This window comes from Amphibalanus amphitrite, unplaced genomic scaffold (assembly GCF_019059575.1).
Source record: "Amphibalanus amphitrite isolate SeventyFive unplaced genomic scaffold, NRLGWU_Aamphi_draft 000199F_arrow, whole genome shotgun sequence".
NCBI classification, from domain to species: Eukaryota; Metazoa; Arthropoda; class Thecostraca; order Balanomorpha; family Balanidae; genus Amphibalanus; species Amphibalanus amphitrite.
In genome coordinates this window covers 382253-454341 of record NW_024881694.1, presented here as the reverse complement: position 1 = coordinate 454341, position 72089 = coordinate 382253, and the positions used below count along the sequence as shown (strand labels likewise).

Genomic DNA, 72089 nt, shown 5'->3' with positions numbered 1-72089 from the left:
ACCGTCATTGCTGAGGCCCCGAGGTTTCGCCTGTGGTCACGGATGTAAGGTTGGCGTGAGCCCCCAGACCGGGCGAAAGCAGTTTCCAGAAGAAATGACTGGCACTGGGCAGTTGGCATGGTTTCCATCCAGTCATGCAGGAAGTGGATCCGCGTCCACCGCGGCAAACCTGCATTACACGCTTGTCATTAGGTGTGTTATGTACATCGTCATGTCATGCTGGTTATGTGATTATTGGTCTGACCAGTAATGAATACCCAAAGCTTAATTCTATAAAACATGGCTGACTGAGCTTGTCCATTGCATAGTAACTATGACAACCAAATCAACACGCATGCTGATTTGGATTGAAGACATTAACCCGCGCCCCACTGGGGGGGGGGGGCTATTTATAGCCCCCCCTCCCGTTTTTCTGCAATAACTTCCAAACCGCTTGACGTATCGACGCCAAACTTTCAGTACCTTCGGCTGCATCAATTTGACACCTTGTGTCAAAATTTGAACTTCGTAGCTACCATAGGTCGGCCGGAAATGACGTCAGAGTGACGTCATGTTCGTCCGATTTCGACGCAAAACATTGAACCACGGCAATCGCTCCCAAGAGCTCAGTTTTTAAGCTAGATCCAATTTCTTTGCATGAAAGGACTCAGAATTGACCGCGCTATCAAACTGCTATCTCGGATTTTCAAAATTTTGAAAATTTCGAAAGTTTTATATAATAATATTCAAAATGTATATTTTTATATTTTTTCAAAAAGTTTTTAACTTTTCGAAAAAACCGGAATATATGTGACAGAACGCATGATTATGACTAACTCTAGCAAGTTTTAGCTAAATATCTTCAAAAATGGCCAAGTTATACGCATTATTGCAAAAAATTCACAATTATTAATTTTTCAAATCACTTTTTCAGTACGTATTTGACATCGTACACCAATATAAATGGCACCATCGTGTTCCTGAGCTCAAACTGCATCCAATAGACACCTTTTTTGTTGAAAAATTTTAACTTCAAAATTTGACCTTTTTTGACCTGAAAGTGACCTGACCTAAGCTAAATTCGACTCAAAATGACCTCGAATGACACAGACGACATCAAATTCGAAATCTATGGCCTAAATGGACCATAAAACATGTGTCACGTGACCGATGCATGATTAATATTTTCGTGACCTGTGATGACCTGACCCTAACCTGAAAATCAAAGTACAAGTTTGGTACCCTCAAGGTATCTAGAGCATCTGTTCACGAGTGTGGAAACCAAAAATGAGCCTGATCTGACTTGTAAGACGGCGGCCAGAGCCCAAAATGTGAACAAGCCAAAGTGCTAATAATTTTTACTTTGACCTGACCTGTGACGTCATCGGTGACCTCGAGGTCAATGAAATTAGGTTTCGCTCGACAGTTTTTCCGGGGCTATCAGACGCCGTTTGAATTTTGACGATCAGCCCAGTAGTTTCGGAGTTAGGAGGGGGGGGCTATGAATAGCCCCCCCCCCCCCCCCAGTAGGGCGTGTTATACACAGACCCCAGTGGGGCGCGGGTTAACCATGAAATGAACATACATTTAGGATGCCTATTGTCTCTATTCCTGTTCACATAGGTACTGCCAGTGGTCGCTGGACAAATGCAGCTCCGTGCCGGGTGAGCTGCTCCGTTGGTCTAGTGTCGCCCAATACAGAGCTGTCAGCTGATCACATGGGCCACACCCAGTAGGGAATGGATGACCGTCCGTCGTCTGTACGGAGTACTGGCGACCATAGTACACCATTCAACGGGTGACAGATGGGGAGGGAGGAGAGGGAAGAGAGGAGAGGAGAGGAACTAAAAGGCAAAGTAGCAAGAGGAGATGAGAGAAACGCAAGAAGGAGAGGAAGAGAAATATGCAGGAGGAGCAAGAGAACTGCATAATGCACATAAAACGGAGACGCAGAGGTCGACAAAATTCATGGAGTTTCTCCGACTACCTGCCAATTTTCTCCAGGCTTTTCTTCGCGATTGTGAGAAATGATGAATTTGGATACCTATCCACGCAACCCAAAACACTGGTATACGGCAGTCATAAGCTCTTGTTAAGGCCGTGTTACACTGCCGAATTTTGGCCAAGACCCTGTCGCCGAATCACGTCGTGTAGGAAATCGGCGAACAGTTCACCGACAGAGGCGAACAGTTCGCCGACAGAGCCCGATTTGCAGAAAACGGGTGGGGGCCCCCCTAATCGTGCGCGGGTCGAAGCTGATCCATGATTCGGCGAACATCGCGAACGAATGGCGAATCTGTTGCGAATAGTCGGCGATACCTTGGCAACAAGTCGGCGCACGCAGCGACATGTCGGCGGCGACTCAGCGACTGTTTGGCGATCATGTTCGTTTATTATAAGTTCGGCGAACGGCCACGAAATTTTCATTTTTCATGAAATATTCGTGGCGGTCGTGACGAACCGTAAAAGTCGCGCGGTGGACAACGACTGGTCTGCGAAATGCCAAGACATTGGAAGAAAGATCCCGAATCGGTCCGCGACATAGGATGACTTGCATATTCGTGCACATTCGTGTACCAAAATTCGGCAGTGTAACAAGGGCTTTACACTGCCAAATTTTGGTACACGAATGTGCACGAATATGCAGGTCATCCTATGTCGCGGACCGATTCGGGATCTTTCTTCCCCGGTCTTGGCATTTCGCAGACCATTCGGTGTCCACCGCGCGACTTTTACGGCTCGTCACGACCGCCACAAATTTTTCATGAAAAATGAAAATTTCGTGGCCGTTCTCCGAACTTGTGATAAACGAATATAATCACCAAACAGTCGCCGAGTCGGCACCGACATATCGCTGCGTGCGCCGACTTGTTGCCCAAGGTATCGCCGACTATTCGCCACAGATGAGTGCCAATGATGTAAAATACAATACAATATAATACAATACAATACGCGCACGCAGTCCTCTGCCGACTGAAACCCGGGTGTGTTTTGCTCCTGCGAGTCCCCCCCCCCCAACCCCTACCTTCCCCGCGGCCAGCGCCGGCCTCCTGCCCTCCTGCCCCGCGTCTCATCTCCCCTTTTTCCTAGTCCCCCTACCCACTCCCTCCCTCCCTCACCGCGCGTCGCTGTCGGGCCCTTAGCAGGGGTCGGCAACCTACGGCCCGCGGGCCGGATCCGGCCCGCGGCTGGAATCAGTAACTAACATTGTGTTCCGGTCCGTTGCTCCTGCGCGTGATTGTAACAAATTGTGACCATGCTCCGGCCCGCCGGTTGCTTCCAAATCACATATAAGGCCCCCATCCAAAAAAGGTTGCCGACCCCTGCCTTAGCGTCTTTGCCGCTAAGGTGGCTATTTCCCGTTATTGAGACTTTTCCTTGTATTTGAAGAAATTCCTTCAGATTCGCAATAAACATCGCAAGAATTAGCGACCATTATTGATAAATCTCAACTATTTTTCTCTTGTCTCAAGAGTTTGGCAGCTGAAGAAAACAAAGCGGTCGACAAAAACACCACTTTCTCCGACTGCCAATAAGAGCGATATTTGGTTATGAATTGGTAGGGAAACCGACCGAATAGGCACAGAGTTGCTTCTGACCGGATCAGACCAGCTCTGACTAGGGAGAAAGTGGAGAAATGGTAGAAAACTGTCATCACTAATTTGTTACTCGTGCTGTTGTTAGTCGGTGATATAGGTGTATGGATGTAACAATGCTGGCTTTGCTAATCTTAGAATTTCTTCCAAGTTCCATGATATTTTCTTCTTTATGTGATTTTCGCTCGCTTATTTTTCTCTGACTAGGGTCAGATGGTCAGAGATTTTATCGACCTCTGCGGAGACGCCTAATCATATTACCTTATAACAGGGCAAAGAAAAGGTAGGCAAGTACCTACTAAGCGTAGGGAGAGAAAGAGACAGAGAGAGAGAGAGAGAGAGAGAGAGGGAGAGAGAGAGAGAGAGAGAGAGAGAGAGAGAGAGAGAGAGAGAGAGAGAGAGAGAGAGAGAAAGAGAGAGAGGGAGAGAGAGAGAATGGAAAGAAATATGGGGGCGAATGTCGTAGGTCAGAGAAACAACAAAGAAGGAGATAAACGGAATGGCGACAAGGAAAGGAACACGCCGGAGAAAAAGAGAGGACCAGTGATAGATACACTCATCTAAGAGCAAATGGGAAAAGAATGAAGGAAAGCTAAATGGTGTCGCCGGATAGATTTGTCAACAGGGGGAGCGGCGCACATCCAGTCCTGGCACAGTGAGCGATGGTGTGTTACAAATGATGTGCTATCTGCTAACGACGTGTGTACAGTGCACCGCCAGCAGGCCTGACGCGCACTGATGTGTGGGGGCGGGGGGGGGGGGGCGGGGGAGGGGGGTGCGCTCAGCAATCTGCGCGGTTTCCGGCACGCACAGTGGGCCAGTGTGGAGGGGTGTTGTAGAGAGGGGTCGGGTCGGATAATGCGTCATCAGGGACTGTCTGTCACCTGTCAAACACAACAAACGGTGCTCCCGTTCGCTGACAATTAGTTTGAGGTATACAACACTCGTCGTTCTATATTGTAGAATGAACTATTAAAGCTAAGAGTGTAGCTTCAAGAAGCATGCACAAGCACGTGAGATGATGTACTTACAAAATTGTACCACATCCCCTCTGCACTTATGAACGAGTGTGTGATGCATGTTGCATGGAACAACCATTAGCCATTGGCCGCAAAACGTGAGAAAGAATGATCGTGAAATCATTAGTTCCTCTCCTGGAAGAAGTTGGTAAATCAACAACCACCATACGATTCCCGTGAAAAGTAATTTCTTAGCAAATGCACACAACGATGGCATTTTGCTGATCACAATCACGAACCGATGGCCGTGGCTGTTGCCAGGCTCCTCCTGGCTGGCGGTGTACTAGGAACGGTAAACTGCACACCACCCAGCCCCAGCAGCCGGTGCCGACACTGGTCGACCGTCCAGCAGACCCAGCCCGGCCACCGCCATTACGGGGATTTCAGATCGGGCCACGCTGGCCGATCAGTGCGGCTATTCATGTATTCATAGCCGGCTAGCCACCGTGGCAGCGGGCTGTGAACGAACGGAGGGAGGCGGCAGGGGCCGGACCGCCCCGGCAGGGGAGAGAGGGGAGGGGTGAGGGGCGGGGCAGCGTCTGATTCCGACATCGACACCGCAGCGGGACAACAAAGCGGACGGTGGCCCGTCCCAGCCGCGTCCCCAGCGCGCGGCCCGTTCCAGCCGCCTCCCCAGCGCGGCGACACGTGCCGGCCAAAGGATCAGCCGGCGCGGAACGGAGCCACCGGAGCTGGGGCCGCCTTCACCGCTGACAGCTGCGGGGTCTGCCCTCCGGCGCCGCACCCCTCCCGCACGCCCCTCCGGCCGTCTGCCCCGGGCGACATGCCCTGCGGCGGTCTCGCCCGGTCGTGTTCCCAGTAGGCGTGTTCCCAGGGGTAAAGTGCCGGGCGCAGCGCCTCACGCGGCTAGCGTCACTCGTCGCTACCATTGCTAATTTGATTGCTTAATTCATGACGCGATTTCCATCATGCGATTATCGGATTGGTTGCCGACCGGAAAGGGCTGAGAGTGCGCCGCCGCGGGCCGGGGAGAGATTGGACTCGGCGCGGCGAATGCATGATCCGGCTGAGCGGCCGGGGAGGGAGGGAGGGAGCGGGCCAAATATACCCCGATTCAATTACATTCAGACCTGAGACCGGGCTTCCTCTCGGAATAGCGTTCCTCTCGTATAGGAACGTGTGGGCCTGTTGGATCACTATGTTTGTGTTGGGTGTTAATGCATGGTGATGTCATTATAACTAAGCCACGTGGGACGTCCCGTGAGACTAGGATGTAAATTGGGGATAGGAAAGATAGGGGTTGATTGGATACAGCAATACAGGGAGACAAAATAATTCATTACACGGGCTTTCGGTTTGATTTGTGTCGGGCCATTTCACATAAAGTGTAGTTACCATAAAAAGATCACAGATAATGCAAGATTTGTTTAAACATAACTATCACAAAGCCCGCACTACGGCCTGTAATAACTCCACCGTGACTTGGGCGCACCATAAATCTGTCAGTCACCATCAGGCGTGAGCCGGCGCCAGGTCGTCACGTGAGGCCACACCGTGTGTCACGACCAATCTCCTCACGCCACCTGCAGCGGCTATCTTGGTCGGTACCCTTCCGCTCGTGTGGGTAAGACCGGAGACGACTGGGTCTCCCCCGTCAGCACCAATTGGCTCCGATAAAGACCCGGCACTGTTCCCTAGGTCGGTGGGAGGGGAGGAGCCGGAAGTCGTTAGTAGCGGGGTGGGGAAGGTGGGGTTAGTTGTGGCCTGTGGAGGAAGGGGAGGTGCTTCCCAAGGGTCGGCTGTGACCCTGCTGGTTCCTGTTGTACGCTTCCTATCTGGTGGCGCCTGTTCTTCTTTCGCAGTTGGGTCAGCGACAAGGTCATGCGGAGCGCAGCCTTCCAACATACTTTGTTGTTACGTGGCGTATGAAATACTTAGCTGTTCTGAGTGTACACTGCACAGCTTATCATTCTTTGTTATCTTTTATTCTTTTGTCAGCACACAATTTTCATTCAGCTTCAGCACCCTTCAAGAAAGAAGATGAATCGACTGACGTATTGGAATTTGGGAGAATAGTCGCTCAGCTCCTCCGTAAGTAAATCTGCACGGAATGTCGTCTATCTTCTATCACCGGCCATCCACCGTCTCCCTGTCTTTCTTTCCCTCTTGAACCCATCTGACCCCACTTCACCTCCATATTCTCCCCTATCTTCCTCCTCTTCATCTCCTCGTTATTCTTTCCACCGCTATTTCCAATAAGTATTCCCTCTCCCGTCTCTCCTCCCGCCCCGCTCCGGCGGCTCCAATAACGCATCTGATTCGGAGTTCGGCGGCAGAGGAGGGTATCACCACCCCTTCCTCCTTCCCCCTACCAGGAGCGTCAGCTGCGGCTGCCCCAGCCTCTCCGGCGGCCCGTCAATAACCCCCTATTGGATAACTATCATATCACCATTTGCCTAACACAATAAGGCCCACAGTGACCCATACGGCACGTGCCACTGCGTCTCGGCTCGGCTCTGATTGGCCCGCCAGACTGAGTGAGGATGGCGGGGGCACACAGTGTGAGGGGTGGCGCACCACTCTCCCCAGTCTGCCCTCGCCGATCAATCCTCTGATCAAGGGCCGTTTCGAGGAAAGATAAGTACCACTGCCGAGGGAGCGGCGGGCCTGGGATCCGGCGCCCGGTCTCGATGTCACGCCTGTTTTTGCTCGTCTCCGCATACGCCGGCTGTGATTAGTCCGAGCCGTGTTTGCCGTGTTGGTGTCGGGCTCGGCTAATGGCCTCCGGTTGTCCTTGGGCAAACAGGAGTTGCACAAAACGGCGCTGAGAGCCTCCCAGCCAGCCTTGTTGATTAGTGTGCACAAGGATGTTGTATATGTCAAAGAATGAACAAAATGCCAGCTCCGGGCAATAAAGTCTTGTTGAAAAGTTTCAGGAATCAAATTAGAAAGGAATTGTTGAGCTTTAAATGTCAGAGCCCTTAAAAGAAATGGTCACCATGAGGGTAAAACGTATTTTCCGTTGATAACATAACTGAATGCATGGTCACTATGCAAAATTATACGGGAAATTCACCAACCATATTTTAATATCCCTAATGACATTTCTAGACGGTTCGAAGGTTTGTCTCTTGGTTTTATTGAAAAAGGGACGGACACAGGGCAAGGAAAGTTGTCCAAAACACGGAGAATGTTTGGTGTTCTGAATTGTACCGCAATGCAGGAGTGTATGGCGGGACAGTCTATATTCTGAGACTACAATGCAAGCGTTATAAGCCACATCAGCGAGGAGTGAGAAGTTCGTGGCATCCTTTTGGTGTCGCTGAGCACTGCTTGCTGTCCGTGATCGTCAGTCCAGTAAATCGTAGTGTCCTATCTGTTGGTTAGTCTGTGCATCTAAGCTTGCAGCCACCTGATGCCGTCTTATATCCGCCATCAGCCGCGTCCATCGGTTGTGACGTCATCGGTTGTGACGACATCAGCCGCGCCTGTCAGCATCTGTCAGCATCTGACGGTCAGTTAGCCCATCAGTCAGCATCTGACGTCTGTCAGCCGCCTCTGTTAGCATCTGAACGGTCTGTCAGCCGCGTCTGTCAGCATCTGACGTCTGTCATCAGCTGCGTCTGTCAGCATCTGACGCCTGTCATCAGCCGCGTCTGTCAGCATCCGACGTCTGTCATCAGCCGCGTCTGTCAGCATCTGACGCCTGTCATCAGCCGCGTCAGTCAGCGTCTGACGTTTGTCATCAGCCGCGTCCGCCGGCCATCGACGGCCGATGGACTGCGTCTGCGCTGCGGACGCCGGCAGAATATTTCCGATAACGATAAAAACCGCCCGATATTAGCGCGCGGAACCGTGGTCATTAGAGACTGCCGTCCATCGCAGTCCGCGGCCGTTTGGCGGCGTTCCAGGCTGGCGCGTGTAAACGATCCTTAGAGCGGAGAGCGGAGCGGGGCAGAGGCCGGCAGCCAGCGCGGCCCATCGGTGAAATGGGCCGGCGCGAGCTGAGCACCACAGGTCGGCTTACACGGTGCTTAGGCAGGAGCGACCGTGAAATGTAAATTCCCGTGAGGTACCTGAGCAGAAGAGAAGGGTCGTTTGAGGTCGTTGGCCTGGTGGTTAGTATGCAGATCTGGCTTTGACAAAAAGAGGGCTCTTATTCAACCAGCAGCCTGCAACTAATAGGGTTAATGCATGAAGACCATTGCTAGCGATACAAAATAGATTGCTACTCACATATTTAGTTATTGAAAGTGGTTCAAGCATTTTCTACCTCTCACCGCTCATTTTTTCTTCTTATTGCGTCAAAAGTAATTCCACATGCGCGGAAAATCGAAAGTCGTCAGACTCGCGGAACTTATTCACGCTTTTCATATTTAGGCGGCTCGACCTTGCTCATTTAATTCAGCGGCTCTATTTAACGCACCACGCGTGGTGCGTTAAAATAGGCCACATCGGCCCGTGGCCACGGGCCGACGCGATGTCAACACACCGTTCAGATATAGGCGCTGTTTACAGCGTTTCGGATCGACGCGCTAAAGACCGACACTTGGTCCACACACACACAGCGATATGTGCTAGCCACCCCACTGCGGTTCTAACGTCCCACAGCCAGCAGAACGGTGAGAATCGCAGAATGGGGGACACAAACTCCGCAAGGAGCTGAGCACAGCAGAACAGGGATTGAGAACAGCGAGCGAAATATAGATGAACATAGCATAGGCATGGCAAAGACTGAGCGCAGGCTACGCAGAACTTAAAAGTGTCATTGCAAAAGTTAAAACTGTCATTGCAGCTCTCACCAAAACATCACAGATCTAGCGCAGCCCCGCTTCTCTTTTCCATCGCATCAGTACCGATGGATGGGGGGGGGGGGGACAAGCGCGCCGCTGCCAACGGGCGCCGCTGCACGCGCCGCACGTATCCCCATCCGCGCCACCCTGATCCCCAATCCGTCCCGCCGCCGCCAGTCGGTCAGGTAGCCTAACACCCAAACCGGGGAATATCCCGCTCTCCTCACCGTGTCCCGGACTTTGCCGAGCGCCGGCAGCCGTGCGCTTCTTATCTCCTTCTTCCGGAGCGTCTGTTGGCCACGGCTCCGCCACTTTGCGCTGTAATGACCGCTACAAAGGCGAGATAAAAGCTCTCGGGGCCGCGACGGCACGGGCCGGAGCTGCCGTCCGCGTCCGCCGCCTGCTGCATATTGGCTTTTAGTGGAGCTGCGTCCCCGACGGTAGAGAAGCCCCAACGCTACTGCAGGAGCGTAAGCAAAGAAAATGGTGATGCAATATGCATGCATTTAAGAATATTAGAGTAGCCGTGACCCATATTTTTTATAGGAACAAATGGAACAAACGCCTACTACCATTCCATGGCTAGGTACACATCATCTAAATAAGGACATCTATTTACTGCACAAATATATGAGCAGCAATTTTTTTCCGACGGCAGACTCAATTACTTTTCTTCAATAATCTGCTACGCTAAAATCAGAAAACTAATTGCAGATAATGACAGCCCAGGTGCGCCACTTTTCATTAACTATAGCGCCCCTTGCATCATGATCCATCATTCACCGTGCAGTCATAAGTCGCAGTTACTTTTGGACCTGCGATACACACTTCACATGCATCAGAGTTGCCCCCCCCCCCCAATTCAGAACTGCTCCGTTTTTTAGTATAGCCGATCATAAAAAAACAAGAGGATATGTACTGACCTCGGCGTGTCGAATTGATGCATCTTGGCTTGATGACCTATAGTGCAAAATAAATATAGTTCAAAATTGTAAAACAGCTACTTTTCTGAAAGGAGATAGCCATTGTTTTGTATCCCGTACTTAACCATTGCTGAAGCAAAAACCCTCTTTCTTCTAATAGGTACATACTAAAAGGTATTATACTCGTATGTCAACTGTCAAGAACGTGTTTACATAACTTCCGCTACAGGACAGTGAGAGTATAGACTGCAGGGACCTTCCTTCTAAGAAATTCAGAGGCGATTGCAGCTTCTGCGTGCGACGACCTCCCATCCCCCCATAATACCATTAACAAGTTACAGTAGCACGTGTTCGTGGTTCGACCGAACGGCCACCGTCATTGGCTCGCTCTGAACAGATCAAACGCCCCCCCCCCCCCCGTCGCCTTCAACTGGCCTCGACGGGTGATTCGAAACTAGCGAATTAGGAAAAAACTGATCGGAGAGCATGCTGCCATGTCGATAACGTAGATCAAAGTATTGTGAGGGTCGATTGGCTGCGATGAAAGAAAAGAAAGCAACATAAAAAGAGAAATTACCTATATTCCAGCTGCTTTGGTCAGAGAGGAATAGACCTCGCATTTCTTTGCTGCAAATAGTTACTGTTATATAGGTACGCGAAACCACTATATAATGACTTGTATTTGGGAGCAAGTTGAAGGGGTATATAAATTGTAAATTATAACTTTTGCTGATGATGCAGACGGTTCAGCATGTCAATGTCTAGACTACCAATCTTCAAGCGGCAGGGAGTAGCCAGTCAGTAATAATTCGTAGCCAGTAGCCCTCCACTGCCCCTCAAACAATTTCCAATCGTCCTCTCCACTGCTACGACTAGGTGTGGGCGGCCGGTCCGTTCTGTCTCAGATAGAATGGGTGTCCGGTGCGCTGGGGCGCGTCAGTGGCCGAGTCGCCCGCTGAGAACCTGCCCCGGTGTCGCCACGGGGCGGAATGGAATGGTCAGTAAGTGGCCAGGCCGGCGATCAAACCTATACACCGGTGACAGAGGCGTCAGTGAGCAAATGGCGTCCGGAGATGGCCGTGAAGAACTAATCGAAAGATCTTTTGGAAGACTTGTCATTGAGGGTGGCGGAAATGAGGAGTTTCGAGAGAGGCAAAAGTAACGTAGAACCTGGCATTGCTATACACGTTTCATTTCCTTTACACATTTAGCGTTATGTAAGTTTTATTTTGAATTATTAATAAACAAGTGTACTTATTCTAAAAAATAGGACAAAAGCTAAAAAGTGCAGCATCTATATGACCCCAGCTGAGAATAAACCCATTCCAGGTAGTAGGGTGTAGAATTGCTCAGAAGGAACAAAGATGACCGGCGTTAAAAAGCCTTCAGCTTTAAACGCATGCATGCGATGAGTCATCGCTGGATTGCAACCTGTCTTAGATAGGGCTGTTTGCCAGCCATACTGTGAAACTATTAAATAATTAAGACTTTGACGTATTCTTTTATTTTTTTACCGTTTGCTGGAGCTCAACAATACGATTTTTAGTAGCCGTATTTGTGAGTATTCTTTTTCTTTTACCCGAACGGCGATGTAAGGGAAGAATGCAATGCGACAGATAAAGTGTGCAAGATGTGAAGCCCTCTTGGGCACGCTCTTTATTACGAGTAGCCTTCAGCAGTAAATAAAAAGCCGAGATTAGCTCGACCTTGAGCCTATTTCGTTTCATTCACCCGTTCCGTTGATTGATTGGACTCATCAGAGCGGCTTGTTCGCCGCCCAAACACGGTCCACCGTGCAGATGCGGGGAGTTATCCCGCCGCGGTTACCGCCCAGCCAGGCGTGCGGGTCTCCCTAGTTACCCTGCCAGCCGCCAGGGGCGCTGTCGGTCGCACGGTACTGGCAGCCACTGGGAGGAGGCAGTTCGGCGCGGACGAGGTCGGTGCGAGGTGCGACCGACTGAGCTTCGGTCCCGAGACTGCCTGTTCCGCCGCGCTGCCAAACCGAGCGGCATGGTCTGCGGTCAGAGGTGACCTGATCCCGACCAGAGACTCGTGCGCCGGTGGACTGTTGGACGTTCAGAGGGTGATGCGCGCGGAGGACATTGTCCTACTGTGACTGTTCCAGCCCTCCCACGTATACAGTCTACAACCGTAAAATGAGGTGGGCGGTGGTGTTAGCCACCTTGCACCTCTGCTGGAGCGTCTGCTCAGGTAAGTTCGTCACAAGCTGGATGAACGGTTTGCATCTATGGGGAAACGAAATGAGGACGTTGAGCACTTCGCAGGAACATAACAGCAAATGAACAATACTGCACAAATCAACACAAAAATTAGCTCGAAGTTGATGTACAATTATAATTACAGAAGGAAGTGCTGTTTTACGTCTAAGCTCCAAAACTGGGTGGCGACACATGTCGCGGATCAGTGGCGGATGTGGCCGAACGACGTCCATTTTAGAACCGCTATGAGATTGTCACTGGCTAGCGATTTACGATGGCAACGGCGCCATTTCTCGCATGAGACTCGCAGAATACTGCAAGGGCTTTGGCCATTCATCGACTTAATTAACTCGAATTTATGTCCCTTTTATTATGCGGATTCTGAATGTTCGTAGAGTACTAAAATTCACGAGAATTTGAACTAGCTTCGATCTCTAGCCGCCACGCTTTATTATCATTCAGCCTCAATAAATCACGAGAATATCCCTTGGCTTTGGATATTTTGTTCAGCGTTGAAGGTGTTCTATAAAAAGCTGTTTTAAGACTAAAAAGGGATTGTCCAAGGAATTTAGGTATAATATACGGTTACACACGATAAAATAGGTTATCAAAACGAAAATGGTTCGTTTGGAATTATATTTATAACGTCAGCAAGAGGTGCTTAGTCTAAACTACGTCCCTCTCCCCTGCACCACGGCAAAAATGAAACATTATTTACTTTTTGGACAACTTGAACTGCAATGCCCGTATGCATCGTTGAAAGTGTCAGCATTATGCAGTATGCACGTTTTCTTGTTGGCCTATGTGACACGAGCGGCAAAGATGTTGAAATATTTCGAGTCTCAACAATGAATTCAAATGAACAAGTTGGGCAGATCCAGCGATCAAGCTAACAGCGCCATTATCTGGTTTTATAGCTGATCCATTTAAATGAGATGCAAATTTGCTGAAACGGTCTGTATCACTTTGGAAGTGTTGCTAGATACGCAAACTATTGCATAAAATACTGCGACGATTTACATAACAAACTGTTAAACTTCAGGTGCCGCAAACTTTTTAGTAGGGAGAATGTGGGTTATTTGAAAAGAGCGCGGCTATTTATAGTGCAATGTTGTTCCTCGCGTTTACTTACGGTTACCTACAGGTAATATAATACTTGTAATACACTCAGAAACAACGAATATGGTGAGAGATATGCATGCACAATTAACGGACAATAGGGATAGGGACCAGCACGATTAACGGACAATAGAGATAGGGACCAATTTACCCGTTTTCATGCCTTCTATCTGGCATATTTTATGTGACATTCCTTTACATGCATCCCCTCAACCACACATATTTATTCAATGAAAATATCTCAAGGCATTTGGTAAAGTTCCGCCTCAGCTAAATAGTTAATGATTTATCCCCGCAGACTTGATCCTTAGTTTAATCCATTGGCTCTCTGGTCGATGATCGCAAACGCTCTCGTCTCGTCTGCCCCGACCTACGAGTGTCCGACTCCGGCCCACCTGCCTAAACCGCGGGTCAGTCTGTTCTGTCTTCCTCACTCTATGTCTCTCCGAGTCGCTCCTGCTCCGACCAATGTCTCTCCGGGTCGGTCCTGCTCCGACCCATGTCTCTCTGGGTCGCTCCGGCTCCGACCCGTGTCTCTCCGAGTCGCTCCTGCTCCGACCCACGTCTCTCTGAGTCGCTCCTGACCCGACCCTGCCGTCAGTCCGGGCCGGCCCTGACCCGCCCCGTGTCCGGGACGCCGGCGCGCCTCTCCCGGACCGGAAGGCATCCACTTCCGGCGCCATCCGTGTCGCCGTCGTCGTCGCTTCCACCGTCATCGGCGGCGACGAACGACGGCGACGGAGCGTGGTCTGCGCGACCGCTCTGCCGAGTGCCGACCCACTTGGACCGGGCCTCGGCGGAAGTCTGGCCGCGCCGCGCCGGCGGAATCCCGTCACAAAAGACGCGTCGGTGACGAGACGCAGGCCGACGCGCCGCCACCGACGGGCGGCAGTCGGGACGGACGGTCGGAGGATCATCGGGGACGACACAGGCTCCGCCGGTGCTGGGCCGAGGTGGTTCAGGAGGGTCCGGATGGATACGATTTTAAAACTAACTTATGGGAATGATGTCGATGGAACACGGCAATGCGCAAATATTTAGCGATTTTTGTATTTTGAAATAGGACGAGGACGTTTTGTACCTTTTAATTAAAATCATGATGAATTAAATGGATATGAAATTTTAGATAACAGACTTAGTTAACAATCATAAGCCATTTCCGGTTATAAAAAAAATGCATCGGAAGAAAAGATGTCATATCTGCTGCAATAGTCGACAACAGCACTGCGCGTTCCCACGATAAATTCGCCCCCTATGGATTCCGTACTGACTTTCTCCAGTGTCACTGTTATGACAGTACCCACGGGTGAAGGACATTCTGGGACTCAATCCCAGGTCAATTGTGCCATCTGACCCGCGCTATTCACCAATTCCTCGAGGACATTTATCGGGTCCTGCGAGCGGACATTAGTGTGATCCAAATTGTGGATAATTGTACAAATTATGCGGTCCATTCTTGGCAGCGCCATCTATTTGAATTTGCTGGCAGTCGAGGTGGAGGAATGGGTTGGAATTATAGCGTGTCGGCGCAGGTGCGCGACCTTTGACGCACCGATGACCCCGGCCGAGACGGCCAATTTATGGTACTCGCTGAGACCCGCCCGGTCCAACAGGAGGAGACGTACGCCAAAAGGTCGAGCTGAATGAAGCACAAACTCCTACACTCTTCATTCTACATTATAGAACTTCGGTTTTGCTTGTTTTCTCAGTGATACCAGTGATACCATTTGTCTCCTAGTGCTCAGCACGTCTGAAAAGTGCCGTCTGCTATCGCGCGGCCCGAGAAAAATAGGGTTACTGTATAAATTTGTATGTTTTATGATTGCTCGTCGTTGATTCAGCTGTCAACTAAAACTCTTGTATACCGGCCGGCCGGCCGCTCATACTCAGAAATTTCCGTGTTATGCATTACAGTGGGCTCACAACTCATCTGGTTTTATTTGTAAGAGAAAAGACGTGCACTTCATCCGGGAAACCCTGTTGTAAGACGTCAGATAAATGCCGGCTGGTACTTATATCGGCGGCGTGCTCGGCACTTTGCTGGGAAACGTCCGAAGCAGTACCGATAATACGGGCCAGAATGCATTACCCGCCACCGGACGGCAGGTCAGATCGATCTTGCGCTTTATTAGCGCCCGTATGAGTAATGTGAAAAGTTATTTTACTAACGAGGTCTGTATTTCCACAGCTCCGCCACTTTGTGCGCTAAGCGCTCTGAGTGCAGCGCAGTGCTTGCATTCTGCGTGCTGGGATACGGAGAGACTAAACAGGGCCCATCTCCCACACGTAATAAATCATCTGCTCTGCGGCACATTGGGCACACCATGTGTCGACCACAGGCGGGGCTGCTGGCGGCGGCGGGGGCGCGGCGGCCAAACGGCTTGCCCTCCCGGCCATTCGTCAGGGCCCAACTGTGCCTCCGTCCCGGTCCCCAGGCCGCGGCCTGCCAAACCCAGCTGTTCCCCTTCCCAGTCAGATAGTCGGAAACTGCTGAGAGCTGGCGTCTGTTCGACTGCGACCGACGCTCGGCTCGGACGGCCGATGGGCGTCCAGAGTCGAGCAGCGCCGGAGAGCGGAGACCGGTCGGTCGAGAGCGGGTCGTGCAGTCAGAGCCGTCTGCGCCCTGCCCTCTGACCTTTCCTTTCTCCGAGCGGTGAGGTCACACGATCGTGGCCGCGCCCGGGGCCCCGTGACGCCACGAGACGGGCCGTGCGCCGCTCACGATCGGACAGACGCTGATCGGCGATCACAGCACGACCGAGAAATAGGGCAGCTGCTTACGACAGGGTTCCCGGGATCAGAGGTGGCGCGTGGCTCTCACCACCGCAGTATAATTTCATTTCACTGTCCGGCTTGATTGGAAACCTTCTACAAATGATGCTTCCAGAGTTTTAATTTCAACTTTCAGAGAAGATTCATCAAAAGGCTGATTTTCGCACGCAAACTTGGGAGCAACATCGCTCTTGGTCCAAATTCTCAGAATGCTGGTCGACGGTTTGTTGACCTAGCTTATCTCACCGTCGCAGGGCTACTCTTTGAGAGCCAGGCACTCAGACCTCTCTATCTAAAAAAGACCCCCCCCCTTACCCGCGTACCCTTGCCCATGTATGCGCCCCCCCCCCTTCCCCCTGGCGCGCGACGGTGCGTTTAAGTGGCTTCTCGCCGGGTTCCATTTGGCCGAGCATTGGCCATCGAAACTAATTGAACTGGCGCCGGCACCATCGGGTGGTGCCGCAGAGCCGTTATGGCGATCGTCTCGGCTGATCTGTCGCTGGTCAGGAGTTGGTGGGTCCACCGATGTTCTGCTCTTCCTCTGATCAGTGGTCTGCTCTTCTCCCGTGCGCTGTTGGCTTCCACGCGCCGATGACTGGTTCACCGTCCGTCCGACAACTGAGTTTATTGTCGGCTGGTCCGCCGTCAGTCCTCTACCGACCCACTGTTGGTTGCCGCGCCATCGATCCTCTCTTGATCCACTGCCGCGTGTTTTACCGTCGGTCCGCTTTATGTAAGCCCGCTGTTGGCTGCTCCACCGTTTATCCACCAGCTACCGCCGAGCCTTGTTGTCGCCGATCCCCAGATGAACGTTTTTGTCGGAGCGCCGGCGGCACGGAGCGACTAGCCCAGCGTGGCCGTGACACGGGACTGACCGATGGTCCGCGGAAACTAACCGCTTCCGATGACCTCTCAGTGACCGCCCGGTGGCCAGCGACCGATGGAAGCACCCATCCGCCGCGATGCACGGGTTTTGACGCTCTTCCGTTGCGTGACAGGTGGTACCAGTGACGTTTTTGCCAACCACCAAACACTGTTGTCTTTAGCCAAAAGTACCAATTCACAAAAAGCTGATCTCACTTCACACGTGTCCCTACCACCGCCTAATCCTCCGTTCCATCGATCGCCCCATGACCCGCCGTTTCCCCACACCTCTGTCCTGACTGCTCCGTTCAGGACTCGACTCCTGTGCGGCGGAGAGGTCCGCTGACCCTGCGGTTCACGACAGCAGTCGGATTTGCAGCTCGTTCCTCGCGGCTCGGGGGGACCATCAAAGCGTCCAAGACCGCAGCATCCAAAGTACGCAACATCCAAAACCGCAGCGTCCAAAGTACGCAACGTCCAAAATACGTCCAAAATCGGGTATATAGGGAGCATTCACAACGTCCAAAACCGAAACATCCAAAACCGCAACATCCAAAACGTATCATCTAAAAACGCAACATCCAAGGATGCATCATCCAAAGTACGCAACATCCAAAGTACGCAACATCCAAAACTGTTTGGTTAGGTTAGGTTAGGCTACGTTAGGCTAGGTTAGGTTTCCTTATCCCCGGTAGGCATAAACCAGTAGGTTAGGTTAGGTTAGGTTAGGCTAGGTTAGGTTAGGTTGGGTTTCCTTATCCCCGGTAGGCAAAAATCAGTAGGTTAGGTTAGGTTAGGTTAGGGATAGGCAAAAATCAGTAGGTTAGGTTAGGTTAGGTTAGGTTAGGTTAGGTTAGGTTGGGTTTCCTTATCCCCGGTAGGCAAAAATCAGTAGGTTAGGTTAGGTTAGGTTAGGTAAGGGATAGGCAAAAATCAGTAGGTTAGGTTAGGTTCGGTTAGGTAAGGTTAGGTTAGGTTAGGTTAGGTTAGGTTAGGTTGGTTTTGGATGTTGCGTGCCTTGGATGTCGTGGTCTTGGACGTTGTGGTTTTGGAGGTTACGTACTTTGGATGTTGCGTCTTTGGATGTTACGTTTTTTGGATGATACGTTTTTGGACGTTGCGGTTTTGGATGTTTCGGTTTTGGACTTTGTGAATGCCCCCTATAAACCCGATTTTGGACGTATTTTGGACGTTGCGTACTTTGGACGCTGCGGTTTTGGATGTTGCGTACTTTGGATGCTGCGGTTTTGGACGCTTTGATACGGACCCGTTGTCGGCAGTCGGCCCGGGCCGGGCACATTAGCATGCCCGGCCCGGGCCGACTGCCGACAACTCATTACGGGCGCTGGCCGGGACTAGCGCGGCCCGCCGAGCGCCGGATCGACCCGGCAGGCTTCGCCGGTCCGGCCGAGCCGCGATCCGGCGCTCGGCGGGCCGCGCTAGTCCCGGCCAGCGCCCGTAATGAGTTGTCGGCAGTCGGCCCGGGCCGGGCATGCTAATGTGCCTGATACAGAGAGTGTTCGGCTCCGAGGGCGAAGGGCACGGGAGAGGGCGAGAGGGACAGAGGATGAGATGAGCAGCGCTGGCTGCAGAGGTGGCTGGACTGACCGTGTCGACGGAGCCGCAAAGTTGGCGACTACAGCCCAGGGCTGGCCGAGTTAGGGGAGAAGTTAGCTGTTCGGTCACCAGAAGATGACGGCGGTGACTGTCCTGCTCATGCGTGGATGCTTGCTGGAAAGCTGGCTAAATATGACTTCTGCGTGGGTTTATACCCGGAGAGGTGAGGCTGAGTAAATTACTGAAGGTAATCCGTGCACAGCTGCACAGTCCTTCACCTAGCCCGTTTGGTAGTCGCTGCCGCGCTCCCCACGCAGCCATTAACCGCAATTTGCTCAACCACTTAGTATAATTAGGCTTGCATTTCATGCGGTTAGTGATTTGACAGTTTGATGCCTGAGGGCAGAATCATCCATTACACCATGTAATAGTTCATTTGATTTGTTAATCATGAAAGCTCTAGTACCTACCCATTAAGACATATACGGCTAATTTAAATGCGCATTAGGGCTAATGAGCGTAAAGCGGACTGACACGTTTCTAGATGAAGTCAGAATTTTCTCATTCCTGTCTATTGAAAGATTTCGTGGTCTTCCAAGCGGGAAATGTCCTTTCCCATGTCCTTCCAGACCAACAACAACCAAAAGACACACGGGTGACCCATCAAATCCCACCATTCCTGAAAAGCCCGTCCCGTTACCTTTCCAGCTCTAATTCTCTCTCGTCGCGCCAAACTTCCGCTCTACATAACGAACAACACAAGTGACCGGTTCCCAGCGGCGGCGCGGCGTCTTCAAGTCGCGCACCTCCTGCGGTGATTTCTCTGAGAGCGGACCGCCCAAAGGCGCACAACACGGCCGGAGCGGCCCCCCAGGGCGGAGCGCCGCTCACACTCACGCCGCTCCTAATTGTTTGTGACACCCCTGGGGCATCGGACGGCTGTTGACGGGATCGTCTCTGTCCGGCTGGCCGCCAGTGGGACGCTGGTGGGAGGCGGTGGGTGATGACGGGCGGCGGGCGGTGACATCTTCACCAGCAATCTTACCGGCAGTCACACAGCAGCTGCTGAGCGTCACTGACCACTCTGCCAGGACAGCAGGGGCACTGTCCTAATGTCCTGTCCCTGCCCGCGGTCTGCCTCTCTGTCTTGCCGCCATCACCGGTAGGGTCAGAAGCCTCACACGCGATCCTCGGATCGCGCCAGCTCGTTTGATTGGTGGGCGATAGGCTTTAATGAACTTATAAGCACCGGAGCGGCCGACATCGCCGCTAATTGAGAGGTTCGCGGAGGTGGTCGGGCCCTCGCTGTGCCTCCCGCCCCACTGGTATCGGCGGGGGGGGGGGGAGGCGTTGGACCGGCGACCCGGTGAAATTGGATGGCTGGCGCAGCGAAACATTGGCACGGGACGCGGGCCAACTGCCGCTGTGGAGGAGGGAAACCGGTGCTCACAGCGGATTCGCACAAACAGGACGACCGCCTGATTGCCGGGTCGCCAGCGGGCTAAACATGCGTATCAGAGCGATTGGAAAGGGCCAGAGAGGGGTTAATGTGCACATACCACGTGGCTGGCGCCAGTCGTGTTTGAAAATAAAATGGGATGTCGCGAAGGCAACAGTTGGGAAGCACAAACTGTAATTTACAATTTCACGTTAACTGAGGAAGCCGGATAATGGCAGTTTACAGTTCAAACACAGAGTGCACTAAGAATTATAGACATGGCTCGACGCGTGCAAATCCATGCAATAACCCGAACACAACAGGTCCGAAATGCCCGTGGTAGCTCGCTGGCAGTCGGACTGCCAGGTAAATGATTACACGTGTTCTGTAAATGATGTCGGTAGCTCTCCCACACTCTTGTAATCCAGAAACTGGGTGGTTTTACAGAAACGTTCCGTGCTCTCCCCACATAAGGGCAGCATTCACTGCTTCTGTACGTGCTGCACGTACCTATTAATTAAAAGGCGTCGTTGTAGTAATAAAACGCGCTATTCGTACACATATATAGGGTCGATGGACGAATAATTCAGCTGTATTTACACAAACGTCGGTGCATTAACCCTCGCACCGACGGGGGGGCGGATATCCGCCCCCCCTGAGGTTTTTCGCGAATAGCGGGAAAACCGCGGCGCGTAGCGCCGCGAAATTTGGTATGACTATAACCTCATCAATTTTACACATGGTGTGCAAGTTTGAACCTCCTACCTTTTAAGGTCAGGTCACCAGGTCACTTTGAATGACCCAACCTCAAGTCACTTTTTTGCAACTTTGTCACCGTGCCAGAGCTACAGTAGATGTCGGAGGCCTTTGAAAGTCGCAGGATATTATTAGGTCATTAGTAGCTACAATTTGTATATTTCGGAATTTTGATATCGGTGACCTAAGGTCAGGTCAATTTCGCGACCTCCCCATTATAAGTCAATGGGGGAAAATCAACTCCCTGTTTTTACCACTAAAACGGGTCGGAATGGCCCCATATACCATACATGACTTCATATACGATCAACCTTCACTACCTTGAGGTCTGTTTTGCTGTTGGGCAGCTGTGAGGTCATGTGACGTCATCAAAGGTCACCAAAGGTTTTTGGCCAATAACTCCGTACAGGAACAAGATACAGACGCGTGGATAGTCTCATTGTGTTCAGCTCGTCAAGACGCATCGAATGATATACATGATGACCTCGAGGTCACGTGACCTGAGGTCAACCTTTGACCTTGACCTTTCGAGGTCAACATATATATCATTCGATGCGGATTGACAAGAGGATCACGATGATGCCCTTAGTTTGTTCCTATCTTGACTAATTCGAAAGTTATTCGAGAAAAACTCTCACCATATCTAGCGCCGCCATTTTGACTTTTTCGACCCCTGTGACGTCATCTTTGACCTGACCTGAAAATGACCTTAGTAAAAATTGTAGATCTTGGCCGTGCGTATCCGATGCCGTTTACCGCTTGTCGCTATCTTGCTTCGTTCTCGAGATCTCAGGGGGGGGGGCGGTCATCCGCCCCCCCCCCCGTCGATGCGAAGTTGGCGCAGACCCCCGTCGGTGCGCGGGTTAATGCATGGACAAAACTCGTGGGTCGGGGTCTTTCTGTTGTTGGTAGGTAAGCGGGGAGAAAAATATCGGCCGAAATGCTTATGTTTGTATGCCCAAGTATTCTGTGAGCGAAGGCGAAGGACTGCAGTGGACTGGGCTAAAAATTATGATACTCAGAGTTGAGATTCTGAATATTAGAAGAAACCCGGACTCAGTTGGAGGAAGTTTCCTCCCTGTTCCGCTGCTCGGTGTCAGAAATGGTGAGCGTTGGGCAGCTCGTCTATTCCGAAACTCCTGCTTTATTGGGTGACCAGGTGTTCAAGATGGCCCATTGACCTTTCGGAGGCTTTACGCCGACCCTCGGTGGTCTTCAGCCGGTAAAAACTTCAGCTCCCATGTCCGCGGCAGCTCTGCCTGAGCTCTGGTCCTCTCAGCAGCAGCAGTGGGTGTGGCAGTTACCTGAACGAATATTCCATGTTTCGTGATGCGGGATCGTCCCAATGGATATCCGTTCGCTTTCCTTACGCCATGTCACGCAGTTTCGGCCTGTCGCTACCCCTGCGTGCGGTTTCCCCAGTCCATAATCAGTTTCGTGCGGCGCGCGGTCTCTCCCCGTCTCTAGCCATCCCAGTGCGGCCTTTCCTCTCTCGTCATACACCTGTACCTCTCTAAATCCTCGCCGTCCCGTCCCATCCACCTTTGTCTGTGACTGGCCGACGGTGTCCCCGTATCGGACACACAGTATTTGTCCGCAGTGACGGCACAATGGCCCATCACAGCCAGCTACTGTGGACGCGCGCCGACTCCCGGTGACTCGAGGAGACAACTCCGGAGGCGGAGACAATCTCGGAGACAAGTGTCGGTGTCGCGCGGCGCGCACTGATGGTATCGTCACCGGAGCCGTAAACAATACCGTCACAAATCACCGCGCGCGCCCGCGGGCTGCAGTGGACGGCGCCGCCTTCGGACCTGCGCCGCCTGCCGCCTATGCGCCGCCTTCCGCCTGCCGCCTGCCGCGCGTCGGACGGCCGCAGAGTGTCCGCCCGGGTCCGGCGCCTGTCAGAACGTCCCGTCCGCCAGACTAATGAGCGCGGTGATGAATTGAGAGAGCCACAAAAGGCCGTCAGATGGCTCCGTGCAATATGCCGACGAGAGCCGGCGAATTAAACGGCTCTGGTGGAGAGAATGAGCGGTAAGATGATGAGCAGAATCGATGTGCGTTGGCTGCAACGTGCGTGAGTTTTGAATGTCGTTTTGCGCACCATGATGGCTCTTTGTCGGAGTTGTTCACGCCACGAATAACGAATGGAATTGAAAGAGTAATGACTAGGCGCCGACGAGGAAATTCTATGGTCATTTCTAACCACTTTCAGTCTGGTCATTTTTGGCGCCACCTGCCGAGTGAAAACATAAAGATGCTTATCTTAGATTTGACCACATAAGGAGTCATTACTGATGCCGGAACTTTCGCGTTAAATAGCATCACTTATCGGGTGGTGATAGTCATCGCATTCAACAGCGATAACAACGCGGATGTTACAAATGCGATGTCGCACCATGTGTGAAGCATTGGTGAAACGTCTTTTGTATCGGCCGTCACCCTTTGAAGCTCGAACCATGAGCTCATGTTAGCAACCTGTTGGACATCGGTACTTCACACTGCTCAGCGTTCAACGTCGCCGCCTCACTTGTTCCGTTGCAATGGTGCCATAAGACGCCCGGTTAAGCTGTCAAGATAAGGAGATTATTTGCTCATAAATCACCTGTTAGTGAGCTGATTTGCAAAATGCTTTGGTGTTTATTAGTAGATAGAAAGTAAATAGGAGTGTCAAATGCAATCCTTGGAGACAGGTCAATAGAACCGGTTTACATACGGATGTCGGACACGTTTTAACCTCAGCCCAACATAACATAATTGTTCGAACGGTTGCATCCACGATTAAGAAAATAATGAAAATAAAAAAACGACTAGAACATTATGTGCAACAATATACCAAAACATGTCCCATTGGTGACATTCTATTTGTTTTTCGAACCATAGCCATTAATTCATAATTCCTAGTCATGCACTGCATTTCATACAAATCATTTACAACTCTTATTTCAACCAGTTCTAGCAGATAATTCCTTAACTATGAACCCGATTTCCAGACTCAAAACTTCTTCAACTTTTTAGATGGGCTTTTCGAGTGCACACATCACCAACACTCGGACAATGCGGTGAGACGTTCTGAATTGACGTGTGTTACACCACACCAAATGAGCGTGGCACTGTGAGAATAAGCGACAGACTAGTTGTCACCGCGTCACACGCTCGGACAAAGACCTCGTCCCACGCCACAACTGCCGCCGCCGCGCCATCAGCGCCGCCGCCGCCGCTGCTCGGCGCTGGTCGCCGCGATTCGGCCACCTTGCCGTGGGCGCCGGCTCACATTAGGCCCCATTACAGTGGTCTGGGTGGGTCCGGCCGCCCCGAGGTGGCCACAGTCGGCGACAATTAGAGCCGAGACCTTCCGGCGTCCGCTGGCAGAACGGCAGGTGACATTCCCAGGCGCACCGACTCGCGTGTCACTGCTGGGCCCCCGCCCGCTCCCCATGTGTGGTCGACGGCTACTGATGGGAGGGGCGGCGGACGGGAGGGACCGCGACGGATGTGGGGAGTCGCGACTGCGTATGTCGGGATGTCACAGGCCTGAGATGGTCGTAAAACACGGTGTTTGTGGGTTTTAGGGACTGTGCGAATTGGCGGGGGTTATTATAGAGCAGCTGTGGTCTCTAATAACCGACAATCACGAACGACAAAATCGGCGGGGACGGACGACAAATTATAACCGGTGGAGTAACGAATTGTGGCGCCGTCACCGCCGTTTGTGACTCAAAACGTGGTCGCCACGAGAGCCAATTTCATGACTCAGAAATCGCCCGACGCTGCGTCGCGAATCCGATGGTTCAAATACCCCAGCTGCGATGAGTTTCAGTCGCTGACACGCCGCGGGCAAGTATGCTAATGCCTAATCATGACCGATGTGCTGTCTCTTACCGCAGCAGGGCAGCGGCGACCGCAGATGAGAGATGCTGCGTGGCACTCGTCTCGCCTCCCTTTCTCGGTATTTTCGGACCGTTTTTACACCAGTTTTTGTTGAAATCTGGAGCCGATCGGCGGCTGCCGACCGCGGCCGGTGGAAAAACTCAGCCCTGGGCGACACGTGTGCCGCACCCGGTGTCGTCCGGACCGGGCCCGGAGAGAGGAGAGCCGGGACGACAGCTGGGCGTCGGTAGGGACCCGACGAAAAACTGCCGCCGGAGGCGCCGGCCCAGCCATCGGTCACCCTCCGTCGCCGACAGCGGCCACTGCTGGCGACGACGGCGACGGGACGGAGACAACGCAGTGGCTGAACTATACGGGACGGAGACGGTGCAGTGGCTGGACGAGACGGGACGGGCGTCGGGCGGAGACACCGGCGCTAGGAGACGGGACGGAGACAGAGACTGAACGAGACGGGACGGAGGCAGTGGCGGACGGAGACGGGACGGAGACACTTGGCGTAGCGTTCTCAGAACAGGTTGATAAAATGTGCTTGTGATGTCTGGTATAATACTTCACAATAAATACAATATCAGGCAATTAAAATTCAAGGGCCAAAAAACTAATAAAATGTATGTCAAAAATCCTGGGCAAAGTATCTAACTTTCTATATCAAAAAGTCTCGGCACTGATTTTCGTTTCAAGTTCAGCGGAGCGCCAGTTCCGGTCTCGCAGGCCCACTGTGATGTCTCCGACGGAGGCAGGTCGCCCTCGGGAGATCTAAGACACGGTGGCCGTGCTCATAAAGTGTTCCTGGAACGGTGCTCCGCCGGCCGCCGGGGACCGGACCAGGGAGTCGCTGCCGCTGACCCGGCCGACACGGTGGCTGGCCAGACGACACCGCGGACCCCGCCGACCGCGGTCAGCGCCGGAAACTCTGCCGGCCCGCCCCGGCAGTCCGGGGGCGCTCCGCCCGCCGCCCGGCCCCGCCCCCTAGATTAGTGGCGCGGCGCACGCACCCCTTTCTGGTCCACCTGCTCGCCGCAGCCGCCGTCAGAAATGTCTCCGAGTGTCGCGCGCCGCCGGCAGAGGTAATTAGAGCGGCCTCTCTTTCATCTGACGACGGCCGTGGCTAGTCAATTACCCGAAAACTTTTCGTCGATTGCTTCAGTATTGCATTCTATCGATTTGTTACGATTTGTGATAAAAAAATGGAATATGTGCCTTAGTCCCCCAATGAGCTTTGCTAAAAAAATACTTAATTTAACTTAAAAATGGTCATGTTAATTCAACCATGATAAAACTTCTCTTCTCTTTGGCCTTCAGTTTTTTATCCGTTTCCTCGAGATTTTATAATTACATCACATCGTTTTATGCGATCGTTTGAAACCAAGCACACTGGAATCCGCCGTCGTAAAAATAAGCCACATTTCGGCGTGGCATGCTCCGACTTTGGCGTTCTCCAAACGGTTGGCATGGATGCCAGCTCCTCTCGTTAACATGCCGGGAGATAACGGGTGGTTTTACAGCCTTTGGTCGTTTACGATAGACGATTTTGCCAGAACTGAGCTAACTGGATCTGTGTATCTCGTTTGTAATGCCACGAAATGAGTCTCATGTCGCATATAGCAATTTCAATAAATATTTACCTTTCATGCATCATGCATCCATGCGTCTCCAAGGGTTAAACTATAGTTAAGTTAAGGGATGAGTCGCTATAGCAACTCATCCCTTGCCGTTCTGTCTCCGTTGACCACCACTTCGGTCTGTTTCCCTCGGACCGTCCCACGGGTGGCCACTGACCATCCCTAGTTGGTCTGTCTCCCGCCTTTGCCTTCCTCGTGGGTCCGAGTCTTGGTGGACTATCGTGTCTGTCCGTCCCTATGGGTCGGCCGGCGGCCTGTTTTCCCGACAGGGTGCCATGTTGACGCTGGCCGTGTTGACAGCGGGTACCATTAGCCCCTGCCCCGACAGGCCGCCGACAAGACGACCCGACCCGGGCCGACGATCTCCGATAGTGGGCTCCCGACGGTGACATCGATCATGACGGTACTGATTACCGAGCGAGTTGTCATCACCGTATCCCCCCAACCCTTCAACCTTCCCTACCTGATACCGACCTACCTCAGCTCAATCCCACAACCAGACCGGACGGGCGCGGAGGGACTGGGGGAGAATTCCAGGCCGGTCTGATGTCTCTCCGGAGAACCACACCTGTGAACGGGAACCGAGGCTGGCGCCGCGGGCATGAAATACATCAATGTCACCTCAATCTGCCGGCCGAACTGAAGAGATTCAGGAAGCAGACCAGACGGGGTCAGGGACTGCCGGTAGGGCGATGACGCCAACAGTACCAGATCGATCAAAAACGTCAGAATTATCAGACGGCTCGGCGCGGCTGTCAGACACAGTGCGCAGGGGTTATACCTCCTATACAAATAAAAACGGTCAGCGGTGCTCAGATGGTCATTCAGAAGCGACGGATAACGGAACGGTCGGGCTCGATACAGCTGCTCGTAAATAACACCTCGGACACCCCGTGACAAGCAGAAATATTGATAGCCACGAAACGTTCCAAAAAGGTTGGAAACGCCCAGTCGAAAATTGTACAAGTTTACGGCAGTGAACTGGTTTACTGAGTTTGTTCATTGTTGACGACGCCACGAATTTGCTCAGGCCTGGCTGTGTGCAGCCAGGTTCAGGTCAGTTGTTCAGGTCTGGGCAGTGGGCTCCCAATGACACTCCATTCTTTCCCGCTTTATTTGAAATAGCATTGGAGCTGATGCTCTATAACAAACCACATTGCTCAGTTCTCAGCACGATCAGAGCAGTCCCTAATCCTCATACACATCCAATCGCCGCCACCCATCCTTCCCTACCCCAACACTACCTGGAGCTCTCCGGCCGTCTCGAGCCCGGTGCTCCCAGCTCCGACACCGGCCGCGGTGCCGCGCTCGGCCGGCCGGGAATGATTGATCGCGGACGCCGCCGGCCGATAAGAGAACTGTCACCGCGAGCGGCTCGCCCTGGCGCCGCGGCCAGCCACCGTAAATTATGCGCCGCCCAGGAGATCTGACCAGTGGCAAACGAGTTCCGGACGCGGCCCCCGAGACCACCGATAGCGGTCGCACTCACAAGGGCCGGTAAAAAGGACGGGAGTGGTGAGGTTATGGCTGCATCGAGCTAGCGATGACACTCGAGTATGATCCAGGGCTTTAGCGAAATGCAGTGCTGTTTGGATTTACTGATAAATAACTTTTCCTTCAGAAATAAACAAACCTCTCAGTTCAGTCCGTAGAAGTTTTATTACAACAACTGGATTTTCCTACTCGGTCTCAGTGAAAAATATCAGACCGTCTGAGACACACTACCCAAACGATATCAAAACAATGCGCATTGCGTGACTACAGGACGTCATCATTAACCAGTTGATAGGAAATCGGCGTGGCTATTTGCTCTTTGGATCTGATCTTATCGTATCCACGGGTGTCCTTGTTTACGTTACGTTCACTGCTTGGAAGCGGTCACGATGAATTATCGGTCAGATAGTTGCCCAGACGCCTGAGTCACGCTTCCAAATAATGAATAAAACACCTCAGCTAGTTTAGATTTCGCGGTAGCGCTCCGCATAAAGCGTGAAGTTTTGATCCCAAACACATCAACTGCTGCTCCAGATGACGTGTCGATGCTGATAAACCCGTCATCGGCATCACTTCTCGCGGCCCGCCGCGGGGAGCGCGGGCTAATTTTGCGGCTAGAGCGGCGCGCAGAGCTCGTCTGCGCCACGCTCGTCTCGGTCGCGCCGCTCTCGTCCCGTGCTCGGTAGCCAGATGACACACACCGGTCCCCAGAGTCGCCCGCCGCCCGCCGAGCGCCAACAAAGAACCACCAAAGTATGCCAGCGATGCGCCCGCCCTGTTTTCACGACTGCGGAAGAGAGTGTTCCTCCTGGAGACCGCGCGGCCCCTCTGTGCTATTCCCGGCGAGACAGTCTGTCTCAGTAGAGCGCCGTCCGTTCAGTGAGGTGTCCCAGCGGCGACCAACCGGTGCCCAGCTTCGGACGGCAACAATGACAGCATCCACGGCAGCTGGCTACTGAAGGGCGAAAATGAAAGGAAAAAGCATGCCTGTCAAAAAGGCAATGGAGTCATGGCCGATGACTCTATTACTCCGAGTTAGCGAGGGGAGCACCACAGGGGCCCGGCGGGGCCGGCATCCCAGCCACGTAGGTCCTCGGCCCCCTGCCGCTCGCCTCTCACCCTCCCTCCACTCTACCTGTCCCGCTCATCAGGGGCGCACTGAGTCGGCACAACCTCGACCAAAACCCCGGCTCGGTGTTTGGAATCACGGACCCTCCAGGCGTGGGAGGTATTCAGCTCGCTCTGTTATAATGAGACCGACGCCGGGGCCGCTCGGTTCGTCGCCGGTGGAGCGGCAGAATCGGCGCGTCGCCAGGTGCCAAACGAGACGCGGCGGCGGCGAGCAGCGGCGCGCGACACCGACATTGCCCCGCAGCGGCATTGGGCATGCAGCGGAACGAATTGGCGAGATTAATGAGCTACACAGATTCCGAGACGGGCGTCCGCTGCTCTATCTCATCGCGAGGGCTCTGAGGAGAAGACGAGATCCTTGTTTTTCTGTTACGAGCCGTTCGGAGTTATTTTTGCAAGCTCACTCCGGCTCAGAAGCATTACCACACTGCCATTTTTAACATTCTTTCCGTTTTTTAATGTTATTTATTTGTGAGTTGATCCTAATGTGTAAGTGAAACAATACATTCTTTATGTTAAAAAGATAACAAATATGATACAAGTGGTATAGTGTACCTACCATAGGCAGCATAAAGCGCTGCTGCTCGGGCTGACCCGATCCGTCGCCACCTGGCTGCCTCGGGCGGTGTATTAGCACCTCTCCCGGTGTAGCCGTGGGGGGGGGGAGGGGCGGTGTATTATAACACCTCTCCCGGTGTAGCTGTGGGGGGGGCGGTGTATTAACACCGCTCCCGGTGTAGCTGTGGGGGTGGGGGTGGGGGTGTTTTAACACCTCTCCCGGTGTAGCTGTGAGTAGGGGGGGGGGGGGGGTGGAGCGGTCGATGGGCGCGGCAGCAGCCCGGAGCCGGTGGCGGCGGCCCGGATCCCCCGGGGCTCTGATTGTGCGCACCAGGCCGGGGTATTATTACGCCGATGGCCCGATGAATATACCCGGGAGGCGGCAGCCAGGTGGCAAAACGAGCGACGGACTCGGCGGGCTGAGCGCGGCCCCATTCAGCACCGGCTACAGATGAGGGCTCGTTATTAGAGTTGCAAAATTTCCCTACCGCACTACCGGCATGCCGGTAATTTTTCACTACCGCAGGTTTTTTCGTGGTATCTGGCATGTCTTGCCGGTAGCATGCCGGTATTTTTGATTTTGCACACAAAAAAATTATCAGCATATGATCCAAACTTTGGACACTAAGAGGCTATTGAATTGAAATAACAGCAATCTTAGCCACTGCAAAATACATTTTGTGGTAAAAGTTCCATATGCCGTATTAAAATTACCGCCAAATTACCGGTATGCCGGTAATTTGGCGGTTTTTTTTTTTGCTTGGGGCGTGGTAGCATGCCGGTATCCCAGAAAATTTTTGTGGGGCGGGGCGGTGCCGGTAGCAGCCCATTGGGAAAACTTTGCAACTCTACTCGTTATGTACTTCTGCGACCGAAAGAGGACATCGGAGATAGGCAACAGCTCACCTATGGAAAGCTGTAAGAGCAGAAATGTTTCTTTTAAAGTTATCAAGTTTGCAGAACAAACTTTAAATTACGTCCCATTTTCTATAAAATAGAAAAGCTCTTTTTCACTTCGGTTTGTCAGGAGTGAGTTGATAGAAGCCGAGATATCTAAAAAAGTCCTGATTCAGGTAGCACTAACACTGATGTCAAAATGAGACAACTTGTGATGTCTGAAAAAGTGGAGGTAATAAAAACGAAACGACTCATCCGTTCGATCTTATTTTAAGCTACCATTGTTAAGTGAATGATGTGGACGTCCTAATTAAGCACCTTTATCTTGTTAAGTGGTGACAGAACAAGTTTCTTCTTTTACCCGAACGTGTAGTCATAAGACAAAGCTTACAAAGCTAGTCAGCGACATGGCAGAAGCTGATAAAGCGTTTGTGTTCCTCCACGCAATTAGTAAAGTAACACAAACAAAACCCAGATAAGAGAGCTGCTGCATATCAATTTTACGCCACAAATTTTCCCAACACGACACCGATTTATTTAGATAAAAACCCCATTCAATCAGGTTCCCGTTTGGCGTTTTCTCACCTATCTGTCTCACCGTTCCCTCGCCTCGCCCACTGATCCCAAGCATCTTTTATATTCAATTGCTGCGGCAGAATTTGTAGTGCTGTCAGTTCCTCTGACTAGCACGCCGTTACACTGATGACTCCCGCCTGACTCCTATGTACCGCCGGTGCCGAGCACCTGTCGGCAGGTGTCCGTGAGGACAGCGGTGCCCTGTCTGTCCCCGTCTCACCGAGCAATGACACTCGGGGGATGGCCCTGCCCTGTCCGCGCTCCTGTAAAGCCGACCGTTCCGCATATCGTTACGGCGCCTACTGCCGCGTGAAGAGGTTTACGACCGCGCCGTGAGCCTCGAGCCGGGCATAATTCCCGAACGAGACACTTCCAAGTTTGCAGGGTCCTCACAGTAGCGCAACAGCATCTGGGACTGGCACTTAAACGGTCGTCGCCTGCCGCCGCTCCATTCATTGACAAATTGACGCCCAATCAGGGCTGCACGGGCGGAAGTGGTAACTGGCCACAACTTAGCCGCGGAGGTGATAAACCGTGGCTCTGTATCGAGCATGCAACAGCGGATCTTGAGGAAGGGTGCATACACGCAGCGTATGATGAGAAATGGGCAATGATCCGAGACTGTCCGGTCGCAATGACTTATATAACGCAGCGTTGAAGCTTGGAGTGGCGAATTTCAATTTAGGCGACAGAGGAGGACAGTAACGTGGTAGTTAACGCAGCATTGCTGAGTTATAGTGCGAGCTTAATGGCTTACTAAAATATAGAGTCATCCCGTTTGTTTTCCAAACCATTTCCCGGAAGATATTTACCCTACTTTACCAAGCCTACACATTGTGCAGATTGCGCTCATATTTTTGAATGAGTATGGGGAGCACTTTGCAGTGTGTGCTCATTCATGAAAATATTTCATTCATGCCATATTGTGACTTTAAATGACCCATCCACCAGAGGAATTCTTGAAGACAGCAGAAAAAGCCGACCACTGACGATCTCGTCCCTCCGTTTCAGGCGAGGACAGCATGTTCACGGTGTCGTCCGGGGGTAACGTGACGCTGCCGTGTCCCGACCAGGAGGGCGTCTCCGACCCTGTCACGGTGACCTGGTCGTGTCGCGGCTGCGGCCAGTCGCCGAGCTCCGGCGGCCAGTCGGCGCCGCTGCTGGTGGCCCGCTACAGCCAGGACGGCGGCGTCAGCGGTCCGCGCGCGCCGCGGGTCCAGCTGCGGCTGCCCTCCTTCCAGCTGGAGATCGGGCCTGTCAGCGCCGCCGACGCCGGGCGCTACGTCTGTTCGGTGAACGGCGCGCCCAGCGCTCACTCGGTCTCGCTCGCCGTCCAAGGTGAGTGCACGCTGCGCGCCGTGAGGGGGCGGACCGCGCGACCGCCGTAAAAACCCAATGTCGCCGACTGGCGGTATGTGCGGCTCTCAGCCGCGATAATGCCTAAAGCGTGTCTACACCGCCGGGAGTGGATGTTTTCTGGTCGCGCCGCCGCCGAAAGGAAGTGGAAACATTGGTCCGGTCGACGAGGACAAAGAGCCGCGCTATTTCCAGTACCGGCTTACCGAGACGACGCGTGTCTTTGAGCGGGTCGGTGCATGATAAAAACGCCGTGCGACCTGAGAACACGTGATATGTTGGACGGTTGTTCGATGTCGCTAGCCGGTGATTCAGTTAGACCGAATGATTCACTGCAATCAAGTTGAATGGACGTTAAATTTGCCATCGCAATATCCTAATGTAAAAGGCTGGAAGGACTTCTGGTGTTTACGCAAGCTTCCGACGCTTAAATATTTGATGAAGCAATGAATAACTGGCATAAAAGACAGTATTTCAGGCAAATATAAAGAAACTAAATCAAATCTACAGAAGTACGATACTCGGCTCCGTCCGTTTAGTGGTTGTGCTTGATAGCGGTAGTGCTTGTGAGCTGACAGCCCTAAAGTTCATTCTGACAATATACCTCATTTATCCCGAGCCTCCTCTGTTGCCGTTTGCATCAGCCCATGTCACTTCCATCCATTCATACTGTCCATCACAATTCTCTACCCCCTCACCAGTCCATCCGCCCTATCAACGAGATCACCATGCGCGCCTCGGCTGCCTGTATGTATGTATGTATGTATTACCTTCATGGACAATCCACGCGGGGCGTGGCGATTACAGTCCAGAGTCTGAGTCGGGCACAAACAAAAACATGCGGGGACAAGAAACACAGGCATACAAATTCAATCGCAGGACATTCGCTCTCTCTATATACAAACGGACGATTCAAGACAGCACACCGCACACGGATGTCGCACCTCCTTCCCCTGACACGGGTCATCGTCGGGCGGTCGTCATCGCCGGACAGACTGCAGCCTTGGCCGCACGGGCGAATTGGGCGGGGCGCTGTTCGATGACGCCTGATTCGGGACCATCTGGGTCCGCATCCTCCGATCTCGTGGGACCGCCTCTCAGGACCGGCGGTCTCCCTCAGCTTGTCCAGTGAGCGGTGAGAGCCCACGCCCACGCCGCGGCTACGACGGCTCGGCTACGGCCGCCAGCGGAGCACGGTCGGCCGAGCACGCCGGCCGGACCAACTCCATATCGTTTGGTCGGTGGTCGGTCGGTGGTCGCGTTGGCCATCGAGCGGACTGGCTGTCGTCCCCCGACGCTCTCGACGCGGACCGAGAGTGTAGTGGCTATTCCACGATGAGCGAGAGAGAGAGAGAGAGAGAGAGAGAGAGAGAGAGAGAGAGAGAGAGAGAGAGAGAGAGAGAGAGAGAGAGAGAGAGAGAGAGAGAGAGAGAGAGAGAGAGAGAGAGAGAGAGAGAGAGAGAGAGATGAAGAGAGAGGGGGAGGGAAGAGATAGTTGCAAGATTGATGGACAAAAGTATACGGAAAAACATCCGAGGCTACAGCCACCAACCAACACACGTGCACGATCGTCGAAAGTTGCTGACGCGGTGTTCTTTTCCCGATATGACACTGACGGATCACACTCCCCAAAACAAACAAACCCCGTGGCGCGAAGGCAGCCAATCGCCTGTGACGGATGGGGTCGCCACTGTCAAGGTCGAGCGTCACCCCTCGGGCGTCCCGCCGGGTCCCGCAGCTCTGTCCCGACTCGACACCCCGCGGCGCGGCCGACGGCACCGACGGGGGAACCTCTCGGACGTCCGACCTACTGCAGAGCGTCGGCGACGATAGTGATATCGACATGGATATATCGACACAGAAAAGGCTGTGTCAATGATGACGAATCTGTGTAAGAAACGGCACTCAACACAAAATCAATTTGGTTACGCAAGTTGTTACTGCGAGACGGACATTGGACAAGGATGAAGGAAACAAAAACGATTCAAAGGCGACGGTGAAAATAATATATGAAACCAATGTAAACATCAAACAAAGGTGATTTAGAAACAAATGTTGATGCTGGAATTAGCTTCAATTATATTTTGAAATTGTTATCGGAAATGTCATAGTTCACCGAGAGCCTCATGCCTCTAATTCAGACTCCGATACGACATCCACCACTACCCCGGCACCAAATCCAGCCTGAATCCTACGTCTCAACCCTAAAGCCGCACAAAGTCCCCTTTGTTGGACATCATGTCGGTGTGCCGACCACCGAGCGGCTGAGGTCACACAGTGTGCGGTCAGAGCGCGTGGCGAGTCGGTAGAAGAGGCTCGACCCGCCGCCGAGCTGGCGACCCTCCAGCAGAGTAGCCAGAAATACGGGCTCGACCGTGTCCGAGCGGCCTAAGACGAGCCGGCGGAGAGCGGGCGGGCGACCGAGCGGCGGACGTCAGTCGCCCCGGGGCAGAATGGGGTCAGCTGAGACCAAAGGCCGCCGCAGCTGGCCCGCCTGGCGGCGGATGAATGGTGAAGATCGCCAGCGCGAAGGGTTCTTTCACTCAGCTGGTGTTGTCCAATGTTCAAAGACACGGCAATGTCATTGGGTTCAATAGGAAGTGAGGAACTTAGATCCGTTTGAAATCAACCGACAGCTGTTTGTAATACCATGACTCGAACTAACCACATGATAGTCTAGCCGATAGAATTTATACGCCAGCAGCGAAGAGGTGCCGTAATAACAGTGAGCCATCATCACCAGTGGCGACGGAGGCAATTTCTTCTGGGCCGCGCCGGGCCTCATCCCGGTTTGATGGCCCGCCTCTGAGGCGCCGCAGCTGGTGAAATGAAGACGGATTGCGGCCACGCCGTCCTCCTCAGCGGCGGGCGGCCTCCGGCAAATGAGGCCGCCCCGACATATCGGCCACCCGTCGGTATAGCGGCGCGCACTGCGAGCGGCGGGGTCCGGCCGGCTGACATCGGAACGGCTTCCGCCGGGCTGCAGTGGTGCAGTGAGCTGAGGGCGTCGGTAAAGGTTATCTGACAGGGGATTTGTTGGTGCTTTGTTATCGGTATACAGCTCAGCGCTGGGTTTAATAGAAGTCATTACAATTATTGCAGAAGACTTCAATAATATGTTGCTGCACACATACAGTGCAAAAAAAGCTCGCTTTCGCTGATGTTAAAAACATCATTACTTATTCACGAAATTTTGCATACGTCGGACGCTCAACTTTTGCACGAGGCGTGCCCATCAAACAGAATCTCCATTCATTCTCAGAGCGGTGGTTCGATTGCCATCAGATGGGCTCAGCTGTGTCGGCTCGAATCATGGCGATAATCGGATAAAACCTCGCCGAGAGAACAGTACTTTTAACAAACTCTCCATCGGCGCTGCTTTGGAACGCGAGCCGAGTTTTATCGCTGAGCCCTGCAGGTTTCTGTGCACTTCCGACCGCTCTGAATTTAATTAGCCTCTTGAAATCGATAAGGACCTGGCTAAGTGTCCCTCGCTTTTCGCCGCACTTCCAGGGGCAGTAGTACAGTTTTCGAGTCTAACAAAGGGAGAAAATGATGCAACAAAAACAAGGATATAAGCAAAATAAATGAAAAGGCTTATAGTCGTTGCTCATGCAAAACAGGCAATGTGCACTTTATTTGAATGCTTTGCAAAGTGTTTTTGCAATATTTCACATTTCCAACGAAGGCCACGGTACTTCTTTTGAGTAGGTAGGAGTATGCCATTAATCTTTTCAAAATAATTTGACGTTGCTTTTGCTGCTTAATTAGCTGACCAACATTTCGGCTTGTCAGGGAAGATAACTCTTCACGGATATCTCTACTGAAGCCAGTGAAGCCTTGCGATTTGACTCTGGTATATGCGACATCGAGTTAGACTGGATCGTCCACGGCCACAGACATGTGGCGATTTAGCGAGCCAGTAATTTGGAATCGAACGCTCGACCCCGATCGTCTCTGGGGCCAGGACTGCGACAGACTGAAACCAGAATCCGGGCTACATGTTTGAGCCGAATGACCCTCGTGTCCCGATCTCCAATTGTCTGACCACTGTAACTCAGCTCGAGAGGGCCCGGCGCGTTCAAAGATCCTCCACTGTTTCAACTCTAACTCGATCTGCGCCAACTGACTACCTCACTTCAGAGTCGAGCGCCGTTCAAATAATGTGCGGACGATAATGGTTTGGAATGGTGCTGTTGCATTGTCGCGTTGGTTGCTTTTAACTAAGACAGTGATTATGTAGTAATTATGAGGATGAATTGATAAAATCAAGTAATCGATTTGATATTGGAAAGAGATAAAATGTATCATGAAATATAGGCAGGTAAAATGCCAGACGTTACACTCGTTCTATTTCTAGAGCTGGTAGACTGTCTAAGCCTTCCCTTTGAATGCTTACCATTTGAACGTTTACCGGATGCTATCAAGAAAACACAATAGGCCAATAAATATCACCTATACGGAAGCCCATTCGGCATTACGATCCAGACTCGATTGAATTTTCACACTCCTCGTCTGAGAGGCTTTACCAGATAGCCACTCGGTCGCCCATTCAGGAGGGCTCGCACACGGCTGCACCACCGAGTCAGTATATTTCACAGTCGGCGGCCGTGGACCGGCGACGGCGACAGAGTGGAACCGACTGCATCGCCGCCCTGAGCATATCGACCTGACCCGCGTCCCGTCAGCACGATGACCCGGAGAATATCTCCGCCAGGCCGATCGACTGCCGGCCCAGTAAAAAGGCTCGTCCGATCGCAGTCGAGTCAGCTGGACTGTCGGTCGTTTTGCGATCGTGTGGGCTCGATTCTCTCATCCGTCTCGTTGGTTTCACTCGTTGGGGATTTGTGTTTCAGCTCAGGGTTCATGTGTTCTGTGGATTGACTGAGGGTATTGCAGACAGACAAGAATCCGCTGTGATGATGATTGTTTCGGTGGTCTACTGCACTGTCCCTCCGCGGTTGTTCAACGTTCCCGCAAGCACTGAACTCATTCAGTAGATCCGTCCACGGTATGGTGGAACAAATAGCTGGCTGTGCAGCGGTTAAAGACAGAATAAGAAAACACTTTTTTCCGCTTGGAACTAGTAACAAGGAAGCATGGGCGGCTCAATTGCCGTTTCGTATTGTATCAATACGGATACGATGTTTGATATCGATGTCTATAAATGCATTGTAAAAATTTGTTGTGGACAGAACAAAACTTGCAAATTTCATTTAACCCGCGCCCCGTAGGGGGGGCCGAAACGCCCCCCCCTGTCCTTTTCGGTCGATATCTCCTAAACGGCTGGAGATATCGCCACCAAACTTTCAGGACCCCTCCGGGCATCAATTTTACACATTGTGACCAAAAATCTTTCCAGAGGCTGTGATAGGTTGGCCACAAATGACGTCAGGGTGACGTCATGTTCTGTCATTTTCGACCGAAAAAAGACCTTCGCGAGAAGACCTGTCAGGCCTACAGCTTTGAAGATACAGAAAAATGATCAAGACATAAAAGGTGTAGAATTGACAGGGCTACAAAACTGCTATCTCGGATTTTTGAAATTTTTGAGTTTTGACCCCCAAAAATCAAAAAAGCATTTTTTTGGATATATTAGCCAAAAAATCCAAAAAGTTTTTTGAGTTTCGAAAAACCCGGAATATATGTGATAGTACCTACCGTCTTCTATCTACATACCAAATTTCAGATCGATAACTCGTTTTTTGGCCAAGTTATAGCGAAAAAACTGTTCAAAAATGATGACGTCAAATTTTCAAACTCAATTTTTGGCAATTCTAGAACTCGTAGAGCAAAACAAAGACCACCATTAGACTCCCCGTGACGAGCTGCATCGAATGGATACCCATTTTATGCAAAAATATCAACTTTGAAATTTGACCTGATTTGACCTGACCTTGACCTGACCTTCACCAAAACGTGACCTAGGCTGGCTCCAAAGGCTGCCTAACCCACACAATCGCATTTGTCATGTAAAATGGACCATAAAACATGTATCACACGACACATTCATATTGTGACCCCCGGTGACCTGACCTCGCTGTGACCTGACCTGGTATCAGTGACCTCAGATAGCAAAGTATGTGTTTGACGAACAATATACCATCGATGGTTTTCAATAAATTACCAATTTACTCGATTTCACAGCACATTTCTTGAATTGCCTGTGAACGGTGAAAACCTGACCTTTGACCTGACCTGTGACGTCATCGGTTTGACCTAGGTCAATGAAATTTGGTCACAAGGTAGTTCCCGGGTAGGGCTATCAAACGCCGTTTGAATTTTGAAAATCGGCCGGTAACTTTCCGAGATCTTAGGGGGGGGGCCGAAACGCCCCCCCCCCCCTACGGGTGGTAGGGTCCGCCGGTAGCCCTACGGGGCGCGGGTTAACAAAATGCCGGGTAGGTAATAGGTATATGTCATGCCTAAATATCATGAGTCGTCACTTAGGCCATTCATCTATACGCTCCCACTCGTTTAGTTTTCTGTCCACGCTTGTCTTCACTTCCCAACAATTAACTGCCTTTTCATGACGGCGTACCTACTGTTTCTATTCTCGGCAAAAATGTCGGCTGTGACGCACATTTCGGCGTTGATTTGGTCCGTCATCAGTCGGACATTCCTGAGGTGACAGGCGGTCCCTGAGTGGCCGGGCCGGCCGCCGTCTCGGTCACTGCGCTGGCACGCCGACACACGGCCCGCGGCCCGGCGTGTGACATGTCACCGGGGGAGCGCCGGGGGGCTCCGGCGCGACCTCACACAGAGCCGCCCCCAGCCGGCCGACAGCTCCTTCCTCCGGAAAACAGAGACGAGCCAACTCAAACACTCTGCGCCGCTCCGAACACCGGCGGGGGTCCTCGCTCCGGCGGCCTTGGGATCCGTGCCGGACGCTCCCGCTGCTAACGGGACGGACAAGTCAGAGCCAGAATGGGGCCGGCAATATGTGGCCGCCGAATTTGGGATGGCCCTCCGGCCACGGCGATAGCATTGCAACTTATGGCCGAAACTTGTGGCTGATGCCTGCGTCATGAGCTGATCTCGTACCAGCGCTTCAATTTGTTTATTTCTCTCAGGAATAGTTAGTTTGTTGATGAGAACTGCGTTCAAGTTTCGCCGTAGCTGCAGTGAAGATTCTCAATATAACTGCGGTTTTAAGTGGACTGTTATGTGGTTTTACCAGCGAGTGACCGTTTACCGGCGACGGTTAGCCGATGAAAGCAATAAACCTGCCTACTGGTTTGTTGTCCGGCAGCCTTTTGCTCACCGTTCCTGGTGGCATCGTTCCGTGATTTTAGTGGCGAATACCCCGCAAGGGCCATAAACATTCTTGGGCCAATCCTTAACTACCCATTAGCTGATAAAAGACTGTTAAAAGCCCACGAAATCCTCTAAAGCGTGGTTAAATGGCCCATGCGAACAGAAGCAGCAAACACAAAGCACTTGACGCCTTGCATAGTAGACTTCCTAGAATTTCCACTGTGATAACATTGGTGGGCTTTAGCCTAATATGAGGCAAAGGCACATTTTGACCGGGATGTCAAAAATATGCTAATGCTGCTAGCACGTGTTCTTCCGGTTTTTGCCATTCAGTAATTCTTGATGAACTATTTTAACACGACGCGGAGGATCTCTAGTACAGGGCTCCGCTGAGCCTCAGGCCTAAACAATGAACCTCATGGATCCAGCTTCATTGACATTCGTCTTGTAATCCCCATATGAAACATTCAGAGGAACTGTATATGCGGCAACATTAGCTAGAACCTGCTTATATAACGCGCGCCGTACAAGACCATATTGAACTCCGTTCCCGACTGTTTTATTCGAACGAATTTGAGAAAATACAAGCTTGGTCGAGGACTGTGCGACTTTTTCTTAGGGCTCAGTAAACATAAGAATCAGTACACAACATACTTACTATTTGTTAGCCTCTCGACTCTCCTACATCTTTTCAGCATCAATTTAATCATAGTGGTCAACTGCGACGGGAAACCTGAAATGCACGTTTACTGTAAAAAATCTCGCAATTGATGTGGCTTGATTCAATGTCAAAGATAATCTTCGTAATGTCATTTATTCGTCTAGGCCATATGGAAACGTCAATGAAGAGCTAAATGGTCACGACTCCTTCTTTCCAAATCTCTCTCTCTCTCTCTCTCTCTCTCTCTCTCTCTCTCTCTCTCTCTCTCTCTCTCTCTCTCTCTCTCTCTCTCTCTCTCTCTCTCTCTCTCTCTTGCTCTCTTGCTCTCTCGCTTGCTGTCTCCCGGACAGAGTGCTCTGTCCCGGACGAAAATAGGTGGAGAGAAAGAAAGATCAAACAGGCAGCGGAGAGTCGTCTTCTCCCGATGCGTACCACGACCAGAGTCGTTTCAGGGAATGGCAAACGTCTGATACGAGCTCAAAGACAAAGCACATGCCACAAAGATGGCTTGGGGCCATTTCCCTCCCGTAAAATTGCATATCTGTTCGAATATTTTGATGGCGCACGAGAACTTTTGGCCAAGGTGGCGTTCCAAATACACGTCGGGCACAGGCTCTGCAAACTGGTAAAAATCTAGTCATTTTGCCGGGTAATGGAGGTGAAACATGTTGTTGCTTCATCAAACGGTGTTATTCAATGACCGTCAATCAGGGCCTCGGCTAAGGAATTTTGACTACTGGGGCAAATCGTCAAAGTGTGTTGGCGCCCTGCTGGGGGGGCCCCCAGCAGGGGGGGGGGGCCGCAGGTGTTTGAACACCTGCGGTTTTTCCTGCGGTTTTTCGCGGATATCTAAAAAACGGCGGCGCTCCATCACCCATCAATTTTACACGTGTTGTAAAAATCTCAGACCAAGGTCATTCAAGATCAGGTTACCAGGTCACTTCAAGTGACCTCACCTCATGAAATGTTTCCATGTATGCCGTAGCTACACCGAGTGACCGATCGCTTTGAAACTTTCAGCGATTGATAAGGGCAACAGCATGTACAAAATTTATATCTCGGAATTTTCATATCGGTGACCTAAGGTCAGCTCACTTTTGCGACCGATCTATTATAAGTCAATGGGAGAAATTCAAAACCACCTCTTTTGGACGAAAGTTATTCTAAACACTATAAAACACTGTACGTGACTTTGACACACTGAACATGAAAATAGCACCCGTGACCCTTTTTTATGCCCCTGAGGTCATCTCAGTTCACGAATGGTATCTAACAGTTTTTCGCGAATAACTTTTGAAAGAGGCATGCTAGAGCGATGAAAATGCCTTAGATGTGTTTGGTTAGACGATGCAGATCGACTGATATGCAACATGACAATTTCCGGTCAGATCATGACTTGAACCTGAGGTCGAATTTTCAAGTTGACCTTCAAGGTCAAATTGTAGTTAATTTGATGCGTCTTGACGAGAGGAACACGATGTCGGATAAAAGAAAGCGCTTGCATTGGGCCTTGGCTCGTGCAAAGCATGAGTCAAAAGTTATTGCAGAAAAACTGTTCCCCCAAAATCGTCTTTAGTAGTTTTTGCCCCTTGCAGGCAAAACCGTTGGCGTTAGGTCAAATCTAAGAGAAATAACCAGAAAGCATGCTAATATGGCTATCAAATGCGCTTTTCCGCGGTGCTGTAGCTCTAATTGGTTCCCGAGTTAAGCGTCGGCATCTTGTAAACTGTCGATATTCGACCTGAAAATCGGCGAAAGTTGGCCTTCACCATGACCTGACCTTTGACCTCACCAAAAAAGTGGCTCAAGTAATTTCGTCATTATTTTTGACGCTCTTTCGAACGAAGATGGATTATGGGGTGTAAAAAGATATGCTTGCTAATGTACAGTCCACAGCAGAAGTAATGTGCGGTTTCAGTCATGGGTATGTTCTGCTTCTGAAGCTTAGGAACGATTAGTCAGACTACAATGAAACTTTGAATGTAGCTTATATGTATCGTCAGTCGTCACCCTTGCAGCTGCAATTTTAGCTATTGACATCTTCTTTTCGATCACTCCGCATTAAACAATCGCCAGTCAAAGCCAATCGTTGAGATTGGTAAAACCCTACATTACTTTAGCGGTGGGCTGTACGCCTATGTTTTTGGATGGAAATTGAGGGTGCAGCTGCACACCGTGCACTCCCTCTTCCGCCGCCCCTGATTTCTTGCCACAAACGTCTTCAACCGCTCCCGAATGAAAGAATGTACGTTAATATTGATATATTCTCATTTTGTGGAGGTTGGGCAAAGCCTGACCACTACTGGGGCATTCCTCGACTCTACTGGGGCATTTGCCCCAGTAGTTAACATGTTAGCCGAGGCCCTGCCGTCAATCACAGACGATTCGGGCTGAATTTCCTTTTCGTCGTAGTTAGCCAGGTTTCAAACACGGCAACTTGCATGCACATAGGGCGAAGTTTGATGAAACTTTCTGGGACCCCGTTAATTTATCGATAAAACTTTTGTTACTTGGTTTTCTTATATCTTGTATTGGTTACCTTGACATTTATACGACATAAAAAATGAAATAATGAAAATGCAATGCACGATCACTGCCAAATCAGTCAAAAGAAATATCCCCATGCAAAATGGCAATAACTCGCTCTCTGTCCGGCCCACTTTTTCCGCTCTTCCCGACCTACTGCAGACGCCGTCGTTTCGCAGCCCGTCCCCATCGGTCGGGTGGCTGACCGCAGTCAATGGCCGGCCCGGCCGCCGCCCCCTCGCCAGTCGGGGGTCGTGACCCTGCGCGATGCTGGCCGGCCTAGTGGGCGGCTAATGAGTCGACCGGTCCCCGCCGGGCTGAGCGGACCTCCCCGTGGACTGGGCCGCCCACACCGCTCTCCACTGGCCACGGGGAGGCTGCGAGGGCCAGGGAGGGATGGGAAGGCACGGAGAGGGAGGACAGGGAAGCCCCCGGTGGATAATTCGCGCCGGTCGTCCTATTCCGACATGGATTAACGTGTAAAATGCCGTCCCGACGGCCGGCTAGTCAGCGGAGCGGGCGAGATGGCACGCGTGAAAACGCCCGGGATGGAAGGCGGAGGAGAATTGCGCCGGCTAAACGCCCCAATTTTACCGCGGTGTGTTATTACCCACAGAGATGGTTCACAGGTGCACACTTCGGGAAGTGGATGAGGGTGGCTTTGAGCAGCGTACTTTTTTGTGTCAAAAAAAAACTTTGGTCTTTTAGATGTCCCTTTTCTCTCGCTGGAAAGCTACAGTGTTGTACACGAGTCAATCGAAATACCACCCACTGGGATTATCTGAACAATGTCGGCTATCGGTCTCTTCACTCGGACACTCTGTTCCACGGATAAAGACGTCACACGAGGCGGACGACGGGAACCCGTGCCCGCGCCGTGATCTATTATCCTGTTGTGGATTTACTCTTTGGTCGGATCAGCGCGTGTTTGTGAGGTCGAATAGTTGGGATAGCTACGGACCACCAAGGCGGGTCATAAAAAATACACGGACCACACAAGAGTAAACAACTAGTGTAGATAGATTGCCGGTGGGTTAGAGCTCTGGTAATGTGTCGAATAGTTGCTTCTTGAATGGTGATTACACTCAGATCCATCCCCGGCAAAGCGGTTTCCAAGATAATTAGATGGTGGGGCTAAAGCTTATGACAAGCTTGGGCTATATCTTCTTGATGTTTCAATAAACCACTCCTCGCGTTTCAGACGTGCCGCGTGCGCCGCAGCGACCACTGGTGGTGAGCTTCACGTCCCGGTCCGCCGAGCTCTCCTGGGCGCCGCTGTTCACCGAGGCTCCTGCGCTCAGCTACCGTCTGCAGAAACGGTGAGTGGTATACCCTTCTCCGTGACTGATCAATCAGTGATCATTTCCGGGAGTCAGTCCGCCCCCAGCTGTGACCTTACTGCGGAGTGACCTTGACAAGTGCCCCCCCCCCGATGCTGTCAGTCTAATGTCCGGTAACGGATACCATCTCGCTCCGTTCATCGCACATATATCACACAGATGATGCTCGCTATTGAAACAAATGGTGTCGGTGCCGGCTGTTTTCTGCTCGTCGGGCTAGCGTTGGTTTTGCCTCTGTGGCAGATTGCACGCTGCTAGAGTGGCCGAATTTTATTTCTTTTCAACGAAATGGCGCTGTAAAATGGATTGCGTTTCTGAGAGCTTACTCGCATATCGTTCCGTAAATTCTTGAGACATTTGGTATTTGTGTTCAAATGCGTCAACTGTTGTCATCCTCATCACATGTCTAACAACCCGCAATGGGTGGGATGCTTAGCAGATAGCTGTAAATGCAGTAAAAGTAACAAACTGTTTTCTTAGAACAGTATTACAAACAAAATCATTTTTGAATGCTCTCTTGTGCCATCTAGTCCCGCTTGTCACTCCTCCAACAGTCCATTCAGGCACCCTCTGGCTAAAGCTTTTGAGCAACAGAACCTGGAACAGAGTATTTCTGTGTTTAGCCGTCAGATCGATGGGTCAGATCTGAACCCGGCATTCGCCTTTGGGCCTGTATGGCCCAGTAAAACAAATCAAACGACTTTCTGATATCATTTCAAGGCACTTCGAGTCAGACTTGAGTGATGTTAGTGCTCCCTATCCGATAAAACTTTCGTTGGAATAGATCTTCTCATGCTTGTCTACCCGAAACTCGAATTGTTTATTTGTTCATTGGCAACATGTGTGAGCCGTAAAAATGCGGCTAGAAGCGTGTATTTGATTGAATTCGATAAAACTTCCTGCATCAAAATTTAGGCTTACGACGCATCCCTTGTGTTTAGTAAGCAAGTGTTCACGTGAATGTCGGCTGTCGTGTGACTTTCAAATGAAGTCGAAACTGCTCGTGTTATACCTATATTTGAATTGTTCTCATCGCATCTGTTTTACATGATATTCGTAATCAGTATGAGAAAATGCGGACATTGTCGTCATTTTCTCAATCATTGGGAATTATGGAGGGAAACGTCTGGTCGGAAAGATAACCACATATGTCAGGACTGATGAATGTGGTGATTATCCTGTCTCATTACATGCGACAACTGAAGGCCACGGCATGAGAAGAGCTTCGCGGCTAACGAGCCTTTAAGTCGGCCCAGAAAATAGACGAGCCGCACTCTGTATAGTCATGTGCTGCATCCATGTATAACGCAGGACATACATGCATATTTTAGAACAACACCCCTTCGCACGTCTCCCGACGGTGCTGTGCTTCCGTCGCCCGCTGACACTGTGACGGTGGTTCGCTACAGGCGGTACGACCCTTCGGGCCCGTGGGACCTGCACAACGAGATCACCATCCCCGGCAACCGCACCACCTTCAACGTCACGGGACTGCTGCCCTTCACGGCCTACAGCTTCCGCATCTTCTCCGTCAACAGCGTGGGCCGCAGTCTGGCCAGTGAGCCCTCCTACCCGATGGTCACACACAGAGAAGGTAAGGGGCATCGATAAGCGTTATGGGAACACTGAGGGACTTCGAAGTTATTTGCTTTGTTATCTTAGACAACATTCTTAGAACCTTGAAATTAAAGAAGGCAATAATCTTGATAAATTTTGTCAACAATATGCCTTCACCATAAGTAGGGAGCACGATAAGATAAGCAAGTAGGCAGCACCATAAGTAAAGCACGACTTTTAACCTTTCCACTTTTTACGCCTTTTCAATATCGAAATGGATCTTTTCCTGCCTCTCTTAACCGTTCCAAGTCACATAATCGTCAAGCAAAGCGCGTAAATTTGCACTCTACTCTGGCACTCGAGTGAGCGGGCTGGAATGATTTTGACGGCCGGTCGGGTGCCCCCGTGGAGGGCTGTTGATACCGCTCAACGAGTGGCCGGCGCGAGACGAAGTGCACCACTTAGGCGGCGACAAAATATAGAGCGTCGCCAGCGGAGCAGAGCGGCGCGCCGGTATGGGGCCGCGCGCCGGGGTGTGGGAGTGGAGCGCGACGCACCTCACGAGGGAACGGCACGGGTGGGGGAAGCAACAGGGAATTCTTTTCTTGAGGAAATTCAGAGAAAGTTCCTTCAAATTTTTATCTAAGCGCCGCGGCTTACCAAAGTAAGAAAAGTAAGAGCACCCAGCTGTATTTACCAATGCAGTCTGCAAGCCTTCTAAATTTATCGCCAACAACTCGACAAATCAGATTGATGTTGGAAATTCTCCGCAGCGCCGAGCGGGAAGCCGACGGTAATTAAGACGTTCAGTCCGAGCTCGGACTCGATCGAGGTGGTCTGGAGGCCGCCGGACCGGTCCGAGATGAACGGAGAGTTTATCGGTCACGTGCTCGCCTACAAACCGAGGGACCAGGCCGAGACTGAGTGGATCACGATCGACCTACCGGGTAACGCCAATGAGTCCACGGTGAGTGACAGTGAATAGAAATGTGTAGGATGATTCAAAAAAGGAAAGGAGACCAAGTGAAGGCATTTCATCATTATCTGATTTCTGTATTTTTCCCCCTGAACAGCTGCAACAAAGACATATTTAGGTGAATGTCAACAGAAGTATATTTATTCATCGCATGGCTACCTTTTCTTAGATAGTTTTACCATTGATCTGATGTTCTTACACACTGTAGTCAATGTTTTTTCCCAAGTATGTGCAAAGGTATCGTGAAATCAGGCAGGCCCACGATACGAGTAGTTCCGTGTGTTGTAGGTATCAGTGAAGAAAATTGACAGTAGGTTATCAACATTTTCGGAATTTATTTAATTACAATGCGAACCGTTTCCCACAGATGTATGTCATCGAGAACCTCACACCATTCACCGAGTATCTGGTCAAGATCCAAGTAAAGAATATGATGGGCGTTGGCCCGTTCGCGGTTGTCAGAGAAACAACGCTAGAAGGAGGTGAGTAGAAATAGTGCTTCAATTGCAAAAAAAAAATCAATTAATCAAAATGATTTTGAGCCTGTGCAATTAAAGAAATCTCACCATAGTTTGCGCATATTAACGGCGCGTGCACATTTTCAGTTCCAGGGCCTCCTGGAAACCTGACTCACCAGTCTGTCGGGGACACATGGGCAATGCTCTCATGGAAGGAACCAGAAAGGCCCAATGGAGTTATAGTCGGATACTACCTGTACTTTGAGTTTCCACAAGGCAGCAAGACCATCACCGATAACAGAATAATCAGCGAGTCTCGTCCTCATATGGTTTACAACCTCACCGACTTGGGTAAGTCTATAGCAGCAGACAAACGTCTGAGAGGTAAATGATAGTACCTTCGAAAGAACTATGTAGAGGAAAGAAACGCAACCTTCTCGCTTTTCGTTCGCTAGCCGTCTCTCTTTGGAAAACGGACCATTATTAGTGGCCAAGAGGCCACGGGCATATGAAGTGTCGTACATTCTTGGCATGCCTGCATGGCTAGGCACCAAGACGAGACCCTCACTAAGCCTCCCTTCTCCGTCGTTCAGTGCCGTACACCCGCTACACGGTGTGGCTGCACGCCAAGACCAGCAAGCACGAGGGTGACCGCTCCGAGACGCTCTCGCTACGCACGGACGTGGGCGGTCCGGGCGCGCCGCTGATCACCAACGCCACGTGCCGCGCCGACACGTCGATCGTGGTGCGCTGGCGTCGGCCGCGACAGCTGCGGGGATCCATCGACTTCTATTACGTGCGCTACCGCGGCGAGTTCGACCCCGATCTCGAGCAGGTCATGATCGAGACCGCCGTCAGCGTCGAGTACGAACAGGTAAGATGGGCGACAATGGTAACAAATAAACTAACCTAAAGCAATTTGCCACCGTAATACCATGCAGTTCCTCCTCATAAAACTCCCCATTGCATGACATGTTGGTGATGAAAATCGAACATTTTGCGAGACTTCCCGCACGTTTCAGATTATCTTGCGCAACCTGACGGTGGACACGATATACGAGGTGCAAGTGGTGGGAGTCACCAAGTCGCGCTTCAATGACTCGCTGCTCTACTGGGGAGAGCCGTCCGAGACCCGGTCCGTGAGACTTCAGCACGACTGTGAGAGGATCCAGCGCATGGAGAGTCTGAAGAAGCGGCGTCACGTCGGCTGGAACCTCAGCTCAGGAATGGTGACTGGCATCGCCTGCGCCAGCTTCGCACTGCTCTTCGCGATGATGGCGTTTTTCATTTGGAGGTGAGTGAATGCAACAGATCATGCAGTAGGCTTCTTCAAAAATGTTTTTGCTGAGTTTCGAACGCGTCTCTAGGACTGTGTCTCCAGATTTGACTGATGTGTTGGATCCCTTGTCAAAAGCTTGAAGTTCAACAAGCTTTCGCTGCCGCTGACTTGATAGTGCTTTCCGGCTTAAAAGGTGTGTTTCTGCTCCGCAGGAAGTACTTCCAGGCTGCTTACAACTACCTGGACGAGCCCAACAAGACGCCGTCGACGCTCTCCACCGACTGGGAGACCGACTGTCCCGACGGGCCGGGCACCCCCATCCCCGTCCACCTGTTCCCCAAACACGTGAGCCAACTGCACGCCGACGGCGACATCGGCTTCAGCAAGGAGTACGAGGCCATCCAAACGCAGACCCTGCTGGACGGATACACCTCCGACTTCAGTCAGCAGACTGAGAACAAGGACAAGAACAGATACCTCAACATCGTGGCGTGTAAGAAACTATTCTTTCGTGGTCGTCGTGCTGTGAAGCAGCCCAAGAAGCCACTACTCCTCATGAGCAAATGCCTTCCATATGTTGTCCTAGCTAAAAAAAGATATATAATTACAGGCGATGGTTGCTAAATGTTTCTTTGAGCTCTACACTCTAGATAGGCTAGGGCGGTTCCCTACACTACATCTCACCCGGCACTTTCCCTCGTCTTCCCCAGACGACCATACGCGGGTGCCCCTTCAGCCGATGGGCTCCCAGAAGCGGTGCGACTACGTCAACGCCAACTTCATCGACGGCTACCAGAAGCCGTGCGCCTATATCGGCACCCAGGGCCCGCTGCCGGCCACCTTCGACTGTTTCTGGAGAATGGTCTGGGAGCAGAACGTGCACATTCTCGTCATGATCACCAACCTGGTGGAGCGCGGACGGGTAAGCGATTCAGCCATGTCATTCATTTGGTGTTTTCACCAACAATGTATGTACTCGTATGGTAGGCATTTGTAACTGTGAAAGAACATGCTGAGACAATATCTGTGAATTATTAGAGCTAGAGCTGTTGCCTCAGTCTTATTATAGCTTGTGCTACCTCAATCTAATCACTAATGCTTTAGGAGATGGTCGCTGTGCATAATTGTTAACACCTTAGGTGTATTCATGAAGTTTAAGACGATCCTTGAATCGTTAAATAGTTGAGCTGGTTGAGCTTTATTTGTCTGAAAAAACATAACATGTTTATGAGGAAAGCATTTCAAGCATTACTTATATTCTATCTGACCGATAGGACTTGGAAAACTCTTCGGAAGTTTATGTGGAGGTAAACATGTTGAAATAACTTGTGTCGTCTAGCATAGATGTATAGATACTAATTGATTGTTAACAGTATGTGTTCGTTGTGCAAGCTTAGTGCTTTGTAGCTCGATGTAGCTTATTGTACTCTCAGCTTCCCCGATTTTAATGCTGGTATGTTTGATAAATAGAAATAGAGTTCACGGCCTTTTGATTTACCACACTATCAAACAACACTTCGTTGTTTTACTATGTACGTTAACAATTAGGCTATCCATCTAAAAATGGTCGCAATTCCTCAAGTCACCTTTCTCCATCTTTCTACAAGCTGATACTGTTTTTTTGCTTTTTTACTTTTGTTTACAGTAGCTAGAAAAAATCCACATTTTTTTCGTCTCAGTGGACTTCAAGGGACATCCTACATTTCTATTTTCTGCTTTAGGTTTTAAGATATCAATCCTATTATAATTATCGCCATTTACGACAAATAACATTTGCATGCCCAGTATAGCATTCGTATTCCTTATGAGCCGTATTAATGCAGGGCAGTCACATCAGTGTTAAACCCTTCTAGAATATACCAGCAACGGTGTGTGGCTTATTACAATGTATTTTGGTGGGTTCAGGTTACGCAATACGTAGTCTCTGTCATTTGTCATGGCTAGATGCTTCTTTTTCATTTACGTTTTGTTGTAATATGGCCTTGTTTGGCCCTGTATTTCTAGCGCATGCAAATTATTAAATGGATTTAATGAATGCACTTCAACGTAACCCGACTTGTCCTACTTCCTACTCGAGCACTTATAATTCTGGAATACATGGTTCCGAAATGCAGCATGGTAAAGGCTGAAGCACACTTCTATAACTCAGAAAAAAGTCATTAGTAAGTGAAGCACGAGCGTCGAACAAGTCAAGGACCCTCACGGCTGAAGTGATCATCTCTTCATCTCTGTGACAGAATAATAAGCGCTTGTTATGAAGTTGCGCCGCGGCTGTTCCACTCCAATGTTATTAGAGGGGAGATTTATTAGCTCGGCTGTCACACAGAAAATATACCACATCAGCTCAGCTACCATGCAAGCATTTACCCAGCGTCAGCTGTAAAGCCGGAAGTGTAAGGGCTCACATCATCTCTCTAACCAAATATCCTTTGTCTTCAGAAAAAGTGCGACATGTACTGGCCCCAAGAAGGAACAGAGCGGTACGGCGTTATTCAGGTGTCCGCTCTCGGCCAGGACGTGATGGCAACATACACAATCAGGAAGTTCCGGATACAGCATCTCAAGGTCAGTGTGACCTTTTCTGGGTCATTCTTGAGAGTACCGCGTCCGATAGTTAAAACAGCCATGCCAGTTAGCTTAGTACGCACACAATCGGATTTGAATTGGATCTCATCTTCACTGTAACATGCATCCAACTCTATTGCTTGATTTCAAATTTATCCTCCATTCAATCTGTGTTCTTTGTCGGCCGACAGCTGAAGAAGAAGAGTCGTGCAGCCACGGAGCGCGTGGTGTACCAGTACCACTACACCAACTGGCCCGACCACGGCATCCCCGACAGCCCGCTGCCCATCCTCAGCTTCGTCAGAAAGTCGGCAGCCGCCAACCCCGACGGCGCCGGACCCATCGTCGTCCATTGCAGGTGAGCCATGCTTCAGTCCATAGTCATACCACTTGGCTGACATCAGTGGGAACAAGAAGCCATGCTCGACTATATATGTCGCTCTTTGGCTGATATGACTTTTTCGTTTCTCAGCGCCGGTGTGGGTCGGACGGGCACCTACATCGTGCTAGACTCGATGATGAAGATGATCCGGGCCAAGGGCGAGCTGAACGTCTTCGGCTTCCTCAAGTACATCCGGACGCAGCGCAACTTCCTGGTACAGACGGAGGAGCAGTACATTTTCCTGCACGACGCCCTGTTGGAGGCCATCGAGAGCGGTGAGACGGACATCCACCGGACCTTCCTGCGCCGATACCTGCACAACCTGCAGACTACCGAGCAGGACATCTACCCCTGGTACAACCTCGACAGACAGTTCAGGGTTAGTGCTTAACGCATCATAGACTGTCGTTTAATGGTCATTTGCTGGGAAGTTTTGGTTTAAGTAGCGATGTGGATGTGATAAAGCTGTTAGGCCTTCATGATAGTGGAGTCGACCAGAAGCTTTTGAGAATAGAAGATAAAAATGCGGAGCCTATGGAATTGTATTTGTTCAACTGGTGACCGACCATGCGAAACGCACAAAAGGCCTTTTACTTCCGCTCGAAAGTGTTTTCCTACGTCATGACACACGTCTCCCCTGCAGTTGGTCACCCGAGAGCAGCCGTCTGACTTCAACCTATCCTCGGGCCGGCACCCGGCCAACGCGCACAAGAGTCGCCACCCGGGCCTGCTGCCGAGCGAGTGCAGCCGCGTCTGCGTCAGCCCGCGGCCCGGCGTCGAGTGCTCCGACTTCATCAACGCCTCCTGGCTGCCGGGCTTCGGTCGGCTGCGCGAGTTCATCGTGACGCAGCACCCGCTGGCCTCCACGCTGGCCGCCTTCTGGCAGATGGTCTGGGACCACAACGCGCAGACCATCGTCCTCCTCAGCCCAGTCGATGACCAGGTGAGATGTTTTGTTCACCTATTAGCCTTGCAGGATAGCGCGCCTTTCCTCTTTGAAAGTGATGTTTTAAGGGTGAGCAGCCAAGCGCTCTACGAGCAAAAAAAGTCACATACTTCTCTTGAACCTCCACACTTCTTCTAGAAATTGACGTGATGTTACCTCATTCCAGGAGTTCGGAATCTTCTGGCCCCTGGAGCACGACGACTTGGAGTGCGAACACTTCCGAGTTCGTTTCACCGCCGAGGCTCAGGGAGGACAGTACATCCTTCGCGACTTCACGGTCCAGTCTCGAACGGTAAGTACAGTTCGTAAGGCGGATTTTCTTTATATGCAGCACGATCATATTCAACGTCGGCACATCCTCTGAACGCAGCTTCCTTGCTTGATGTCGATGCCTGGATGCTTGATATTCTTAAACGCTTTGTTCGTTTAGTTTCATAGCTTTGTGAATGCACAAGAGCCTCAACTATGTGTCTGGTTCCAGGACGACTACGAGCTGGCCGTGCGCATCATCCAGTGCTCCAACTGGCCGGCCAGCTGCTCCCCCATCGGACACGTCTTCGACCTGATCCAGGTGGTGCAGCGCTGGCACCTCGAGTACCAGAACGGACCGTGCGTGGTGGTGGACCGGTTCGGCGGCACTGAGGCGGCCACCTTCTGCTGCCTAACCACGCTGATGAAGCAGCTCGAGTACGAGTCGCACGCCGACGTGTACATGTACGCGCGCCTGTACCAGCGGCGGCGGCCGGGCGTCTGGCCCAGTCGCGAGAACTACTTGTTCCTGTACCGGGCCGTCGAGGCGCTGGTGGCCGGCGGGTGCAGCACGCCGTCGCTACCGCCGCCGCCGCCCCCTCCGCAGGCTGTCGCACCCCAACCTCCACCAGACGTCACCGACGTGCCCCGGCCGGTGCTGAAGTCCATCCTGAAGAAGGGAGGTACCGCACAGCGCGTGCGGACGTCCCGGGCCGGGGACACGCTGGTCCGAATACCCCCAGACGGGATGGAGAGTGTTACGGTGGACGTAGGAGAGGACCTGACCAGTACGTAGGCGGGACCAGCCTGTGGATAGGTGTGTGTTTATGTGACAAGTGATAAACTATATACTCGGGCAGTGTACGTCGAGGACGATCACTAGCCTTGACGTCCGCGGCAATCAACTGTGCTCAAGCGGTCGGCTACCTGCCAACCAGAACAAAACCAGTGAAGACACCTTGAGAACCCTGAAGTCGTCTCTGGGTGTCCTTAATGACTTGGTTGAGCGGGAAAATATGTGCATTTCGGTATGACGTATCAACAGTGGATCGATGTCGGTGGTGTGTGGCTTTGTGGACATTGATGTCAATCGCACGGACAGGATTTGAACAGGGACGAGATGGATCTCAAGCAGTAGTTGGTTGAAGCTACTCTAGGTATTCTGACAATGGTTTGCTTAATTCAGGAACTTGATGTTCAATTTAAGAAATCGCTAACTTGACCAAGCGAATGACTGGTAAACAGATGTTCCAGCATATGTTACAGCAGTTCGCTGATGGAAAGATAGCAAACACATCTAGTCACCGACTAAAGCAGATGCCATCCTGCTAAATTACCTATTTGACCGGTTGGCAGTTGACTTCCTGTGTATTCATTGTCGGTGATAGCGTGATGCTGTCGGATGAGAATGATGTTTCCAAACGGACATCAAGGTGATCCTGCATGTCGATGGAGGTGTGTGTTGAAGTCGCCATTGCGTGTTCATGTATAAAGTGTACAAACATTCACCTAGCATATACTTCCATCAGTTTGTGTGGGAAATATGAAACTAATTTATGTCGACATGGATGTAAATTGTAAAGTATAACTTTATTTGAATCAAATTGTTGCCCTCTCGAATATTGCCAGCCTAATGACTGAGCTGGTCTTTTGATATTTATTTACATCAACATCAACATCTCAAAGGAAATTCTACAGTAATGCATGGAATTGTGTGTAAACTCGCGTGTCTCGACATACAAGCACGCGGAAACCGTTCACAATAGATCATTGCATGAACCTGTGATATTTTATAGTGTATTCACTGTGATATGTGACGTCAATGGAAATACACATGAAACCGGATAAACTGTTTTCGAAATGAACTATTGCTCCAGATTCATTGTTCCCGTTTACTAACAGGTGACATCTGTTCCCAATGATGGTGGCTGTAGCCGCCGACGACCTTCAGGGCCCCGGAGCTTGCGCCGACCGGTAGTGAAACGCGCTAGCTCCGCATGTGCTGACCATATATTGCTCGTAGCGCAGCAAACAGAACGGAACAGAGTGTAGCGGTTTCTGGAATCGAAACAAACGAAACTTAACATATGACCGAATGAACACCAACCAAACGAATACGCAGACACAACAAAGCAAAGAAAACATAATCGGCAAACAATTTCACCAACATGAACTAATTTCCGAAGCTAATATCGCTCACTCACCAACACGGTGCGCCCTTGCCCTCCAAACGTCGAACGGCTGAACCAAGCCACCAAACACGACCAAACCCATCCGATACGCGGCACGCTCAAGCCGCCGCGACAGGCCAACCAAGAATGGCGCTGCCCTCACCGGCCGCCCCTCCGCTGACCCGGAAGGTGACGTGGCAGGTCAGCCGGCGCCGGGTCACGTGACCGTAGAGGTCACCGGTCAGTACATCGAACAAAAATCCAAATAACTTATATCCGCGGAGCACAATACAAAACTAAATTACAAATCGATACCTAAAATAAACCAAAAGACACAAGGCACCAAACCAAAAAATAAACATGTCAATAAATCGATAGCAAATGGGCAACCGAAAATCACACCGGCATCTGTCAAACGCCCAGACAACTAAAAATTAGCATCGCTAGGCGACAACGGCGCCAACAGTGGCCATAATACGATCTTAAAAATAATTAATGGTGAGCAATATGCCGAATAAGGCCAGAAAATAGCATGTGCTCCACACGCGCTGTAATTCATATGACCGCTGAACAGTCAGCTTCATTTTAACCCTCGCCGGACCTATTGGTTTTCTACATACGCGCCGGCCGAGGGGGGGGGGGGGCGGGTACGACCCCCCCTCGCCGTTTCGCCCCTGGTGGAGCTAGAGCGTCGCGGAAAAAACGAGCGTGTGCGCCGTTACGAGACGCAGAGATTGGTACCCGATTTTAAGGTCCTAGGTCAACCGGTGACCTCTGAGGTCAGGTCAAGTGCCCCAAGGTACGGTTCAGTTTTTGGTGAATTACTTCGCAAAAAACGGCCGCAGAGCGCCGATTTTGGCAGCATCGTGTTCGTCTTGCTCAGGCGCGTCGAATGATATACTTTTTGTCCGGGTCAGGTCAACTTGGGGTGTTGACCTCAGGTCAAGGTCAGGTCAGCACCCCCAGGTCACGAAGTTGGTCGAAAGAGGTCATGTCGCATATCATTCGATTCGGCAGGTCTTCCTGAGTCCATTGGTGGCTTTCCCGACTCGCTAGCTCAATTTGATCAAGAGTTATTGACGAAAAACTAATATGACCTTGATGACGTCATAAATGACGTCACGCAAGGTCAACATTGCAAAAGTGACGCATCTAACCTTGCAAGGAGTGCATCAAATCACGATTCTGTGTGCTTGAGATAGTTGGAGATCGTTCCCGGCGCCAGAATAGCAGTTTTCATTTTTCCCCATTGACTTATAATGGTGAGGTCACGAAAATGACCTGACCTCATATGACCTTTACGAAAAATCCGAGATATACAAGTTGTGGGACTCATAATGGATACTAGATCCTGCAAGTTTCATTTCCCTGTGACATCTCCTCTGGCAGTGAGGGCGTTGTGAAGTTGCGACATCTGAAGACCGTGCAGAGGTTCACTTATGACGTCATAGGTCAGTGACCTGACCTGACCCAAAAATGCGGTTGGTGTCAAAAGATCCGGCTTGGATCAAAGGTCAGGTATGCCAAGTTTCAGCTCTCTATCGCCAGCGTGTTCGGAGCTATCGCGAAAAAACCCTATGGGGGGGGGCGGCACCCGCCCCCCCCCCCCCTCGGCCGGCGAGGGTTAATATGTGCCACGAATTAATTGTGCCGAGATATTAAAAAGATATGCATGCAGAAATTGTAGCAATTTATTACATCTTGCATAAATTGTCCAACAGAGATTGATTAAAACATCTTAAGTTCGGTTAATGGAAAAATGCCTACTTCTATCCTGTCGCTGTCTAGCCATTACGCGTGCATCCCTCGGGTATCTAAGCCGCCCGCCCAGCTGGAAACGGCCGTCATACAAGACGCAATGCAGGGTCTCCGGTTAGCGAGCTTTACCCGCAGCTTCCATGGGCGCCGCCACCGGGGGGGACGGGGGGGACGCGTCCCCCCCCCACTCTCAGAATGGAAGGGGGACGTCCCCCCCAAACTCATTACGGAGCGAGCGAAGCGAGCGTAGTTTTTCGTAGGTTAACGGAAATTTCTGAGTATGCCGTGGTCACGCTTTTGCTAGGCTTATATCTCAGCAACCACTTGACCGATTTACATGCGGTAATTTTTGTAGGGTAGCTATAGATTCAATCCTTCTAACGAGCATCGGACTATTCCTGATGCATGTGTGACCCCATATGCACGCGCCACGTGAAAAACGAAGAGGTGTCAGTTTTGTAACAATTTCAATATCTCGGCAACTACTGGGCCGATTGCGCTGAAAGTTGGCATGTAGGTAGGTATACCCACCAGGCAATGCATATCCGTGTGCCACAGTTGGGGCGCTGCTGCACGTGCGCACATGCAGGGGTCGATTCCAGATCTCGAGAACGGTTGAACAGATTGTGCTGAAATCTGATACATGGTAAGGGACCGGTTAGTAGGGGCCGTGCAAAAGTCAGTTGGGACCCATTTTGCACGCGCGCACGTGCAGGGTGCCGCTTCCAGATCTCGAGAACGACTAGGCCGATTGCGCTCAAATTTGGCACATCGTTAGGGACCGGTTAGAAGGGTGCAGTGCACAAGTTAGTTGGAGGCATCCCCTCGCAATTTCGCACGTGCAAGGCCCACCCCACCCTCTCGCTCGCTCCGTTGGTCGCCCCAAAAGTCGTTTTACTAGTTGTTATCCTACTCGAAATTTGATTAGGCCCTTCGGTCCAATGAGACCATTTCAGAGTCGCAAGTATGAAAGAATTGGTGGAAGACATTGGTCGGGGCAGCCACCCCAGTGAGCCACTTGGGATGAACCCGACCAATTGAACAGGCAGCCCAGCCCACTGGCACTCACTGCACCCGGCAAAGGACTTTAGCTCCAGTGGAGCCATTCCCGCATGGCATACAGTTGCCCGTCCAGCCCGGAGCAGGGGGTTGCGGCGTGGAGGAGAAGGATTTGACTGTCCTGAGGATGGAAAAGATGGAACGGCCGGTGCCGAATCTGAGAGGGTCCAGGAGGTTTAGATACTCAGTATATGGGGTGTGGGCCTACATGCATTGGACTGACCCCTGATACCTCGGCCAACAAAATCTCCAGCTCATATCCGACCTGTCATCGCGGAACTGCCGATTTTTGATATCGTGATCAACGTGTCTCGCATAACACGACAGGCCGAACACGGGCCTAATATACCGGGTGTCCCAAAAGTAAGGTCATGATTTAAAACTTAAATATCTCGAGAAGTAAGAGTCCGAATCACTTCCAATTTTAACACGTGCAAGGTACATCCATAAAATTATTTTCTTGCATGCTTAAACCATTTTTGATCATAACTACACCGAGCAGTAGGCATAAAACTGAGAAGGTCGAAATTCAACTCTTAGAGAGGGTCCGTCATTAAAACAAAGGGTAAATACCGCCCAGTTTTCGGCCCTAAGCAGACCCTATCAGCTCGCCCTATCTCTGAACTCATGCATAGTTTCGCCTCAACCGGTAAAACGTCAGAAAAAAGGTATAATGTACGCACAGGGCATGTATACTTAGCCACCTGTGCTTCGAGGTCCTGAGGACGACAGCGGGAATCGGGTGACAATAAATCAAGAGAGGTGGCCGAGAGTCCTCCCACTGGTTCTTCCGCTCGTCGCAACGCAGCTGTGCCGACACCATCAGCCAGCAGTGGTTTCAGCAGGATGGAGACTATGCTTGCACCGTCCTGAAGATCATGCATTGTCTCCGAGAGTGGATGTGAGATCCCGTAATTTTCAGTCAGGGCAACGCCATTGAATGGCCTCCGCGGTCACCTGTCGTTACACCTTCATATTTTTATTCTCTGGATACACAACAGAAAGATTGTCTTTTAGGACAACCCAACGAGCCGGGAAGAACTAAAGGATGATCCCTTCGAGCAAACATAGGCGGCATCTCACCAGAGAATCGCTCCAGAATAGTGGAGGAAGTCAAACGTAGTCTATTCATGCACGCGGCCCAAAATGGTAGCCATGTAGAAAAGCAGCAAATGTGGGGCTACGAGCCAATGTATTGACTCATATGTATGTCAGAATAAAATTTTATAAAATGCTCTTTCATATGATGTCCTATTTATATCTATCCATCGCGTATTTTTGGCAGTGTGGCCAAAACAAATGATGATCTTACTTTTGGGACACCCTGTATTTCGTCTAACCAGCCAAGAGCATGACTTTACACCAATCCGACCTCGAAGTCAAAATCCGAACATTTTCGAAGACTTCAACTCCGACTCTGGCCAAAATTGGCCAAAACAGTCAACTCCGACTGATTCCGGCTCCGACCCCACACTTCTGTAGTCACGCTACACTAAATTTCCAGCTTCTAAGAAGTACGGTCTAAGAAATACGGTTGACAGGACCACAAAACTTTGAGGCGACTTGACTACTTGACTTGGTTTTCCTGACCTAAGGTTTTCTGGTATCAAGCTTGTTACACGGGCTGCAAAATTCGTATTTTGGAGCAACTTTTGCCTAATGTTTTTTTTTTGCCAATTTTCGCTCGTGCACAAACCGAAAAAGAGATTTGTGACTATACAACGCCCCCTCCCCCACGCGGGTATGCAATATGCATTACCTATGCAATATGCATTATCGATCATATTAGTGGCATACATCAGCAATTATACCGTGATAGAACACGAGGCTTTGCCGTGTCAAACTGAATCGGACATCAGATGTGTATATAGGTAGGTACTCGGTGAGGATGCGGTCTATAGCCATGACTTTAGGGAAATACCTAAACTTTTCCGTAAGGGAATGGATTCCTCGGTAAGAGAATGACAAGGTGTAGTCTATCGGAATGACTTCAGTCTTCAAACCTAAAATCGATACCGATATATTTGGCTAGGGTGATCGTTGGGCCATAAAAGCTCCTGATTTGTTCTCGTCTCAGCTCAAGCTACAAAACTGTTACTTCAGTTCAAACCCCTATGTTAAAAGTGGCATATTTGCTTTAAACGTTGAATGCATCCGACCGAAAAAGCCACGGTAAGAATGTATACTTTTGGGTTTTCAGTCGGTCAGTCCGTCCCCCCCCCAGTCAAAAATCCGTGGCGGCGCCCCTGGCAGCTTCACTGGTCCCGTCTCTACTGCTGCCGACATCCTGACAGATTATGTATAGGTGCGAGTCTGTGTCAGCCCGCTGTGGGGTCAGAGAAGGGCCGTGGACCCCCACTGCCCCTCACTCTTAAACCCCCACCCGACTGCGACCCGCCCATTCGGTCCGACACAAGGATTAACTAGGATCAAAGCCGAATTAAAACGGCACTGTCTCGAAAATGGGAGTGTACTCGGTGTGTGACGGGGCGGTGCCGGCTCGGAATCGGGGCGATCCGTCTTGCTGGAGGCCCATGACAGCGCCTCGGACAGGCCGGATACGGCCGGCGACACAATAATTCGCCTCGGAGGCCGCAGCCACTGCGAGACGGAACACAAATAGATTCGTGGAAAATTACATGCAGCGTGGATGCTGGACATTTGAGACATGACTTTAGATGTCAGAGATGCATTCTTCAAGATTAGCTACATTTTGATGAATAGTTACACATTTTACAAGCTTTCATAATTCGTAATGAAGCTTTGGTGTACACAGTACATGCGCTGTTGATTTTTTCTCTTCAAGAAATTTCGAATAAGCGTAGATAACATAAATCGTTAAGTAAATATCTTCAACCGGTATGTATTCATTTGATCTAAAAATTGGCATTGTCATTTGGGATGAATCCTTTCTTTTCAAACAATTGTGAGAAGCTTTCCTGAAAAAAGCCTTGCAGTTGCACCATTATAGGAAAAACAAAATATCAAAAGAAAACTCAGCTCACTCATGGCTAACGTGTATGACCTTGGTACCCATTCGTAGAAATAGCCGAGCTCCAGGAAATTTGTGCGATCACGTGCCTGCACGTGACGGCGAATGGGTCTCTGTCACCAGCCACTCCAGTCCTCAACCGGCTTTCATCGAGCATTTTATCCGCCGACCGTATTGAATTTTTGCACAGACCGCAGCCATATCACAGCTGAGAGCCAATTACACCCGGCTCGCCGGGCCCTGGAGACCGAGGCAGGTGTCGTCGATGGGAACCGTTCGTACCGATCTGGGCCTCTTTGAGCCCCGGTAACCGGCGGGAGACAGCGGCTAGAAACGGCGGAGCGATCGGTGGAAAAAAACTCAGGGAGATAAAAAAGATATAATTGCTAAAAATACTATTGGTTTTCACAGAAAGATCACTGAGTTCAGGATTTCACCATCAGTTCAATTGATCGCTATACATTTTGATCTCATCTGTAATGTTCTCTCCACACGGTCTTCGCGGACTTGGTGTCGCGAAATTCACTAGTGCTCTTGATCAGGTATTTCATATTTGACAATCTTTGGCATTACTTAGAGCTGGAAAAAGAAAAGTAAGACAAACCTGGCTTATTCTATATCACTGCTCTGTGGAAACTCATTCTATATGCATTGTACAATATATAGGCTCTTAGGCAGCCCACATATTTTAGAAACGGCTGATGGGTATATGATAAGGTATTATTCAAATCAAGTCTAAGTAAAAAAACGACTGTAACTTTGGGGCTGTATCACGCTTACTCAGTGAAGACCTTATCAATCATGGCGGACTTCAATGAAACACTGCATTATGCCGCAGCACCAAGTTTTTGAAGTTGAGATACCATTAACAAAGGATGAATGAGGAGCTTAACAATACGGCGAGGCTTATCGTAATGAGTTTAACCACGGCGACAGTTATCAGTTTGAATAGGGTTTAATGCCGCTCACCAAGTTGGCCAGCTTCGGTGGCTGGCATGCATTGTGCGAAATTATAGCTGTACGGGTCACGACACAGTCAGCTCTGATTTCAACCTCAGGTTCTTTAAGTAATTTTCTTCGGCTTTACATACAATAAAATCCACTTTTCGAGATGAAACAAAGTAAGAGATTGAGCGCATACAAATGGAAACGCTCACTAAAGACATCTTACAAATAGCCCTTTGGGTCTAAACAAGAGCAAGATGTCAGACATGATGGTTCAGCATTCACCCGCGCGGCTCTTTGATAAGGTCCGGGGTCGAGGACAGGAGTCACAATGAGTTATGAAGGTTGTCCTCCTGGTCGCACTAAGGAAAGGTCAAGGATTGCTTTTGGTAAGGTCTCGCAACTCTGTTTGAAATAAGCCCACAGGTCAGAGTCGAGGTCGTGCTCGCTCCGACAATATTGAGGGATTATTTCCAGAAATTGATGTCCACATTTTGTATTCACATTGTTTCGGAACTTTCCCCAATCGACTTGCTATGTTAATGCCGCTGTCAGCTGAAGGGTATATGTGTTACGGGCCAAGTGCGAAAGCTAGTCCGTTTGCGAACGGACTAGTCCATTCGCGAATGGACTAGGCCGTTTGCGAATGGCGGTCCGTTTGCAAACGGACTAGTCCGTTTGCGAATGGCCGGCCATTCGCGAACGGCCTAGGCCGTTTGCGAACGGACGGGTTTGTGGCGTTGCACTTAGCCGCCGGAAGCATGGATCCTCGGATTGGGGTACGATTCCGAATGAATGGGGGACCGCTGGTCGATGCTGGGGCGTCGCCGACGGGGGGGGGGGGGGTCGGAGGGGTCCGGACCCCCCCCCACACACACACATTCTTGAAAATATGCCGGTCCGACGCCCCCCCCCCCCCCTCCCCCCCACACACACACTTTTGGCCACGAAAATCGATCAAGAATAAAATAAAATATTTTAAAAACGATTTTGGTGCATTCTCAAAATAAAATTGTCTAAATCCGAGGAGTTTTCAGTATTTGGTGGGGATCACTTTGACTGACCGTCCGACCAGATCCCCTAGTCGAAAATCCGTGGCGACGCCACTGCGTCTATATGTTTAGTTTGTTCTCCGGAGCAGATCTGCGAGCTGGCGCAACTCTGGGTTAAGGTCTCCACACACCTGGTCCATTCGGGATGCGACTTTCCGCTGAACCCTGCACAACGCGGAAATTATAGCAACGTGTTGCCGTTGGCCAGGCTTCGGCCACCGATCTGGATCTGGGGAGGTCAAATATCCCCATGACCTTCGAACAGCGGAGAGTCGCGTGGTGTGCGGAGACCATTAGTACCGTGCTCCGGGCTCCCCGCTGATGACCCGACCTGACCTTGGTCGAGTTTGTGGCGCTCGATTCATTCTGCTCTGGTGTGGTGTACCGGGACGGTGCTTGTGTGTGGTGAGTGCGGTGCGGTGAGTGTTCGAAAAACTGTTGTGTTGCATTGCATTTAATAATACGCGCACACAGGGGGTGCTTTCAACCCCCCCCTGTGGTTTTTCACAGATCACGAGAAAACACCGGCGCGCAGCAAAGCCAAATTTTGTATACCTTTTCTCCCATATTCTGCGCACATTGTGTGAAAATGCTGACTCCAGATGACCTGAGGTAGGTCAGGTCATCAGGCCAGGTTAAGTGACGTCACCTCCGAAAAAGTTTGCACTTGCACCAAAGCTACAGCTGTTGAGCAATCGATATGAAACTTTCAGGATGTAGTAAGGGTGACACTGACCCGGTTTCCATGGGCACTTTGAGACATAGCGGATTACGGGAGGATTAGGGTTGTAATTCCGACCCGTACTCACGGAACCAATGTTTTTAAGTGGATTAGGGTTCGAATGCCTCCGTTTTATCGGCTGAGAATAAGAAAGTATCTGAAATTACGGAAAGCAGGCTGTAATCGCACTAATCCTTTATTTCACTGATCCGATCAGTTCCGGTTGAGTTACCAATACTTTGCACGCATCATTTCACACGGGACTTTGCACATGCCAAGTTGACTTGCCAAGTTGACGTCACTTTGTTGGATATTTCGCACTTGGCCTGACTTCGCACTTGGACTGGGAGCATAAACGCCCGTCCATTCGCAAACGGCCTAGGCCAACTGCAATAACGCACATGGACTAGTCCATTCGCAAACGGCCTAGTCCAAGTGCGTTATCGCACTTGGACTAGGCCATTCGCGAATGGACTAGCCTTCGCACTTGGCCCGCAACATATGCATTATTCGCGCCATGTTGTCCACTGCATGCTAAAGTCTGTAGCCACTCACAGCAGACAGCTCTGAATCCTAAATCACCCTCAGCGTGACGGGAATTTGACGGCGAGAAGCTGGGTACAAAAATTATTAGGCCCTTCCCACAAACCATTATGAGAGAAGTTTCATCCTAATTCCTAAGTGTATGTAATGTGCGTTGTGCAATAAGCAGTGTGCACTGTGCATTCACCAATAAGGAGGACAACATTTTTTTTCTATCCTGGTGAGCATAAAAATGTGGTTTTCGACAAAAATCACGGCATAAAGAAACCCTTGGCTAGACTATGAGATCTGAAGCCCATCCGAAATTCAACCCTACTGGCTACTTCAGCCCATGAAGTTCATTTATTTGACGCGGGAGACGCGTAGAAACCAATGTGAACAGAGTCGAGAATAAAGCATTCGAATGAAACTGAGCGAGCCCAGTTCTGATTTCCAATGTCAAAAAGAATTCTAATTTGAACGTCAATCGGCCGTCAGCAGGCAAACTTCTCTGCGGAACGGCCGCGCTGCAGTGGACGGCAATGACTTCCTCTCCTCCGCCTGGCAGTGGCAGCTCACCGACTCCGCCGCCGCACCGCGCCACGATACGAATCGCTCAACATTTCTGGGTGCCCGCGCGGAGCCGATTTCGAAAACTTGTAAATTCCGATAAATGCCAGATATTAGCCGGCGAGTTGGAGCGTCCGCCAGCTGTGTCGTCCAAACAACCCACAAATCATCCGCGCCGCCGCCGCCGCGCCCATTGTTGAACCGTTAGGCCGCGATGCCGCCGGGTGTGGGGAGAGGGGTCCCCTCCGGCCCGGGCGCGCGGAACGGCGCGAAAATGGCGCGGAAAGATAGACAAGTTCGCCACTGGGCGCTGTGCCCAGATCAACACCGCCCCGCCGTGTGAAATTATACCCCACGTGATGTGAGCTGCAGTGAGGCGCTACGGAACGATCGCAGACGAGTGGAAATAAGCGATATTTATTACACTTTGTGGCAGTGGTGCTTGCAGAAAATATATCGGATGGAAAAGGAATGGGTGGGTGAGCTGGCTAAGCATACAACTTTCAAACAGTAGCCAGCGACCACTATTTGAAGAAACGTCCCGAAGATGTTGAGGACAGGCTAGGTGTGACCATTGACCAGGCCATGCACTCTGATCAAAGTTGCAACTGGTGCAAAGCCTTTGTAAAGCGATCGGTAGCGAATATCACGTTCGAGCTCTTTCAGCTCCCTCTAGTTGTCTCTGAAAACAAGAGTTGAATAGTGGCATTGGCCTCGCTACAGGCAAAAATACTATGAAGTCGGCAAGAGGGGCGGGCTCAGCCTGGCTAGAAGAAAGGTAGGCATATGGGCTATTCCAACTTTCAATTTCACCATAAACCTAAGGAAAGATTCACGTCGGCCCTCATCAGAAGATCCAGTGTAAGAAAAATGTGATGTGATCAATATGAATAGATTACATACATACACCTACTGGTGCCAACGTCGCACGTCGCATCCGCGCCCGCTGATGACACGCTATTCACTGCCACCACCCCGGTACAGTCCGCTGCAGTCGGGTCACGTCCGTGTTGCACACGGGCTCACTCCATGCAGTAGCGGTGTAGGGCGCGGGCCGGGACAGGTGCTCATTGGGGACGACCCGCAGCCACCCGGCTCGGTGTCGCTACTGCAGACACACAGAGATAACGACCAGCTCAGAGGGTTCATCGCTTCTGGATGCAGCTGCATTCAGAGGACAGACAGTGACGCTGCAGGTGAGGCTTATTTAGTGGCAATGGCTATTGACTATTGCTATACGTCAGCGCAAATATCATTCGGCTTGCATATTTCATAAACGTTTTTCTAAGACAAGCATGCTTCATCGCGTATCGTACATTGGCCCAGTGGCGCTATCAAAATAACTTGATTGGACAATGAATATCACACATCAGCTACATTCCTTAGTGTGCGAGGCAATGAGACAAACTATCTGGCACTTTTTAGTTGCTCCTTTGAAGTCTAAATCATGATAATATATCCACTTTCAAACGATATTATACGCTACACGTTCACCAACTGATAGTCCTGCCTCCCACACCACCGTCCCACATTCGGAACACCACCACGGGCAGCTCGGTAAATCCACCCGACTCGCACCGAGCCAATCACATTTCCACCGGCGTTAGCGCTCGGGACAAGTCCAAATTAGTTTCGGATGGACTGGCCGGCTGTGCTCGTCTCATTGACACCAAGTTCGCCAATGGAACGAGCCAACTTTCAGTCGGACTTTGGAGAGACGCGTTTGAGCCGCGCCGTGCCAGTGAGAGTGTCAGGAACAGGCTCCGTCCATTTCCTTTGTAACCCAGCTCGTGGGCGCGCAACTGTCACTCCAGAGGGTAGGCAATCTCAGAGAGCAGTATGACATGTGTCAAATGGATTCGTTTGGCTCGTTTCGAAGGAGCTGAGTGTGGTTTATGGGAAAAGGTTGAAATGTGTGTTACATAAATACGATTTAAAAAAAAGAGAAAAGATAAGGTCGATAAAAGATAAGTTGTGCAACCCAAATTAAGACATGTCTTTACTTTCTGGCAGATATAGTTTGCCGGTAAAAGAAAAATGTGCGAGGAAAGAAAACATTCCACCGCCGCGCCGGCGGCATCCACGAGATACTCACCAGACGCCAGGAGCGGATGTCAGCCTCCATCCGCGTCGTGACCAAATGACGGCGATTACCGCCCAATCTCGTCGTCGCACAGTGACGAAAGAAGACGGCTGTCGAAGCAGATAGCAGAAAACGTGAACACACTGCTCCCGAACAGCAAACAAACATACAAATCACGTCGTCAGCCGCTGTTGCCGCCCCACCCCCGCCACAGCCGCCCCCTAACGCAGCGCGTGCGACACTCGGCGCCACTGAAAAATGGCGCGCCGCTGGCGGTGGCAATTTCGGCGCGGCAGATGCAGATGGGACGGAAGTGGCGCGAGACAGACTGGGACAGTTGGGGCGCGACCTGGGCCGATAGGCGGGTCGGCTGGGCCTGTAACTCGGCCCGCGGCGAGGGACTGACGTGTGGAGCGGCCGCAGGGTAAGGGAAGATCGGCCGGCGGCAGTGGACTGCTCGGATATAGCGATGGCCGGCCGGATTTACAGAGTCGTAACTTGGACGATAACGTGGACATAGGCCTAGTTATGAATGGCTAGGTGTCCGTTTTATAGCGGTTACCGTTTAACTCGTAACAGAAAATCTGGTTTCCTTTATGGCCCTTTCACACGTAGCAACTTTTCAGTCGCCGGCGACAGCAGCAGTCGCCGGCGACCGCCAGCGACCGCCAGCCAACGATCGTGTGTGACGTAGGTATGACGTAAGCAAGTCGCCGGCGATCGCCGGGCCACGGCCGGGCAATCGCCAGCAACTGGTGACGTCAGATCCGCGTCACAGGCCAGTCGCCGGCGACTCTTCTCGAGCAGCGGACGCCGCCATGACAGTTTTGTCCTTGGTGAGTGGTTTAGGTGATTTGTGATGCATTTTTGGTTGGTGTGGCTACCTTAAATTTGTTGCACAGTAGCGTAGGGATTATTATCTTGTAGTTTGCCTGTCGTGAAGCTGTTGTGACTTGAATTTAAGCTTGATTCGACAATATTGGAGGGTTTATGTCATTTGTGGCGCACTTGCCCATGATCACCCATGATTTTTATTTGTGATAAATATGTATTTTTTCATCAAAATTGAGTATTTTAATGACATTGAAATTGACACTAGTTTCATAAGGTAATGAAAACTTGCTTGTTGTGTCACAAGAACATTGTTTACATTCAGTATCAGTGCCCTTGAGGACAAAGTGCCTACCCATCAGTCAGCTATTTGCCTACCTATTCGTGCGACACAAGGAAATATTTGATAGCAACAAAATATTATATTGCTGCTCATTAATTAGCATGACCAAAATCAAACAGGTAGCTTTGCAATTTTGTTATTGTTTCTGCTGGAGTTTTCCTTGGTACCATGGATAAACAACCCAGGCCAAACTTATCCGCATTGGGTTCGCATGTGTGTGCGTGCTCACAGGGCAAATGATAATCCATGGCTTATTAGTACATAAATAATTGCATTATGCATAGTAGGTGGTAGGTATGTCATGTATTTTGGCAAGGTATTAGGTGGTATGTATTTTGGCCCTGGAGCTGTTTCCTATTCATTGCAGCAATGCTGCCGGCATGGCTTATGTGTACCATGCGCACACAAGCTCCACCAATGTAAAAATGTCATTTTCACACAAAACTCATAATTGGAGGAAGGTAGAGCAGACCAAGAATAAGCGGGCATTTGCTGCAGTGTGGAAAAAGTCACTAGAGGCTTGATACTTTTTTACATGCAGCAGCCTGGAGATGTCCACAGAGGCATGCCTGAGGATGTCCACAGAGGTGGATCCAGGCAATAGTTTTTACAATCTTCTCCCCTTGTGCCCACTGTGTGTTGTGCTGACTGCTTATCCCCCTTCTGGTGGTGCCTAGACTTGCCTCTGCATATCTCCCCAGGCTGCTGCATAATGTCTAAAAAAACCCTCAAGCCTCTAGTGACTTTAATCACTCCAGTCTCTACAGCATATGCCCACTCATGCTACAGCTGCCTTAACAATACCAAAATTAGTAACAATGGTCTCATAACCATATTCAGTAGGAAATGAATTACCTAGAAAATTATATTAAAAATACACTTGCTTTCAAAAAGAATGAGCACTGCTAAAATGCTATTATTTCAAATAATGCTAGGTTTCTGAACCACAAATTCCAATTCTGTGTCACTGAATACTGATTGCCAATTGTACAAGACAAAAAGCGTCAACAATGCTACATCAAGGATAATGATGCTAAGATTGTTCTCATTTAAGCCTGAAGTGTAAAAACCAAACCTAACCTGATTTGGGTATTTGGGTAAACCAAACCTAACCTGATTTGGGTATTTGGGTAGTTTTTATGATGCTAAGCAATAGCCTATTCCAGGCTTCCTAATTTGCAGAGCTTTTGGTTAAAAAATGATTTTTAAAAATGTATTTGAAGTATGTTCTGACATGTCCGCCCTCTGTGCCTGGCAGACAAGTCACAGCGTTACCTGATGAGTCAAGAGGTTCTGTACCTGATGTACCTGATCAAGAGTACCTGATGATTCTGCAACACCACCTGATGGCCAACTCGACGGCATTGCTGACCCGAAAAGGAGTCTAGCAGCTGAATGTTCAACTTCTGCCACTGCACTGTTGACTCTGCCTAGAGACAGCATCTGCACCACGGCCCACAGACGATCTTCCGTGGGACGGTGTGCTCCGCACCAGTCACCACACTGACGGCGTTCACCTGTGTGCTGCACAACTTTCTGTGAGGTCAGGAGATCGACACTGACGGCCCCGGACGGTGTGCTCTGATTGCGCCGAGTGTGCTCCCTCGTGTCCGGGCCTTGATGCCAATACCGCACGCGAGGCGGCGCAAGCCCTCACATACTGCGTCCAAGGTGCAGGTGGTGTTCGGTGACAGTGTGCAGCTTCTGCCGGCCCCGTGGACGGCACCGCGTGTGATCATGGCATGTGCATTTGATTTTCTGACATAGTGCAGTGAATTCATTTGTCATTTTGCTTCTGAACTGAATGCTGTCGCCGCTCGGTAGGGTCGATTCTGCCAGAGTAAAGAGGTCGCCACGATCGGCGCCGGTGCGGCAAGCCGGAGCAAGGCACTCGGCAATCAGCTGCCGGGAGGTGGCGGCGGCGGCGGCGGCTGACGACTCGTGCCTCGAAAATCCTGTCGTGTGCGTTGCTGGCTATTATGCGTTGTTGGTGTGCGCTGTTTTGCAAGGCCTTTGGAGCGGCATGTCGAGTTTTGAGTTTTGGACGAAGGAGCCTTGGTGTTTTGTTGGTCTATTTTCGATAAAAACGGTCATGAAGAGTGAGCTGTGTCCAGGCTGATTTTAAGATTTCTGTCACAGTATTGTCACCTTTGACCTAGGCTTGTGTCTTCTTGGGTATCGGCATATTGTGCCACCGTCCTTGCCCCGTGTCCGCGCGTGCTGCATTTTTATGTGGTCTCGCGTATGGCGTCATATACTGTCACCTCGCCATGTTTAGTGATATCCACTGTGTGGAAAAATGCATTTTGTTATAAGGGGGGGGGGGGTACACTTGTGTTCCCCAATCTAGCGCTTTAGATAATACAGCATCTGTTTTTGACATAATGAAAGCCTGTGTTTTATGTGGGTGGTAGGCTTCGCCGTTCCTCAGGTCCGTTTCTGGCATTTGAATTTCTGCTACATTTCTAGAATGCCTTTTTTCTGTTTTTCACATACAAAGCACGGTTCAAATGTGTGACCACAAATCACTGTGATTGTCCCATGCTTACCACCAACCATTCCTTCAATGCTAATGTCGTTACAGCGAAGTTATTCATTTATTGAGAACAGGGTTGTAGTTGAATAAACAAGACAGGTGAGCAAAATCTGCAGCACTCGTAGTCTTTAGGAAAAATGGAGGAACTGCAAGTACACATCACTTTTCAGTTTTATGCTTGAGTGCATTGAATTCCAATGAAGAAGAATCGCAGTTTGATTGTATTTTCATTGATATTATGTATTGTTTCAATAATAGATCTAATAAATATTATTCCAATATTACCTAGACGGTAGTTATCATCCTGCAAAACATGTCCAAATATTTAGTACCTTGAATAATGCAGTAAAATAAGCTGCGCCGCTGCATGTATCAGCAGCGCAATATCTGGTGCCAACTCAAGGTCAAGCGGGTCACGTGACAGTTGAGCGGCGGCTGGCTAGAACAGTCGCCGGCGACTTCAAAATGTTGGAAAAATTGAACTTTCTCGGCAACGCCGACAACTCTTCAATGATTGGCTGACACGACTGCTACGTCACACCCCGGCGACTGGTCAGCTGATATCGACAACTGCGGAGTTGCCGGCGACTGACCCCGGTCGCTGGCGATCGCCGGCGACTGACCCCGGTCGCTGGCGATCGCCGGCGACAGTTGCCGTCGCCGGCGACCGGAAAAGTTGCTACGTGTGAAAGGGCCATTAGGTACCTTTGACGAAAAGGGAGCTCACGCATGCGTTAAAACACGCTATTTAACAGTGTAAATACCTAGCTCATATTCTCCTTAAGCCGCACACACATATTGCTACACATTCATCAAGTATTTTGGGAGAGAAACAACTGCTGTTTATTTCCTCAGACCAGTAGAGACCAGACCACCACGCTGTAGACACGCGTCAGAGTAGCCTGAAAGCCAAATTATATGCGCATTTGGAAAGCTCCCAGCAACGAATTCAAGTACATTTCCGAGGGTTCGCTACAAGCCCTCTCGCAGCGACATACAATTTATCCCTTTAAAAATATTTTATGTCATTTCTATCAACGGTTCGCATCACTCTGCATTTTCTCTCTCAGGTTATTGACTGCTGGCGCAGAAAAAGACCAGTCGGGCGCCAGTGCAGCGGTGCGCGGTGGCCACTGTCGGAGGCGGAACCGGCGTCTGTCCCGTCTGTTCGCCTCTGTTTACCATGTCTGAGACTGACTCGGGACGGCAAATTGAACTCTGGAGACAGACACATCGATCCCGCCGCGGAACCTGGCCGAACTCGACGGCCCGCCTCCTGCGGCGCGCCGCCACTCGGCCGGTTCTTTCATCTCGGCCCGAACGGGAACGGAAACACGGCTGGTTTCACGTCTGAAGTCGCTCCTGAAGCCACAGCGGAGACGGCGAGTTCCAGTGATGCCGAACTGGAGTCGAAGGGGTATGGGACTATGGGTGCTGTCCGATTTAGCGCTATGAAATGTTAGGAGCCTGCAACTTCGCAAGGGTTGGGAAGCTTAGACCACATAAGGATCACTGCGTGATTATCATGCAAGAGTATATAACGGTGAAATGCATTATTTAAAGGGACTATCCCACCTTTAACATGGGGTTTGAGTTGAGATAGCCAAGTTTGCGGCGAGGTTCAGAAACCACTATCTATCTAGGTTGCAACCCCCGCGGCCTCTTGGTGTTGAAGAAATTCGTTCCCTTCATTTGAAAATGGGCCTTGTACAAGGCCCTATCTTCAACATGGAGCGACCGTTAGTGTGACGTCACCTCGTTTAGTCATTCTGATTTAAATGGGTTT

The 72089-nt window shown here is 50.7% G+C and overlaps 1 protein-coding gene across 1 annotated transcript; it reads left to right on the top strand.

Moving 5' to 3' along the window:
* The first annotated feature begins 12185 nt into the window (after nt 1–12185).
* LOC122384817 (tyrosine-protein phosphatase 99A-like) lies at nt 12186–54569 on the top strand. The gene is made up of 17 exons (XM_043372568.1): nt 12186–12482; nt 32180–32506; nt 44170–44287; nt 45718–45902; nt 46639–46832; nt 47209–47323; nt 47447–47650; nt 47893–48173; nt 48322–48593; nt 48791–49071; nt 49289–49500; nt 51018–51143; nt 51335–51501; nt 51616–51904; nt 52169–52468; nt 52638–52763; nt 52953–54569. Exons 1-17 carry the CDS (start codon nt 12428–12430, stop codon nt 53514–53516), a joined length of 3816 nt encoding a protein of 1271 aa, XP_043228503.1. The 5' UTR covers nt 12186–12427; the 3' UTR covers nt 53517–54569.
* The last annotated feature ends 17520 nt before the right edge of the window (nt 54570–72089 follow it).

Bases quoted from the DNA above. Each gene is read 5' to 3' on its own strand.
- LOC122384817 (XM_043372568.1), top strand. From the start codon at position 12,428: ATGAGGTGGGCGGTGGTGTTAGCCACCTTGCACCTCTGCTGGAGCGTC. The intron at 32,507-44,169 runs GTGAGTGCACGC...CTCGCGTTTCAG, and splicing joins GGTCTCGCTCGCCGTCCAAG to ACGTGCCGCGTGCGCCGCAG. The intron at 44,288-45,717 runs GTGAGTGGTATA...GGTTCGCTACAG, and splicing joins AGCTACCGTCTGCAGAAACG to GCGGTACGACCCTTCGGGCC.